Source organism: Silene latifolia, chromosome 9 (genome assembly GCF_048544455.1).
Source record: "Silene latifolia isolate original U9 population chromosome 9, ASM4854445v1, whole genome shotgun sequence".
Classification (NCBI taxonomy): Eukaryota; Viridiplantae; Streptophyta; class Magnoliopsida; order Caryophyllales; family Caryophyllaceae; genus Silene; species Silene latifolia.
In genome coordinates this window covers 147,214,119-147,281,939 of record NC_133534.1, presented here as the reverse complement: position 1 = coordinate 147,281,939, position 67,821 = coordinate 147,214,119, and the positions used below count along the sequence as shown (strand labels likewise).

Sequence of the window (67,821 nt, the reverse complement as noted above, 5' to 3'; positions counted from 1 at the left end):
TCAAAATATTGGGGTATTTATAGTGCTGCACACGAATCTAGGTTAAAACGTCTCACGAAGCCCAATTGCGAAAAATTAGGCCTGTGTATCATTAAAATTGCACAGGCTCTGGAGTTGGGCGCAGGCTGCGTCCGTCTCGGGAGTCCTTCTTCTAAATTCGATCTTCACCTTGATCCTTTGCTTCCCCGTCTTCACTTGATCATGCTTGGTTAGCTGAACTTCATGTCTCGGCTAGTGCAAAATGAAATCTCCATCTCAACTCATTGATGGGAAAGCTTGAAATCACCTTTTGAGATGTGTAAACCAAGGTAGAGTTCAACATATCCAATACTAAAATCAAATGGAATTTGTCGGCATATGTTAAAGATTAGTATACGAAATCGGCTTACAACTTATTAAACTTCCTAAATCGACACAATTGACATGACAGAAAACGACTCTATCAAATTCTCCCACATTTGAACTCTTACTCGTCCCGAGTAAAACTCAAGACTAAGTAAAGCATCATCCGAGTTCGCCAAGTGAGCATGGGACAATCTGATCACTCTTCCCTTACAACTCCCTTCTTATAACATCCCTCATTTGACAACCACCAATAAAAAGGGAAAATCTAGACTCAAGGTTTCACAACTCTTCTCTCACCCCCCCCCCCACCATATGTCATCCCTCAATACAAGAAACAAAACAACTCCGACTCCGACTCAATCCATGCAACCGCCCTCCTTATCACTCTATTCAAGAGATGGCCACTCTCACCTTATCCCAAGGTGATAGCAAAGTGGCCTACACAACCCCCACTATCATCACATATCCTCCTTATAACACCCCCTTGTCACTCCATGCCATGAAGATTATGTTACTTGGTTGACCAAACTCCGTCAAGTATCAACAACTGAAGTAGCCAAATCAAAAATACACTAATTTGAAGCAAATTTTGTGACTAAAAAAGAAATTAAGTCCTAAAGCTAACCTCCTTCCAAGACCCCCCTTACTGCTCCCTTCTTATCCCTCTATCTTTTTGGTATTTTCCAAATTTTCAGATTTTTTCTTTCTTTTTCTCTTTTTCTCTCTTTTTTTTTTTTTTCGAAAATCCCTCATTTTGCCTAAGGTGCACTTTTGGGTTTTCACCTTAGCTTTTTCCTTACCTCTCATTGGTGGCTCGCTTCTCTATTTTTCATTTTGCCCGGAATGTCCTTTCGGGTTTTCATTCCGTCCTCGGCTACCTTCCCATTTTTTTTGCCAAGGCGCCCACCCTTGTGGGTTTTCACCTAGCTGGGATTTCCTTTTTTTTTTTTTTTCATTTGGGTGCATCAAAGGGAACTATATACATATATTACAAGAATGTGTCCTCCTCCACACTTGTTTTCCACATTGTCCTCAATGTGGAGGAGGTTCCAACTTTACCTTCACTCATTTTGAGAGCCCGAGCCACCATCATGCTCGTAGGCCCCTTTGCCTCTTCTCTTTACCTCACGAGTTTCTCTCACCCTCCTTATTCTCTCATAGCTTTCATCGACTTGTTGTTAATCGATTGTGGGTTGGTAATTGGGGTTGTTGTTGTTGAGGGTCATACCGAAAAGGCCACGGATGATGCCAAGAGAGTCTTCTTGAGCTTGTACATCTTCATAGGAATCTTCAAAGTATTGAGTGTGGCTCTCATTTTGGACCCCAAATTGCTCGGCCACTTGCCCTCTCTAAACATTTTGTTCCTCCCACAATGCTTGATTCGCTTTCCATTGTGCCGTTTGTTGTTGTTGCCACGCAATGGAATCTTCTTGCCTTTGGGCTATCTCTCTTAGCATGGTTGTTTGGGCCGCTTATGCCTCCGCACTCAACTTTTGATGCTCAATTCTAGCTATCCTCTATTGGTCCAAACTCTGTAATGTTGGCCCTTGTTGTTGTTGCCAAGTATATGAGCTATTAACTCTTCTACTAATTGCTTCCAAAGTCCCCCGGGTTTCATTGAAGTAATCAAACATTTTTTGTTACCAAGGGGTAATTGGAGTGCTTGAACTTCCGCCCGCTTCATACATTGGTGTGTCTTGTATGGTCGGGCCACTCTCAATCCTCTCAATTTCCCGCTCTTCCTCACTTTCCACATTGACAACCGGTGGCATGCCTACTCTTCTTGTTCTTACCCTTGGCCCTTGTTGTTCTTCCTCATCGGCCGGGCAAAAGAAATGTACGGCATGGGAGCCACTAGGAATTGGAGCATTTCGAGGGAGGACCATATATGGAGTCTTCCCTATTCCTAGCCAAGAGCATGAGAAATCAATTTCATCAATGACTTTGATCATGTGGGTTTCCTCCAAACCTTGTGCATTGTAGAAGGCATTTCCCCAAATGGGGATTTGATCATCCGGAATATCTCCCACATACTTAGCCACAAAGAAAGTGACCAAACCTCCACTATTGATTGGACCCCCTCTTCTCTTTCGATGTTTGATGTATGAGTTAACAAAGAGCCGTTCCTAATCCGGTACCTCTTCACCTTCGGGAAGCATCGTTCATATTCACTTCCTCACCGCATCACTCACTTTGGTTGGCTCTCCCATATAGAAGAACAAGAAAGCAATAAACCTTGTCAAAACGCGGATAACGGGGTTGGTGATGGCAGAGAGTTTGTCATTGTGGTCTTGGGTGTGCCTCCCCGTGAGACGACACCATACTTCATTGAGCTTCCCTCGAGGTAGGTTAACAAGGGTAGGAGGTTTGGTGATGTCCATCACCTCCCGGGCTTCATCAAAAGTGATAGAGTGCCACACTTTGTTGAGCCTAAAGTTTATCCTCTCATGAGCCCCCTTCCCCGTAAGGTTGATTGTGGTGAGAAATTCAAAGGTATATGACCGAAAAGTATCCGCATACACATCCATGCACCTCTCCAACCCCACCCTACTCAAAAGTTGAAAAGTGAGCTCCTATATGCCTAGTTTTTGGAGGGTGTCCAGGTGGAGAAATTTCGTTATGGGTAGAGGATGGTCTTTTTCCAGCTTTTCGAAAACCTTTTTGAGGTCGACATTTAACCCCTCATCTCCCACAAATGGCTTTGGTGCACTTGGTTCCCTTTGTTGAACGACCTTTGTTTTACCGAAAACCATTTTACCTAGCAAGAAGAAGCAACAACAATACCAAAAATGCATTCAAAATTGATTTTATACTCTTAGAGGCAATTCAACAAACACCTTCTATGCACTACTTCAAGAGGGTAGAAGTTAATGATATTTGATGAATCACTTAGTCCTCACTCATAAAATAGTTTTAACCCAACAATTATACACCACAATTGACAATCACAATCCAAAATTTGACACAAAATAAGACTAATTTCGGAATTTCTAAAGCAAGAATTGAAAGAGTTGGAAAAGTTATCTTATACCTTCCCCATTCCACTTAAATTGCTTGATGATTGATGTATAATACCGATTAACCCTCCTTGAGTGCTCCAATACCCAAAGAAACCACTTGAGATGCTTGAAATCAACTGCTTGAAAAGTTAGGGTTTGGGATGAATTTGGGCAAAAACTCAGATTTTTGATGCAAGTGTTAGTGGATTGATGATGGGGTGTTGTTGGGAGATGAATTTGATGATGAAGTTGGTGATTTATTGAAGTTGTAGGGTGATTTGAGGGGATGGTTTATGTTGGTGTTGGTAAGAGATGGTGTTTGAGATGGGGGGTGTCGAAATATTGTGAAGGTAAGATAGAAATCTCGTGTTTGGAGGTTTAAAATTCATCCTGTGGCAGTCAACTGCACAGGCTGCGCCTTTTTGCGCAGGCTGCGCTTTTCGGCGCAGGTTGCGCTTTGGACTAGATTCTGTAGCTTCACTTGGTTCCTAACTTTTTTCCTTGGTAAATTTTCTTACCTTCTTTTCCTCATTTTTCCCCTTTGACCCATGTAGTTGATGTTCTGGGTCATTTTAACTCTCATTAATACCATGACACGCTTCCTAAGAGTCTTCTTCCGATCCACTACACACTTCAACAAACCGTCAAAAGGTTCCATAATTGATGCTCATATATTTAGAAAAGTACACACGAACTAGGAAAGCGGTAAATTTGCGGAATTGAAACTATTCTATTAATGCATGTAAAGACTATTATAAGGGATAGAGTATTTACAAACTTTTGCCGTTTATTTAACGTCGATGGCTCGACTTCGTGCCTCTCGTGATTCAGTTGTCATAAATCGGGTCCTCTAGTGTGAGCTCCTCTTGTCCATGCACTTCAACTCCTTCATGATAGGGTTTTAGTCTTTGCCCATTGACTTTGATTGTCTTCCCCGAGCTTGGATTCTCTACTTCAATAGCACCATGAGAGTGAAATTTCCTCGCAACATATGGGCCCATCCATCGAGACCTTAGCTTCCCGGAGAAAAGCTTGAGCCGGTTTTGGAACAAAAACACTTTTTGCCCCTCCTTGAACTCCTTTCTACTTATTAGCTTATCATGCCAAACCCGTGATTATTCCTTGTAGATGGCGGCGTTGTCATAAGAATCAAGCCGGATTTCTACGATTTCTTGGAGTTGTAATTTTCTATGCAATCCCGCCTCCTCAAGGTTTTGGTTAAAGGCTTTGATAGCCCAATAAGCCTTGTGTTCAACTTCCACAAGGAGATGACATGCTTTTCCGTAGATGAGCCTATATGGGGACATTCATATTGGAGTTTTATAAGCCGTCCTATAGGTCCATAAGGCATCATATAGCCTCTTGCTCCAATCCTTCCGGTCGGGGTTTACCGTTTTCTCCAAGATACCTTTTATTTCTCGTTTGGAAACTTCCTCTTGGCCATTTGTTTGCGGGTGGAAACTTTATGAACCACTCCATACTTTTTAAGCAATTTTTCAATCACCTTATTGAAAAAATGTGTCCCTCTATCACTCATGATAGCCTTAGGGAATCCAAACCTTGAAAAGATGTTACTTTGGATAAAGGCAGTCACCGTCTTTGCATCATCGTTTCGGGTGGGAATTGCTTCCACTCATTTTGATACGTAGTCCACGGCTAAGAGGATGTAGACGAATCCATGGGAGATTGGGAAGGGACCCATAAATTCAATCCCCCACACATCAAATATTTCGCAAAAAAGCATGGGTTGTTGTTTCATTTCTTGTCTTCTTGATAAGTTACCACACCGTTGGCACCTATCACAACTCTTCACAAATGAATGGACATCTCGAAACAAGCTTGGCCAATACAACCCACACTCTAGCACCTTTCTTGCGGTTCTTTGAGGGCCAAAGTGTCCCCCACAAACATATTCATGGCAAAAACAGAGTATGGATGGAATTTCTTGATCGGGCACACATCTTTTCACCACTTGGTCTTGACCAAATTTCCACAAGTATGGATCATCCCACAAATAGTACTTTGAGTTTGCTTTTATCTTGCTCCTTTGGCTAGATGAAAGGGTGGGAGGAAATTTGTTGGTTACCATGTAGTTCACCAAGTTAGCGTACCAAGGCTCAACCATCTTTAGAGCATAGAGAGACTCATGGGGTATGCTTCTATCCACCACACCCATTCTTCTAGCTTGATCTTCATCAATGCTTATCCTACTAAGATGGCCGGCCACCATATTGGCTTCAAGGGGTAGAAACGTACCCTTGTGACAAAAGTTTTTAAGCAAAGACATTTGGGTGGGATGGCAGTTCGTTCAGCAGGCTGCGTGGTGGAGCGTAGGCTGCGCCACTTTGCGCGGGCTGCGTATTGTTACGCAGGCTGCGCTTTGCCCTATTTTTGTCTCCTCTTTCGTTCTTGTTTCGATTTCCTTGCTCTCATCTAGAGGTTCTTCCCTCTCCAATTCCCATATGCTTTCCTGCACATCTTGAGATAACAAAAAACGCAACCCTTCTTGGCTCAAGTCGTTAGTGAGTACTACTTCAAGTGGGTCCTTATGACATAAGTTATACACATGGTGTGCCAAGGGTTCGAATATGTCTATAAAATAGCACGAATTAAAGTCATTGGGTTGTTTCATGGTAGCATAGATATTATAGATGAGCTTATTTCCTTCAAATTCCATGGTCACGTTTCCACATTTGACATCAATCTTTGTGTTAGAGGTGTTCATGAAGGGTCGGCCTAAAAGTATTGGAGTCGAACTAGCATCCGCTTCCGTATCTAAGATGTACAAATCGGCCGAAAAGGTGAGGTTGTCTACTTTCACTAAGACATCCTCCACTATCCCTTTTGGGTGAATATTAGATCGGTCCACAAGTTGGATCACAACATCGGTCCTTTCTAAAGGAGGTAGTACTAAGGTCTCATAAATGACATGGGGCATAACATTTATGGAAGCCCCTAGTTCAAGCATGACATGAGCAAAGGTTTTGTTCCCAATGGAGCTCGGAATAGTGAACATGCCCGGATCGCCACACTTCTTAGGAAGTGACTTTTTGAAAATTACAGAGACATGCTCACTTACCGTCACGCTTTGGGTACCCTTCTTGGTGTTCCTCTTAGGTGTGCATAATTCCTTTAAGAATTTGGCATACCTAGGTACACCTCTTAAAAGAGTTAGCAAGGGAATGTTAACTCTTCACACTTCTTAAAGGTTTCATGGAGATCCTCATCTCTTTTAAACCTCTTGGAATGTGTGAGAGCATGAGGGAAGGTTACCTCCACGGTGTATTCCTTTATGACTTCATCAATTTGTTGGATTCATATACCTCTATTAGACTCATCTAATCATTTTATAAATTACCCATAATTTATATTTAAGTGGATCTAGTTGCATGCATGATAAAATGAACAAATAAGGAGAAAAATCGATTTCTACTTACATGCATGTTGACCGAAATTTGGGCACAAGTAAGGTCTCCTACCTTCACTTGTTCTTGAGCTATATCACAAAAGGATGATCCTCCAAAAATTTCAAACATTCAAAGTAGAATGTCTCCTCATTGTTGCACCCAAAACAATTACCCATAACACTAATCATATTATTAACTAGGTAATAAAATTAGTAACCTTAAATATTATTTCTAATATTCGTATTATTACTACACTAGTAATCTTGTGGTAATATTAGAATTCATGAACAATTTTATGCATAAAACAATTTTATGTAGAGAGAGGGAGAGAGTTTTTCATGAGCATAAGAGTTTTTCTCATAAGAATAAGAATGAATGATGAATGAAACTCCTCACAAGAGTATAAAGGAAGGGGGGCATGATTTTAACCTCATGGGGAAGGGTAATGTCTTTTCTTTTTGTCTTACCAAAGACAATAGACTAGCTTAGGTGTGTAAGATAAATCATGTTGTCTTTTTGCATGAAAAAGAACAACCATCATTACCCTAAAATCACCCATAAAACCGGCTCCCTTATGCTAATATGGACTTCCATTTTACAATTTGTATTTTGTGTATTTTAATGTGTGACATGTGACAAGTAGCATGTCTTTAGAAATTTAAATGCATATTTAACTAGTTAAATATCATTTTAAATCAAATAATTACATTTAACAAATTAACAAGTAATTCACAATTACATGTATATAAAATGGGTCATATTAAGTCTAATTAATATAATCTACAACATCTTGTAATTATAATTAACTAATCATTCTTATCTCAAATGTTTCATAAACATTAATCAATTTTAGTAATATAACATATTAATTACTAAATTGAATCTTATTTAATCACATTACAATAAGATATATAATTCTCACTTATAAATAAATTTGTTCAATTTAAGGATTTAATTAATCTGTATCAATATATGATTAATTAAATTTTCAGTTTGGGAATCGTCCTATAGGTGTGACCTTAAGGGATCAACTGATCACCACCGTCAAACGACAGTAATGTCAAACTCTAGTCAGCTAATCATTACCGATTAATGTTGATCAGTTGACTATATAATTGTATCATCCCTTACGTATTCTTATTATGAGATTTAATTATGAAGTTTAATCATGTTATCGCACTATTGTTGAGGACACTTACTCCAAAAATCTTCCACTTGTCCGAGACAAGTGTGCGTCACCAATTCTCTTGTCCTATTACTATCTCCCACTCAATGGAAGGTGTCTTGCAGGTCGTACTTGCATTTGATCGTATCTTGAGTGGTTTCCTCGATCTGGAGAGTAACTATCTGACCGGAATTATATACCGTAGATACCTTCCGAGCGTGGCCACGCATTTCTAGTTCACTACTCCTCGAGTGACCTTGAGATTTTAGATAACCCTGACAAGGGGATGGACAATTCCTATCGCACTATTCCCTTCGTATAGACATAGCTCATCATGACCCAAAAGATGCCCATTTGACCCCAGTTACGATAATCGTAGAGCATAAATCAAAGTCACTCAGAAACTGTGCTAACATAGGCGAACAGTCTCTAGTCAAAGAATTGACTCATAAGAATACTATAGTAGCTCTCGCCACGACCAAGCTTTATAAAAATTACCAGAACTCTATAAGCGGTCACCGCCCGACAGAGTGTCCCATACAGTCTGCCTTTGTGATCGACTAGTCATCTCTTATGACTCTATGACACTTGAACTTGCCATCAATCGCATCACACTCTAGTCACTTCGAGATGTCACCTCATATAAGCAACTAGGGGCCAATACTATATTAATCCAGTTCACTTTAATAGGGTTCAACGTTGTCTTTACAACCTATTTGGATATAACAAAGTAATAAAAGAGTTTAATATAAAACTCAAACGATGAATGCATTATCACATATGTAAAATTGATACCATATCAATTACTACATAATCTATAATCCATATTCCATTTTGTATATAATTGCACATTTCAACTCAATTGAAATGACACGACTTATCATGTTAAGCCTGTGAAAAGGCCTTTGGTTAGTAAGTCCCAGCAACACCTTGCACTTTTCCAAACCTTACAATATACTATTTCCCATTGTTATGTATAATCTTTATTATAAAAACCTTTTGAGTACGTGTCTAGATAACTCTCTTGCCTTAAATAACTCCCACTGTCTTCACAGTGTGTAGGGATAAGACCTTCGATTATTGGAACGAACTACCATATTTCCTCCAATTTATAAAACCGAATCCTAATATCATCCCTTTCTTCTTGCATATGACATTATTGCAAGTGTACTCAATTTCCCTTGTGTATATCCCATTGTTCAACTGGCTAGGATGTTCCTAGCAGATATCCTCCTTAAATAATATAGCCAAGATGGTTCTCTAATCATCCTTATGTGTTTAGAATATGATTTTTGTGTACTTGCACATAAATCCATCTCAATTCTAAATACTTAGCTTCATATCTTTAGTACTTCCTGAGTACTAACTAATGAACTATGTGGCTACTTAGAGACTTCTCTCAAAGATTCGATTTATAACTTCTCGTCATACTCCAAGTATACGAAGTTCAAGAATGGTGATACATCTTAGCGTAATGAATTAATCTCACAGCGGAAGCATGTGGATTTAATTTCTACAAGTTCAATACTTTTGAACTTATCAAGATTCTTATTAACATAAGAATATTCATTTAACGCTAATATCCTCTTAGAACTATCTTTATAGGTCTGGATACCTTAGAGATGTATTATTCTTCTTCTAAGTATTCCATCATTCACAATGATCAATATGTCCCTTACATATAAGATTAGTAACACCACATTACTCCCACTAAACTCCATCTCAACTATTCGACAATTCGAGAAAAGTTTATCACATGATCAAAACATATCATTCAACTCCTTGACATTTACTTAAGATTTCTTCTTAAGTTCGTATCCTACCTTAGGATAGCTGCGATTATCAAAACTCATGCAAGATGATTTTGAAATCCAACTGTCAAATCATATCCGAATTCAATAAAGCGTTATCCGAATTCAATAAAGCGTTGTTATTGCGTGCAAAATCCTTTGCTACCAATCAACCAAGCTAAGTAAACATCTTCATGTTTATGCTCATTTCGGACTCTTGTGGAGTTGAGACTAGATAAAGCATCTTAATAAGTTACAAGTTTGTTACTTCCAAAATAACATGACTCCTGTCCACTTTAGATTTCGAAGAAATAATTACTGATTTTGACAACGAAGGAACATCTTCCTACGTCTTATTCTCAGTTTGTGGCTCTTGAACATTTCCTCCCACTCTGTCTTTAAGAAATAATCCTCTTTTCTTAATAGACAGCATCACGAGCCACAAACCCTTTGTTCTCGTGATCATGTAGGAGGAGAGAGCACATGTATAACACCCTCATTTATTGCGGAAAAGTAAACACATAATTCTACAGAAAAACTGGTAGGATATATTTGTAATTGGTTCAACTAGCCAAAAACCTGTAATTTCAAAAATTTTCTAAACCAATCACAACATTTCCAACATTCCCAAGAGGCGGGTGCCAAAACCTGCAATGCTAACGAACTACTTTACATGCCATAGCTAACGATAAGAAAATGTAATGATACAAACCCAAAATAGAAAAGGGAGACATATGTCCCTAAAATGTATGTGACATAAAAAGGGTTTAAGGTCACAATGAAATAAAACCAGTCTAGGTCCCAAGGTTACTTTGCTCGCTAGCTCGTCCATGTACCCCATATATGCATCACCTACCTGTCATTCGCATTTTATACAAATACGAAAGCCACAGTCAGTGGGGAGTAACTCCGAGTTCTCCCAGCCACGAAATGTCATAATTAATATAACATGTAAACATAAGAATATGAATACGAATCACACAATGCCTTAGCATATAGATGCTAGACAATCGTGCTTATCATGTGAACAACAATATAACAACACATAGTCCTAGCATGTGAATACTAGACCGACTCATACTACACTATCATGTGAATCACATAACATCCAGGAATCCAAACTCTATCAACCATAGCCGGCTTGCATCTCACCTTCTATGATTCATAGAATCACCATACAAGAAAGGGCAATATATCAAAGACAGGCATAAGTTCTTAGCACCGTCAATAGTCACTTTGTAACTCAAGTCTATACCACGAGGTAGGGAAGGTAATCGAACCGGTATCTTGGCTCAGCGGTTACTATAAAGAAAACATGGCCAAGAGACAACACAACCCTAGCCTAAAATCATGAGACCTAGACATGCGGATACACACCACCGCACCCAAGACTCACAACTTTTTTAAAACAAAGTGAAGTGAGTACCCTAAGGACACCACCGAAGGGTCGGCTAGTACTTAAGTCGACCCCATACTATCAAAATTAGTACGAGGTCATGCCCCAACTTGGATAAACATCCACTAGTCAGGAACACAAAGGCTATCAAGCGGTGAACATATACTCGTCAGAGACTATAAAGACCTATCTATGATGAAGGCCGAAATACTCACCTAGGACCTAGTCACGGCTAGTCCCGACTTGAATATTTTAGCCCACACCACCCAAAACTCACCACAGAAGTCAAGTATGACACCCACTTAACCTTAAGAGGGCAAAAAGTCCTACTTACCAACATAAATTCTAACATTCTATCATGTGAAAGCTATATAAATGTCTATTTACAGCATACAATCCCAACAGTTCCTCAATAAGAATTCAATACTAATTTCTAATTCTAACAATAGTAACCATATTAAAGGCTTCAGGGGAAACTAGGGCCATTTCTACAATATAAGATACTATTAAATACAATCAACTATACATGTGAACCTAAGATATAATAAATGGCCTAAAACAAGAAAAAGGCCGATTATCTAATTCATTCAACCGAATTTTTACCCGCAACCCCACCTGCGACAGTGCGGGTTAAATTGCGGTGACCAATCACTCAATTAATCGACATCGCATCGTCAAAGGGACTAAGGCTCAGTTTTCGGCACAATCAACAAAACATTACAATTATCACTATAAAATTCATTTTGCTATTTCCAATTTCTATCATGTGAGAAATGAAAGTAAATCATTATCAATCACTTAAACACTTAACAATCAACAGGCACACATTAACTACTAATGTGACATTAATTCGTCGAGTAACTCGGAATAGTTACCTTACGCTAGCAAAGAGACAAGTAAAAACTTGAGAAAGCTTCTAAAACCCCAAAATTACTCTTCATCTTCAACCACAAATGAGTCACCTAAAATAATTATGTGAAAGGACGATATTAACGAATTATCGTTATAAAAAGAATAAGACGGAAATTAATTTAAATATATTTTAAATAAACCAAACTAGCGTCAAAACAATTTATAGATACGGCCCAAACTCGCGACTTAGCCAGGCCACTGCCTAGGCCACGGCCAGGCCACAGCTAGGCCAACATTATAATAGTCACTCTCGTCCCAATAATTAATTCAATCTCAATTCTCTACTCCATCTCTCTCATTACTCCGTCCTACTCATTACTCCGCCTCATAATATAATACTCCATAGTAACCAGATTTCCATCTCAATATCAATATCGATAAGGTCAAAGGTTTAAAGAAAAGGCAATTTGAATACAAAACTGAAAATCCAAAATAATAATATTGCAGAAACATACTCTCGGATGTCAAACTTTCTCGCTTGTGATCAACGCTCCATTATTCAACAATTATCAACAAACTTTGTTTCTAAAACATCATTCCCACGTTACTTGCCCAAATAAGATACTAGTTTATCATGTACTCATTTAATTATTGTCCAATCTCAGTTCATGTAACCTTGACAATTCCCATCAGCGACCTACTCGTTTAAGACATACGCCATTGCCAACCTTTTAACTAAACCATTCATCTCTTATACAATATTATTACTCCATCCCACCATTAAACTTAGCAAAGAAAATAGTATAGCTAGTACATAAATAAGATCCCAAATAGCATCCCTAGAGGTCAGTATACCCCGTCTCAACTATACAACTGACTAATTAACATCCATAAGGATCCCTATATATAATTATACACCGTCTTATAATAAACAAAGCTAAAAAATATAAATTGGGTTTGTAAAAATACATAACGAAAATGAACGTTACTTACATCGGAATGACAAGAGTGACGAGAGGAGCGCTATGGAACAAAAATCATTGAAAACGGATGAGAAACGGAGTCGGGATCGGAGTTTGAATTGACGGAACTGGGTTGAGGTTCTGTTGTTCATTATTGTTGCTGCTGGTGGTTCACGCAAAAAGGAATGGGAAAAGAAGAGGTAGGTACGGGGTGTATAACAACAACAATAAAATAATAATAATAATAATAATGAGACACCAGCTAGCTTGCTAGCTTCTAATTATACGTACGTTACTTCATCGTTAAGTAATTTCGTTCGTTTTTAAAACCGTCTCGAGTTAATAAAAATCGGTTTTTAGTAAAAGTTTCAGTAATAAAACGGAATTAATAATAAATAAATTTAATGAGTGAAAATAAAATAAACTCAGCTAGTTAACGGAAATAATACGATATCAGCTTGAATCGGAATTATTAGCGATTTTTACAAAACTAACGGATATTAATAAAAATTGCTAATTTAGTGAAATGAGCTCAAAATAGCTAATTGGACGGTTTTGTTCCCAAAATCCATCTCGGGTTCACTTAAAACAACTTTCATAAGGACTCGTAAAGAAACGGAAATTATTAAATAAATAAACCCGAACTAACTTCAATAAATTCGAACTAACTTTAAATAAACTTATTAATGATTATTAAATTTAACGTAACGAATTATAATGAAATTAATTAATTAGCTGAGAAAATAAATATATAAATTGTTAACCAACGAAATTAAATATAAAGTAGCAATTAAAAGAATTTTATCCAACTTAATAAAATACGGGGTGTTACAATCACCCCATCTTTTAAAAAGTTTCGTCCTCGAAAATTGAAAGTATAAATGGAAGGTTATGAAAATAAAACTGAAATTGGAATCGGTAACCAAAACATTTTAAAGGTTATTTATCGTAAGAATCAAAATTCTTTCAAAAGTTTCAAATAAAATTTTAAAAAGAACGATTCTCATCAAGGGAACGAAAGTGTTCTCGTTACGTATTCAAGAACATCACATTCCAAATCAAAGATAAGGTCAAAAGGCAAGTCATTTGTATAAATCAAAAATCAAAATACCTTCAAAAACATTAATGAAGAGTTTTCAAAAATATAAGTCTCATTCATGGAACGGAATTGCTCTTGTCGTGCACGCAAGAGCGCTAACTTTCCAAGTCAGAGACAAATTTAAAACAAAAATTATTCGCCGACAAGTGTAGAACAAGTTATTAAACGTTTCTAATAACGAGTTCTAACATCCGATCAACGTTAAAATCAAAAGAAAAGGAAATCCATTCAAATTTTCTTTTGCAAAAGCCAAATGGAGATTGAAAGATTCACTGTTGAACTTCAAAAAGGAGTCGAATTCTAAAAATATAATATTAAACTTTGACAACGGAATTATAAACAGATCAAAGTTAATAGAAATTGGATAAAATTTAAAGAAATCTCGGGTTTAGCAACTCAAAACCATGATAAGGAAGTCTATACTCAAAGAACAATTAGAGAGTCAAATCGAATTTTCATTTTCCAAATCTTTACAAGTAGGGAAAATTTTGTAATGGTAACATAAATTTTTAACAACAAACCAAAAATAGTAGTTTGAAATATTTAGAAATTGTGTGAAATGAAAAGTAAGTTAGACATCATAGATACAAGTATGCTAAGAGGGTTCAAGCTTAACCAACAAAAGAGGTATGATGAACTTCCTAGGGATAAGGATTGAAGTCAAATTTATAAGGATGTCAAAGATAGAGTTTCACCAGATACGAGTGTCAAACTTAAAGGAGGAGCAAGATGAAGCGAGGAAAGAAGGTATGAACGGTAACGCTCATGATCAAGGAGAAAAGAAAATTAGACAAGAAGGAAACGCCAAGTACTCGAATCTCAAATAACAACATCAACCTAAACGGTTTCGAAAACTTCCCAACGATGTAGCTTACTCTCACTCTCATACCATTCTTCCAGTAGTAATCAATATCACTCACTTAAACCAACCAATAATCCCACATTTAACATTTCTCACATGGGACACAAACATTAAACCCTCATATCCAAGGCAACTACCAAAGTTAATCCCAAACTTGACTTAGTCGATCCTATATCCTCAATTTCACCATTCAAATTTTATCCATCTTAGGTCAAGTACTAAGCACTAGTATCCCAAACATAAACAACAAAGCCAAGTTCTATAACTTTAATCACCTAGGCAACTCATTCCTAACACAAAGAATCTACCAATCAATTATACTCACTTTGTCAAGGAACTAGGTATAAGAATCACTAAGTATGTCTCATCACCTTACCTAAGTCTTTCTAACATCACATCCTCTCAAAACCAGGGTTAAGGGTCAGACACAAACAATCTCCTCAAAAGTCGAATTTTCCAACCAAGGTCAACATTCCTCAAAAGAAAGAGAACTATCTAAAAGGCGTTAAAGGAGGATTAGCAAGGGTGAAAGGAGAAGTTGGGAGGATACAAATGTAACTTCCTAGGAAGAAGAAAAGAGAGTTTAGAAGAAGGATAGGCACCAAAAGATTAAGAATAAGGCGAGATACAAAAAGAACGAGAAACATCTTCAAGGAAGTAGAAGCATTCTTCAAAGGTTGAACAAATCTTCAATCCTCAACAATAGGCACTAAATCTTGATCTTCTTAAAATATAAGTGTCCTTTCAATGGAACGGAGATACTCTTGGCGATCACTCAAGAACATCAATATTCCACTTCAAAGACATAAAAATACATTTTTACACCAACAAATGATAAAACTAATTATCAGACGTCTCCAATAACAAGCTTTAACACTAATTGACGTTAAAACCAGTGAAAAACATTAAAATATTTTCAAAACCTTTAGTTCAAATTTTTTTTTATAAAAAGGGTAATAATTCCATTAGCTATAGATAAGCTCACGGTCATTGATCCAAGAACGCAACAATTATTAAATGACAATCAACAAACAGGTTAGTACCTAACAAAGAGCAAACACAAAAAGACTACAACATAAGATCCTAAATCTACCCATCTTACCCATCTCTCAAGTTTATTATTTTAAGGTCAAGTTATTTATATTGGGGTGCACAAACGTGCGTCGGGAGCAAATATGCTCTGATACCAACTGTAACACCCTCATTTATTGCGGAAAAGTAAACACATAATTCTCTGAAAAAAGCTGGTAGGATATATTTGTAATTGGTTCAACTAGCCAAAAACCTGTAATTTCAAAAATTTTCTAAACCAATCACAACATTTCCAACATTCCCAAGAGGCGGGTGCCAAAACCTGCAATGCTAACGAACTACTTTACATGCCATAGCTAACGATAAGAAAATGTAATGATACAAACCCAAAATAGAAAAGGGAGACATATGTCCCTAAAATGTATGTGACATAAAAAGGGTTTAAGGTCACAATGAAATAAAACCAGTCTAGGTCCCAAGGTTACTTTGCTCGCTAGCTCGTCCATGTACCCCATATATGCATCACCTACCTGTCATTCGCATTTTATACAAATACGAAAGCCACAGTCAGTGGGGAGTAACTCCGAGTTCTCCCAGCCACGAAATGTCATAATTAATATAACATGTAAACATAAGAATATGAATACGAATCACACAATGCCTTAGCATATAGATGCTAGACAATCGTGCTTATCATGTGAACAACAATATAACAACACATAGTCCTAGCATGTGAATACTAGACCGACTCATACTACACTATCATGTGAATCACATAACATCCAGGAATCCAAACTCTATCAACCATAGCCGGCTTGCATCTCACCTTCTATGATTCATAGAATCACCATACAAGAAAGGGCAATATATCAAAGACAGGCATAAGTTCTTAGCACCGTCAATAGTCACTTTGTAACTCAAGTCTATACCACGAGGTAGGGAAGGTAATCGAACCGGTATCTTGGCTCAGCGGTTACTATAAAGAAAACATGGCCAAGAGACAACACAACCCTAGCCTAAAATCTGCGCAGACCTAGACATGCGGATACACACCACCGCACCCAAGACTCACAACTTTTTTTAAAACAAAGTGAAGTGAGTACCCTAAGGACACCACCGAAGGGTCGGCTAGTACTTAAGCTGACCCCATACTATCAAAATTAGTACCTGAGGTCATGCCCCAACTTGGATAAACATCCACTAGTCAGGAACACAAAGGCTATCAAGCAGTGAACATATACTCGTCAGAGACTATAAAGACCTATCTATGATGAAGGCCGAAATACTCACCTAGGACCTAGTCACAGCTAGTCCCAGCTTGAATATTTTAGCCCACACCACCCAAAACTCACCACAGAAGTCAAGTATGACACCCACTTAACCTTAAGAGGGCAAAAAGTCCTACTTACCAACATAAATTCTAACATTCTATCATGTGAAAGCTATATAAATGTCTATTTACAGCATACAATCCCAACAGTTCCTCAATAAGAATTCAATACTAATTTCTAATTCTAACAATAGTAACCATATTAAAGGCTTCAGGGGAAACTAGGGCCATTTCTACAATATAAGATACTATTAAATACAATCAACTATACATGTGAACCTAAGATATAATAAATGGCCTAAAACAAGAAAAAGGCCGATTATCTAATTCATTCAACCGAATTTTTACCCGCAACCCCAGCCCTGCGACAGGTACGGGTTAAATTGCGGCTGACCAATCACTCAATTAACTGACATCGCATCAGTCAAAGGGACTAAGGCTCAGTTTTCGGCACAATCAACAAAACATTACAATTATCACTATAAAATTCATTTTGCTATTTCCAATTTCTATCATGTGAGAAATGAAAGTAAATCATTATCAATCACTTAAACACTTAACAATCAACAGGCACACATTAACTACTAATGTGACATTAATTCGTCGAGTAACTCGGAATAGTTACCTTACGCTAGCAAAGAGACAAGTAAAAACTTGAGAAAGCTTCTAAAACCCCAAAATTACTCTTCATCTTCAACCACAAATGAGTCACCTAAAATAATTATGTGAAAGGACGATATTAACGAATTATCGTTATAAAAAGAATAAGACGGAAATTAATTTAAATATATTTTAAATAAACCAAACTAGCGTCAAAACAATTTATAGATACGGCCCAAACTCGCGACTTAGCCAGGCCACTGCCTAGGCCACGGCCAGGCCACAGCTAGGCCAACATTATAATAGTCACTCTCGTCCCAATAATTAATTCAATCTCAATTCTCTACTCCATCTCTCTCATTACTCCGTCCTACTCATTACTCCGCCTCATAATATAATACTCCATAGTAACCAGATTTCCATCTCAATATCAATATCGATAAGGTCAAAGGTTTAAAGAAAAGGCAATTTGAATACAAAACTGAAAATCCAAAATAATAATATTGCAGAAACATACTCTCGGATGTCAAACTTTCTCGCTTGTGATCAACGCTCCATTATTCAACAATTATCAACAAACTTTGTTTCTAAAACATCATTCCCACGTTACTTGCCCAAATAAGATACTAGTTTATCATGTACTCATTTAATTATTGTCCAATCTCAGTTCATGTAACCTTGACAATTCCCATCAGCGACCTACTCGTTTAAGACATACGCCATTGCCAACCTTTTAACTAAACCATTCATCTCTTATACAATATTATTACTCCATCCCACCATTAAACTTAGCAAAGAAAATAGTATAGCTAGTACATAAATAAGATCCCAAATAGCATCCCTAGAGGTCAGTATACCCCGTCTCAACTATACAACTGACTAATTAACATCCATAAGGATCCCTATATATAATTATACACCGTCTTATAATAAACAAAGCTAAAAAATATAAATTGGGTTTGTAAAAATACATAACGAAAATGAACGTTACTTACATCGGAATGACAAGAGTGACGAGAGGAGCGCTATGGAACAAAAATCATTGAAAACGGATGAGAAACGGAGTCGGGATCGGAGTTTGAATTGTGAACCAGGTTGAGGTTCGTTGTTCATTATTATTCTGCTGGTGGTTCACGCAAAAAGGAATGGGAAAAGAAGAGGTAGGTACGGGGTGTATAACAACAACAATAAAATAATAATAATAATAATAATGAGACACCAGCTAGCTTGCTAGCTTCTAATTATACGTACGTTACTTCATCGTTAAGTAATTTCGTTCGTTTTTAAAACCGTCTCGAGTTAATAAAAATCGGTTTTTAGTAAAAGTTTCAGTAATAAAACGGAATTAATAATAAATAAATTTAATGAGTGAAAATAAAATAAACTCAGCTAGTTAACGGAAATAATACGATATCAGCTTGAATCGGAATTATTAGCGATTTTTACAAAACTAACGGATATTAATAAAAATTGCTAATTTAGTGAAATGAGCTCAAAATAGCTAATTGGACGGTTTTGTTCCCAAAATCCATCTCGGGTTCACTTAAAACAACTTTCATAAGGACTCGTAAAGAAACGGAAATTATTAAATAAATAAACCCGAACTAACTTCAATAAATTCGAACTAACTTTAAATAAACTTATTAATGATTATTAAATTTAACGTAACGAATTATAATGAAATTAATTAATTAGCTGAGAAAATAAATATATAAATTGTTAACCAACGAAATTAAATATAAAGTAGCAATTAAAAGAATTTTATCCAACTTAATAAAATACGGGGTGTTACAATCACCCCATCTTTTAAAAAGTTTCGTCTCGAAACTTGAAAGTATAAATGGAAGGTTATGAAAATAAAACTGAAATTGGAATCGGTAACCAAAACATTTTAAAGGTTATTTATCGTAAGAATCAAAATTCTTTCAAAAGTTTCAAATAAAATTTTAAACAGTAACGATTCTCATCAAGGGAACGAAAGTGTTCTCGTTACGTATTCAAGAACATCACATTCCAAATCAAAGATAAGGTCAAAAGGCAAGTCATTTGTATAAATCAAAAATCAAAATACCTTCAAAAACATTAATGAAGAGTTTTCAAAAATATAAGTCTCATTCATGGAACGGAATTGCTCTTGTCGTGCACGCAAGAGCGCTAACTTTCCAAGTCAGAGACAAATTTAAAACAAAAATTATTCGCCGACAAGTGTAGAACAAGTTATTAAACGTTTCTAATAACGAGTTCTAACATCCGATCAACGTTAAAATCAAAAGAAAAGGAAATCCATTCAAATTTTCTTTTGCAAAAGCCAAATGGAGATTGAAAGATTCACTGTTGAACTTCAAAAAGGAGTCGAATTCTAAAAATATAATATTAAACTTTGACAACGGAATTATAAACAGATCAAAGTTAATAGAAATTGGATAAAATTTAAAGAAATCTCGGGTTTAGCAACTCAAAACCATGATAAGGAAGTCTATACTCAAAGAACAATTAGAGAGTCAAATCGAATTTTCATTTTCCAAATCTTTACAAGTAGGGAAAATTTTGTAATGGTAACATAAATTTTTAACAACAAACCAAAAATAGTAGTTTGAAATATTTAGAAATTGTGTGAAATGAAAAGTAAGTTAGACATCATAGATACAAGTATGCTAAGAGGGTTCAAGCTTAACCAACAAAAGAGGTATGATGAACTTCCTAGGGATAAGGATTGAAGTCAAATTTATAAGGATGTCAAAGATAGAGTTTCACCAGATACGAGTGTCAAACTTAAAGGAGGAGCAAGATGAAGCGAGGAAAGAAGGTATGAACGGTAACGCTCATGATCAAGGAGAAAAGAAAATTAGACAAGAAGGAAACGCCAAGTACTCGAATCTCAAATAACAACATCAACCTAAACGGTTTCGAAAACTTCCCAACGATGTAGCTTACTCTCACTCTCATACCATTCTTCCAGTAGTAATCAATATCACTCACTTAAACCAACCAATAATCCCACATTTAACATTTCTCACATGGGACACAAACATTAAACCCTCATATCCAAGGCAACTACCAAAGTTAATCCCAAACTTGACTTAGTCGATCCTATATCCTCAATTTCACCATTCAAATTTTATCCATCTTAGGTCAAGTACTAAGCACTAGTATCCCAAACATAAACAACAAAGCCAAGTTCTATAACTTTAATCACCTAGGCAACTCATTCCTAACACAAAGAATCTACCAATCAATTATACTCACTTTGTCAAGGAACTAGGTATAAGAATCACTAAGTATGTCTCATCACCTTACCTAAGTCTTTCTAACATCACATCCTCTCAAAACCAGGGTTAAGGGTCAGACACAAACAATCTCCTCAAAAGTCGAATTTTCCAACCAAGGTCAACATTCCTCAAAAGAAAGAGAACTATCTAAAAGGCGTTAAAGGAGGATTAGCAAGGGTGAAAGGAGAAGTTGGGAGGATACAAATGTAACTTCCTAGGAAGAAGAAAAGAGAGTTTAGAAGAAGGATAGGCACCAAAAGATTAAGAATAAGGCGAGATACAAAAAGAACGAGAAACATCTTCAAGGAAGTAGAAGCATTCTTCAAAGGTTGAACAAATCTTCAATCCTCAACAATAGGCACTAAATCTTGATCTTCTTAAAATATAAGTGTCCTTTCAATGGAACGGAGATACTCTTGGCGATCACTCAAGAACATCAATATTCCACTTCAAAGACATAAAAATACATTTTTACACCAACAAATGATAAAACTAATTATCAGACGTCTCCAATAACAAGCTTTAACACTAATTGACGTTAAAACCAGTGAAAAACATTAAAATATTTTCAAAACCTTTAGTTCAAATTTTTTTTTATAAAAAGGGTAATAATTCCATTAGCTATAGATAAGCTCACGGTCATTGATCCAAGAACGCAACAATTATTAAATGACAATCAACAAACAGGTTAGTACCTAACAAAGAGCAAACACAAAAAGACTACAACATAAGATCCTAAATCTACCCATCTTACCCATCTCTCAAGTTTATTATTTTAAGGTCAAGTTATTTATATTGGGGTGCACAAACGTGCGTCGGGAGCAAATATGCTCTGATACCAACTATAACACCCTCATTTATTGCGGAAAAGTAAACACATAATTCTACAGAAAAACTGGTAGGATATATTTGTAATTGGTTCAACTAGCCAAAAACCTGTAATTTCAAAAATTTTCTAAACCAATCACAACATTTCCAACATTCCCAAGAGGCGGGTGCCAAAACCTGCAATGCTAACGAACTACTTTACATGCCATAGCTAACGATAAGAAAATGTAATGATACAAACCCAAAATAGAAAAGGGAGACATATGTCCCTAAAATGTATGTGACATAAAAAGGGTTTAAGGTCACAATGAAATAAAACCAGTCTAGGTCCCAAGGTTACTTTGCTCGCTAGCTCGTCCATGTACCCCATATATGCATCACCTACCTGTCATTCGCATTTTATACAAATACGAAAGCCACAGTCAGTGGGGAGTAACTCCGAGTTCTCCCAGCCACGAAATGTCATAATTAATATAACATGTAAACATAAGAATATGAATACGAATCACACAATGCCTTAGCATATAGATGCTAGACAATCGTGCTTATCATGTGAACAACAATATAACAACACATAGTCCTAGCATGTGAATACTAGACCGACTCATACTACACTATCATGTGAATCACATAACATCCGGGAATCCAAACTCTATCAACCATAGCCGGCTTGCATCTCACCTTCTATGATTCATAGAATCACCATACAAGAAAGGGCAATATATCAAAGACAGGCATAAGTTCTTAGCACCGTCAATAGTCACTTTGTAACTCAAGTCTATACCACGAGGTAGGGAAGGTAATCGAACCGGTATCTTGGCTCAGCGGTTACTATAAAGAAAACATGGCCAAGAGACAACACAACCCTAGCCTAAAAATGAGACCTAGACATGCGGATACACACCACCGCACCCAAGACTCACAACTTTTTTTAAAACAAAGTGAAGTGAGTACCCTAAGGACACCACCGAAGGGTCGGCTAGTACTTAAGTTTCGACCCCATACTATCAAAATTAGTACGAGGTCATGCCCCAACTTGGATAAACATCCACTAGTCAGGAACACAAAGGCTATCAAGCAGTGAACATATACTCGTCAGAGACTATAAAGACCTATCTATGATGAAGGCCGAAATACTCACCTAGGACCTAGTCACAGCTAGTCCCAGCTTGAATATTTTAGCCCACACCACCCAAAACTCACCACACGTGAAGTCAAGTATGACACCCACTTAACCTTAAGAGGGCAAAAAGTCCTACTTACCAACATAAATTCTAACATTCTATCATGTGAAAGCTATATAAATGTCTATTTACAGCATACAATCCCAACAGTTCCTCAATAAGAATTCAATACTAATTTCTAATTCTAACAATAGTAACCATATTAAAGGCTTCAGGGGAAACTAGGGCCATTTCTACAATATAAGATACTATTAAATACAATCAACTATACATGTGAACCTAAGATATAATAAATGGCCTAAAACAAGAAAAAGGCCGATTATCTAATTCATTCAACCGAATTTTTACCCGCAACCCCACCTGCGGACAGTGCGGGTTAAATTGCGGCCGACCAATCACTCAATTAATCGACATCGCATCAGTCAAAGGGACTAAGGCTCGGTTTTAAGCACAATCAACAAAACATTACAATTATCACTATAAAATTCATTTTGCTATTTCCAATTTCTATCATGTGAGAAATGAAAGTAAATCATTATCAATCACTTAAACACTTAACAATCAACAGGCACACATTAACTACTAATGTGACATTAATTCGTCGAGTAACTCGGAATAGTTACCTTACGCTAGCAAAGAGACAAGTAAAAACTTGAGAAAGCTTCTAAAACCCCAAAATTACTCTTCATCTTCAACCACAAATGAGTCACCTAAAATAATTATGTGAAAGGACGATATTAACGAATTATCGTTATAAAAAGAATAAGACGGAAATTAATTTAAATATATTTTAAATAAACCAAACTAGCGTCAAAACAATTTATAGATACGGCCCAAACTCGCGACTTAGCCAGAAAGCCTTTGCCTAGGCCACGGCCAGGCCACAGCTAGGCCAACATTATAATAGTCACTCTCGTCCCAATAATTAATTCAATCTCAATTCTCTACTCCATCTCTCTCATTACTCCGTCCTACTCATTACTCCGCCTCATAATATAATACTCCATAGTAACCAGATTTCCATCTCAATATCAATATCGATAAGGTCAAAGGTTTAAAGAAAAGGCAATTTGAATACAAAACTGAAAATCCAAAATAATAATATTGCGAAACATACTCTCGGATGTCAAACTTTCTCGCTTGTGATCAACGCTCCATTATTCAACAATTATCAACAAACTTTGTTTCTAAAACATCATTCCCACGTTACTTGCCCAAATAAGATACTAGTTTATCATGTACTCATTTAATTATTGTCCAATCTCAGTTCATGTAACCTTGACAATTCCCATCAGCGACCTACTCGTTTAAGACATACGCCATTGCCAACCTTTTAACTAAACCATTCATCTCTTATACAATATTATTACTCCATCCCACCATTAAACTTAGCAAAGAAAATAGTATAGCTAGTACATAAATAAGATCCCAAATAGCATCCCTAGAGGTCAGTATACCCCGTCTCAACTATACAACTGACTAATTAACATCCATAAGGATCCCTATATATAATTATACACCGTCTTATAATAAACAAAGCTAAAAAATATAAATTGGGTTTGTAAAAATACATAACGAAAATGAACGTTACTTACATCGGAATGACAAGAGTGACGAGAGGAGCGCTATGGAACAAAAATCATTGAAAACGGATGAGAAACGGAGTCGGGATCGGAGTTTGAATTGACGGAACCGGGTTGAGGTTCGTTGTTCATTATTATTCTGCTTTGGTGGTTCACGCAAAAAGGAATGGGAAAAGAAGAGGTAGGTACGGGGTGTATAACAACAACAATAAAATAATAATAATAATAATAATGAGACACCAGCTAGCTTGCTAGCTTCTAATTATACGTACGTTACTTCATCGTTAAGTAATTTCGTTCGTTTTTAAAACCGTCTCGAGTTAATAAAAATCGGTTTTTAGTAAAAGTTTCAGTAATAAAACGGAATTAATAATAAATAAATTTAATGAGTGAAAATAAAATAAACTCAGCTAGTTAACGGAAATAATACGATATCAGCTTGAATCGGAATTATTAGCGATTTTTACAAAACTAACGGATATTAATAAAAATTGCTAATTTAGTGAAATGAGCTCAAAATAGCTAATTGGACGGTTTTGTTCCCAAAATCCATCTCGGGTTCACTTAAAACAACTTTCATAAGGACTCGTAAAGAAACGGAAATTATTAAATAAATAAACCCGAACTAACTTCAATAAATTCGAACTAACTTTAAATAAACTTATTAATGATTATTAAATTTAACGTAACGAATTATAATGAAATTAATTAATTAGCTGAGAAAATAAATATATAAATTGTTAACCAACGAAATTAAATATAAAGTAGCAATTAAAAGAATTTTATCCAACTTAATAAAATACGGGGTGTTACAACATGTTTACTATCGAAACAAGCTACAACTTAGGTGCTAGGCCTAACCATATCTCATATGAATTGTACTTGATTCCTTTAACTATATTCTGGTTTAGTGGAATAATTAAAATGCTAGACAAATTTGCAACATAAACTATCTCCAACTTTAATGTAAAGATTCAATCATATCATAATGAAAGTGAACTTGCGATACGATATCACGCTCTTTCGGTGCAGATAAAAGTCATCACTTTATTGTTCCCCATTTTAACAAAGTAATTATACTTTGGTATTATAATATGTAGGTTTGGATACTTTTTAAACATTCATTGAACTTATTCAAAGAATTTCTCTTTTTACCTCAATAAGTGGATATCAAGTATCTACCTAATTCGTTGGTAAAAGAGATGAAGAAGTAATAACCTTCTCTGATTGAAATTGTATTCGACCATACACTTCAAAGTGTAAATAGGGCGAATATCTTGCTCTATTCATAATCCTTTTTCTGAAAAAGGTCATGAATTAACTTGCTTTGAATACAAGATTCGCATACACCAAAAGATTCCCAATCAAATGGTTTGGGAGACTAGTCAAAACTAGTTTCTAAAAGTAATTTTCAATCGAGAATTAAGAAATGGTTGGGGTCACCAACTTAAGTCTTGTATATATGACATTTTATTTCTAGTGTTAATATAATTACCTTGACTTGTATGGTCTCACCATAAACTTAGTCGTGGTATGTAAGAGTACAACGCTTCTTTTAATTGCATAATGGTAAAACCCTTTACCTTTTGTGCAAAACTCAAATTATATTCTTATTTAGACATATTGTACATCATAACAATTATTGAGGTACATTTCTAAATACAAAACTAAAATGAGTACACTATAACACTTATATGTCCATGGATGAAATGGCAACAACCCTAGTTCCATTCATGTAAATATCTGAGTTTATTCTGCTAGTCGTCACACGATAATGCCAAATATTATGACGAAATCCATAAATTTGTATCAAATACTCATGATGTGGTAATTGGCAAGAATACAATGTCAATGTCATAGATATTTAGGAAGGAATATGTTGGAGTCACACGACCAACTTCCTAGATCTTTACCCATTTGGGGTTTGTCTCTATTTAAGTGTCTAACACTTTCTCTTTCGAGTCTAGTTCTATCCTTAACAATTAAGATATGAACTTTACTTCATATTGCTCCCACTCACTTCAATAATTTCTACTTTTTTTTTTTTGCAAAAGATTATCATTTCATTTCAATGAAGAAAGAAATTTCAAGTAATTTTTTGCAAGAATATCACACTAGAGAACAGCCTAAGTCTAATACTCAAGCAAAAACCAAGCTCTAACAAATGAGCACATTCAAAGGAGTAAACTAAGCACTAAGTTTAGCAACAAAATTGGAAAATTTAGGATTCATATACAGTCTGACTGCAACATTGTACTTGACTCTATTCACCACTGTTTGAGCAGAGCCTTCCTGATCCATAAAGATTCGCCTATTCCTCTCCATCCAAATACCATGAGTGGCAGCAGCAAGGGTCGTTCTAAACCAAGCTGCAGCCCACCCAGCCTGGGAATCATAACTCCATTTCATTAGATCAAGAAAATCAAAGTTACTGAGAAGCAAATGTTGCCACTGTGTCAAAGCTGTCTAGACTTCCTGAGAAAAAGGGCAGCTGAAAAACAAATGCTGATGAGTGTCCAGATCATGCTTACAAAGACTGCATCTGCTGACAAATTGGAGGCCCCTATGGTGCAAATTATCCACTGTTGCCAACCTTCTTTGAGCAGCAAGAATGGCAACCACCCTATGACTAGGGACAATGCTTTGATGAAAAAAGACAGAAAACCAGTCCTCCTGCTGAGGAGTAGCAAGCAAAAACTCATAAATTTTACTTATAGTAAGTTTTCCACTTGCAACCCAGGAGTCAAGCAGGCCCTCAGCAGCTTGGCTAGAGCCTGATTTAGTAAGAAAGACATCCCTGGTAACCAAAATTCCTTTGAAACTAGAAGAAAACTGATCTTTGGAAGTAAGAGACCAAATGGTATTAGTTTTCAGAACATACTTCTTATGCCAATTAACCCACAGACTATTAGAACCATTAGAGAACTTCCATATCCATTGAAGCATCAAAGCAATATTCCACACTTGCACATTCTTTATGTTAAAACCTCCATTATTCCAAGGAGCACAAATAGCATTCCAACTTTTAAACTGCATCTTTCTCTCCCCATCCTTAATGCCCCAGAAAAAATTCCTACTTAAGTGATTAATCTGTTGCAGCACAGTTTTAGGCGGTAGAACACTTGAACACCAAAAGTTCTCAATTCCAAAAATTACAGCATCCAGTAGTTGAGCTTTACCAGCATAAGTAAGAGACTTAACTGACCAATGCTGCAGCTTAGTCTGAATCTTAAGAATCAAAGAATCAAACATACTCACAGAGTATCTAGAAGGACCAAGAGGCAACCCCAGATAACGAAAAGGAAAGCTTCCTTCAGAAAAACCAGTAGTAGTCAGAATAGCTTCTCTGACCTCCTGAGCAACCCCACCAAAATATATTTGAGTTTTATCCACATTAGCATGAAGACCAGAAACAGAAGCAAAGGAAGCCAAAGCTTGCTGAACAGCCAACATTGAAGGCACATCCCCACGAACAAACACCATTAAATCATCAGCAAAAATTTCTACTTGATGAAGACTTATCTTCATATAAATTCCTAGTTAATCCTTTACAAGGGTTAACTCTATTGTGGTATTTGGTTAATCAAAATTTCTAACAAATTAATTTACCAATTTAACATTGTCATGTTCTTAATAACTTAAGTGCTTGATGACAAGTGTTTAGGTTGAGCAATAAGACTTTTGAACCATGTATGCATAGAAGATATAATCAAAACATATTTTGACTAATCATTACCTCTAGTCATATTTCTTTACAAGAAATCATACATAGGTATGTTAGGAATTTTAAGATGCTAATCTTATATGACATAGGACAACTAGCTCCTATGGAGTTCTATGGAATAGAACGATTCCTATGGAGCTAGTCCACAATCTATGATACAGTTCATTTTTAGAAAGAGATTCTTTGTCGTTTAGCAAAAGTGGTTTAGCGGAGACTCGTGTTACAATCGAATGATATCGCATATGAGTAGGAGTAATGAAATAGAACAACATTAAAACAACGAAATGGTGGGAAAATTAAACATTCATCGTTATATCTAAAACATTTTAGCATGTTCTATCATTTATAAAATGACCTCCACCCAATTATATAAATGATTCCGAGACCCAAAAATTCATATTAAATCTTGGATGTGAGCCTACGGGCCCTCTACACCTCTTGCTAATATAATCTTGGTGGGTTAACCGTTTTAACCGATTCTACAATTAGAACTCTCGTTCGATGAATTTACGTTAAGTTCATCTTTAGCCCGAACCTATTGGGACAACGGCCCCTCTAATACTTTCGTTGAGATCAATCAAATTTCGAAGTGTAATAACTATTTACCCCACTTACCCCAACGTCAAATGAAGTGCCCCGAAAAATCGTATTGTACCCCTTATGAAATTGAGATTCATGGGTTCCTATTATTTGGTAAGGCTATGTCTCAATCTTAATAACGTGAGAGGTCGAGTCAATTTATTATCTATCAAATTTAAGTGAACTAAATTTTCGAACTAACGATAATTATAATTGACACGGTCGAATATTCGATATGATATGCATGTGTTGTTTATGGCGATTTGGCAATGCATGCAATATATAATGAAAAATGCATAAGCAATAAATAAATTTCCTAGTATGGCCTTCCTAAAATAGAAAATCAAATAATCTATTACATATTCGGAAACCAACTCCTTTGGTCCCTTGAACTTTATGTGACACGCCTCCCAAGGAAAATACCGTTTTAACCGGAACTCCTTTCCGAATGGCTCCGTCTTTAGGAAACTCCGGAATTACAAAATAATAATAAAAATACATAGCTATTCCTATTATACATTTCTAATAAAAATTTAAATCTATTAAATTACAAAACAGTGATGCAAAATCACATTAAAATTACAACCAAATTGATATTCCCTTTCATTATGGGTAATACCAATTAAAAACTAGGGCCATACTAAGATAAAAATTACATAATTCAAAATTATATTAATAAAATTATGACATTCATCAAAGAAAAATGCAGCATTATTATATGATCTAACATGCCAAATTAATGTGCCAAATCGCCCTACTTAAATCTTATATCGTATATAATCCGGTTTTATGGAAATGCGTGATAATAACTTATTAAAATCACAAATCAATAGTAAATCAAATTTAAGCCCAAATTAACTATCCTAACTCTCTTAGGACTCAAAAATTATTCTTCACTCAATTTTTGACTATAATTCAACTTGGTTTTTTTAATTATTGCTTATTAAACTTCTTATAATCATAACAATTATGAAATAATTCCCAATTACTCATAAAAAATTGGAACAATTCGAATCACATTTTTGTAAATACTGGAATATTAACAAGATTCTAAAACTCAATAAAATTTGCCCACAAAATATTTATAATTTATTTCATTAATAAATCATATAAAACATAACTTTTACCATTTAATTCCAAATTACACATAAAAATTATGGAAAAATCAAAATCAAAATTTTGAACATTCTTAAAAAAAATTCCAGAACCTGGAAATTGCAAAATTTCTGTGATACCTCATGTTCTAAGTTTATATTGTGATACATTCTCATGTTTTGAAATTAGTTTTGTGACACATTTTAATAAGTATGATACGGTATTATAATGATTAAGAAAGTTTGATAATGATTGAGTGATGCCCGTCGTTGTGTGCACCAAAAATAAAATTTATAATTTCCAACTACAACTATAGATAGCGGCAGTCGGGTCGAACCACAGAGAGGCAGATGTAATTTCTAGCTGTCTTAATTTCTGTCTTAAGGTAACAAAGTGTGGGGGTTGTTTTGAGTTGATCTATAGCTAAAGGCAATAAAAGACAATAAACTAAATAACGGATGAAAACAGATATTAAAAAGGGTGCAAGGATGGTCGGTTCACTATAGTTTCGGCGGCAGCAAACTGGGTACGTCTAAAACAATCACGTGAGACGGGAAGATAAGAGGTCCTCTCGGTCCACTCTCACAAGTAGCATCTATCGATCTCGCTACAGGTCCCTAATACCACTAATACTGACTTTCGTCCTGAAAAGTGACTAAAAGGTCTAAATTAATCTAACCTTCGATCTAATTAATCTAGTCGTCTTAATTAAGCAGGCTATATCCCTTCTCTATCTTTCGATCTTTATTGGGTCGATCAAATCCTAGGTATTCAACTAGTCGCGTGCACTCGATTCGTCAAACATAACAATTAAAACAATTAAAACAAAGCAATCTCAGCTTGGCCAGTCGATCGACCAGGGAACCCAGTCGATCGACCGGCGTGCGATTTAGGTCGTACCAATTTTACGCCGCCTATCCTACAGATTCCCTACATCCTAGCACGAATGATTTAGCTACTCATGGTATTGATAAAAACAACAATAATAATAACGAAATAAACTATTGAATTCATGCTTGCAACGATTAAATAAGCAAATAACATAAACGATAATTGGCCTTGGGATACTAACTAGCAATTCTATGTCTATAAATGCAAATAAAGCAATAAACTGGAATAAGAACAGAATAGTACCGGACGGAATTTCAGAAGAAGGATCAAACCAAATGCGATAGTAAATTGTACGAAACAATATCCCGAACCCTAATTTGATATTCTAAAAACTGATAAAGAACTTAATGAAAACTGAATGTATATAAAAACTGGATTAAAAACTAGACACTTATTCTGAAAACCTAACTTACGTTATATAGAATACAACGTAGTTCTTATTCCAAAACCTAATGTATCATGGGCTTCAAGTTTCTCGATCTATTAATTCACGTCTGAAGTAGCGGTTTGGTCGATCGACCACTGTGACCGGTCGATCGACTGAACTGCAGTGTATAGTAGCCTCTGCTTATCGTGTGTTGGTCGATCGACTAATGAGACCAGTCGATCGACTGCTTTAGCTGGTACTTGACTTCAAATTTCTCGTGGATTTGTCTTTCGGGTCTCGAAATGCGCACCAAGATCGTTCCTTGAGTAAACACTTCACGTCAAATGCAATGCAGGATACTCGGGGACGGATTTAGCTCAATATCTACTCATTTCCGCATAAATCTGCAATATTACATAAAAATGCGAAAGTAGACGAAATGGGGCAAATAGTAGCCTTAAACCACATAAATGAGCTCTGAAATGCGTGTAAAATGAGGTGTAAAACATCATATAAACGACACGCATCATTGAGTAAGATAATGATGTTGAATGATGCGTAGTTATAAGTTTTGTGATAGTAGTTTTGGGCGAACTTCGGGACGAAGTTCATTTTAAGGGGGGAAGACTGTAATACCCCGTATTTTGATATTAATAATTTATGTAACTAATAATTAGTTAAAAGTATTTCTAATAATAATTACAAATAAGACGTTAAGTAAAATATAAAATTAATAATCCAAGTCAGGAATTGGGCTTAGCTAATAATCGAGTGTTGGGCCGTGTGCCATTGATTAATTGGACCGGAATTTATTATAAGTAGGTATGAGTATAATCGGGATTTGCACCGGATTTATAATAGATAATATGGAAATAATAATAATGGAAAAGTAATAATAATTATATTAATTATCCTAATAATTTAATTATTAAAAGAGATGTATGGTAATTCTAATTATGGTAAGAGTAGTAATATATGATAATAATAATAATAATAATAATAGTAATAATAATTACCTTAAAGACGGTTTCCTAAAATAATACGGACAAGCCTAAGCCTACTCTATAAAAGGGGAGCAATCTACCATCCTATCTTACTTTTCAATTCTGAAAATTTACATAAAAAGAGAGAGGGAGATTAAGAAACTTTAAGAAAGTATTGGTGACGGAATTAGCAAGCGATAAATAATTCAAGGTAACAACTTCTAATCTCGCTTTTTATTTTCTTATTAAGCTGAATGTGAGACGATCTTAAGGCGCTTAGAAACTGACCCAAACCTTGACGGAATAGGACCAAACTTTGGAAAGTGGTACATGGGATTGCAAGGGTTGGATTGAGTATGGTGGTGGTGTCAGGGAAGGCTTAGGGCGGTGGCAGGCGGGTTTCGAGGGCTGTGCAGGCGGGTTGAAAACAGGGGACCCTTATTCGGGTTCGCCTTGACCTGGGTAAGGTGGGGTTGGGTCCTGGTGTTTGTGTCGACCAGGGTGGAGCTGTTGTGGCGGTTGTTGGTGGTGGTTTGTGACGGTGATGGTCGTTTTAGCATGAAACAGGGGAGGGGGTGTCGATTGTGTTGCTGCCGGTGTTGGGTAGTTCTGAGGTGGTGTTGAGATGAGTAAGGGCGGTCAATGATGGCGTGTAGTGGTTGTGCTGGTGGGGTGTCGTGTGGTGTGTTTTTGTGGTGTCGGATTTTCGATATTAGTAGTGTCGTGGGGTAGTTAGGGCGTGGGATTTTAGGGTGCTGGTGGTGTTTTAGCAGGTGGTAGGTCGTTGTAGGGGTTGGCCGTGGTGCGAGCTAGGTGGTGGTAGGTTTTAGCGGTGGTGTCGGTGGCTAGGAGTGTCGTAATATGCGGGTTTTGGTAAGGGGTTTGGCGTGGTGTATGACACGGGGTATAAACCCTGTTATGGGTGTTCATGATGATGATATAGAGTGATGACGTAGGATTGTAATGATGACTTGATTTAGTATTTGATTAGTGGCGGGATTATGCGGATTATTTAATTAGTTTAATTTCTAAGACGAGTTTTTATGTAAATAATACACGGGAAATAATTAATATAAATGAATTTCATTTGATTAAATTATAATAATGTATCGAATAATTAATAATTAAATTATAATAATTACTTGTCTAGGTGACGGAGTTGTGAGAAGCTATGTTAATTGAATTTCTCTTTACTGGGATTGCTTTTATGATGGGAGTTGCTTGCCAGGTAGGGATTATCCTACTCAACTATTTAATTGTGCAATTGTAATTGTTTGTGAATATATTGTTCTTGGAAAATTGTGGTTTCGATTATATGGAGTTGCGATTATGATGTTGGAGTTGTAACGAGTATGATGAGAATTTGGATGTTGAGGAGTGGGTGATGGTGATATTATTTTGAAGGGACAGATATGTCGCTAGTCCTTGTGAGTTATTTGTTGAAGGGACCGATATACCGCTAGTCCTTGGTTATTATTTTGAAGGGACCGGTCTGAGCAACCGCTAGTCCTTGTGGCGTCAGTTGATCACTGGCCGCCGCTCGAGTCTCTTCTCTAGTAGGCTCACTACTAGGGAGATGTGCACATTCGGAGCTGAGGAAGCGTTAAGATGGAGTTTAGAGGAGTGGTGGTGATTGGAGTATATTGTGGACGGATGAATGTTATGGGTGTTACCATAACCTGTGATTATATTGACGGGGTGGATTTATTAATATTGTGTTAGCACTGTGGGCTCTATCATGCCGTTAATTATGTTGTTTAGTTTATTCCTACTCAACCTCGCGGTTGACTGTGTATTCGTGAACACCTGCGGTGAACCGTTTTATGGGGAGCAGATTTGACAGGTACTAAAGATTAGCTGACTTGGAAGCATTGGGATGAGAGCTCAACTTGGAACCTTAGATGAAGTCTAGATCACATATAATAGTTATATCACTTATTTATTATTTCCGCTGCGAGTTTTATTATTTTATATTAAGTCTTAGTTGATCAAAATTGTAAAACATATGTAATCATTAAAGTTTTAATTTAAAGTACTTTGGTGAGTTGGACTTTGTTATACACTACCTCGGGAAACCGAGATGGTAACAGTCCTATTTATTTGGGAATGTCTAGCTAAAGGCTCCTGAATAAATGGGGGTGTTACAATTTCAACCAAAATTTCGAATTTATTTTTATGACTAATAAAGTTGCCCTTTTATCAATTTTATCACATAAAAATCAATAAACATACCAAATCAATCAAAATTAATCATGCAACTTTAGATCTGATGTTCATATGAAATATACAACATTAGGGAAAAATTTCATGCCATAAAATTCATTTTAGCTATTTTTGCTAAAAATAGTCACTATTTATATCATTTTAACCATTAAAATTATAAATCATGCACAATAAATCACATTTATCTAAAATTTTACACACCATCTGTAAAAAATTCATGTGACATCATATTAAAATTTCATGGCCTGTTTCAAAATTTAACTATTTTTAGTCATTTAACCTCCATTTATACCATTTTTATCACATAAAAATCATAAATCATGAAATATTAATCACATTAATACGAAATTTTACATACAATACATAAAATATTCATGTAATGCCATACTAAAAAATCACGGCCATTAGTGAAGTTTAACTATTTTTAGTATAACTATTTTTAGTAGATAAAAGTTCATTTTACTCATAAAAATGTAATTATTTCACTAAAAATTATTAAAATAAGCAATAATCTTCCATAAATCATCAATATGACCTAAAATTAATTTAGAACCAAAATGTATAACATGCAAAAATTTTCGTGGATCCTTATAAATCACAAAATAACTAGTTTTAATTAAGTTACATTTAACTCGGAAAAACCAAACCGATTATGCATGCAACATCAAAGCTCTTGATGCCAATTGTTGGGTTCATATACCTCTACTAGATTCATCTAATCAAAATATAAATTACCCATAATTTATATTTAAGTGGATCTAGTTGCATGCATGATAAAATGAACAAATAAGGAGAAAAATTGATTTCTACTTACAGGCATGTTGACCGAAATTTGGACACAAGTAAGGTCTCCTACCTTCACTTGTTCTTGAGCTATATCATAAAAGGATGATCCTCCAAAAACTTCAAACATTCAAAGTAGAATGTCTCCTCATTGTTGCACCCAAAACAATTACCCATAACACTAATCATATTACTAACTACGTAATAAAATTAGTAACCTTAAATATTATTTCTATTATTCATATTATTACTACACTAGTAATCTTGTGGTAATATTAGAATTCATGAACAATTTTATGCATAAAACAATTTTATGTAGAGAGAGGGAGAGAGTTTTTCATGAGCATAAGAGTTTTTCTCATAAGAATAAGAATGAATGATGAATGAAACTCCTCACAAGAGTATAAAGGAAGGGGGCACGGTTTTAACCTCATGGGGAAGGGTAATGTATTTTCTTTTTGTCATACCAAAGATAATAGACTAGCTTAGGTGTGTAAGATAAATCACGTTGTCTTTTTGCATGAAAAAGAACAACCATCATTACCTTAAAATCACCTATAAAACCGGCTCCCTTATGTTAATATGGACTTCCATTTTACAATTTGTATTTTGTCAATTGTAATGTGTGAGATGTGACAAGTAACATGTCTTTAGAAATTTAAATGCATATTTAACTAGTTAAATATCATTTTAAATCAAATAATTATATTTAACAAATTAACAAGTAATTCACAATTACATGTATATAAAATGGGTCATATTAAGTCTAGTTAATATAATCTACAACATCTTGTAATTATAATTAACTAATCATTCTTATCTCAAATGTTTCATAAACATTAATCAATTTTAGTAATATAACATATTAATTACTAAATTGAATCTTATTTAATCACATTACAATAAGATATATAATTCTCACTTATAAATAAATTTGTTCAATTTAAGGATTTAATTAATCTGTATCAATATATGATTAATTAACTTTTCAGTTTGGGAATCGTCCTATAGGTGTGACCTTAAGGGATCAACTGATCACCACCGTCAAGCGACAGTAATGTCAAACTCTAGTTATCCAATCATTGCCGATTAATGTTGATCAGTTGACTATATAATTGTATCATCCCTTACGTATTCTTATTATGAGATTTAGTTATGATGTTTAATCATGTGATCGCACTATTGTTGAGGACACTTACTCCAACACAATTTGCTCCCTTGAAGTCTTAGTCTCCTCCTTTTCTTTGCCCATTGTTGAAGGGCTTCCAAATTCTTCCCCGATGATCTTTGACAGTGAACCCTTTCCTTGCCCAACCACTAGTTCCTCTACATCTGCACCAGCTTGTTGTATCGGAGTCCATCTTCTCAAGCCTTCTAGTTGTATCGGCTTGTCACTTTACAAGGATTTTCAACATCTCTTTTGCAGTCTAAAGTATGGTACTTTGACAGAAATGAAGAATCCTGACAAAGCCACAAACACAGACTGACTCAGCAATGAATTGAACTTCAGTAATTTAGTAAAAATAGCAAATCAGCTTAACAATTTATGAAATTTGGTGATAATGTTGTTACAATGATGAACTAACACTGATCCAAATTTCACGATTTTTCATGCCCTCTAAGTATTTTTAATAATCCTCACAACAGACTGATGCAGACAGAATTAAGCAAGTCTACAAGAAGGATAATGTGACTGTTTTTCTTTTGATATTTCTAGAATAAAATGGATATAATTATCAAACTAATGACCACAGAAAGCATAGGAAATTAGTTCATCATTTTAAGCCTTAAATTTGACACAATCACAGCAAGCACAGAAAGCATCAAACTTAAGACACACAATGAGGATCAGACAACCCATAATAAGAACAAGATTGAATGAGACTCACCCACAGGTACTTAATCAACACTTGGAAATGTTATTAAGCCTGACTTAACTCTAGGACTCAGCAAGAATTAAGATTTTAGAATACTTGAGAGAAATCTCAGGTTTTTTGTTCATTAATCAAAGTCTGAATATTATAGACTGCTGGAAGGTCCTTATATAGGCCTTGGTTCAAGTTCAGTACAAAAGAAATCCTAAGAAATCTCATCCAAGGGCCAAGATTTGTTACTTACATAATACATAAAACAAGTGATCTATTTTACAATGGTTGTATAAGGTGAAAGTAAAATAACTAAGGTAAAACAGGCTAGGGACGAAAGATTGCAGATGAGTGACAGTGACAGGTTCTCCTTCTTAATGGCTTCTTTTAGTTGTTTTTGGAGCTGGCTGTCCTTGGGTCAGATCAAGATCTTACTGATAGGCTATCGTACACTTATGCAAAGATAATTACCCTAGACACAAATTAATGTAGTAATATGGGTCGAACACAAGGAGACGGGAATTGCATTTATGAAATGCTATGGAAAGATTCTTATCAAGGTCGATTACGCTTGGGTTGGTTTGTTGGTTGGTTTGATGATTAATAATTATAAAGATGTAAACTATATGATAAAAGGAGTCTAGGGGAGTCGGGTCACACATGCAAATGTAAATATATGTTCATGCTAAACTCGGTAAAATTAACATTGTCAATTATTTAGGCTCAGAGACACCCACCTTACGATATTAGTGTCAACCATAGACCGGGTCCTAGAGAAACTCTCATTTATGACTAGGTAGTCCTACTACACATGCTTAGTCTAATCCGATTCCGTGCCTCTCAACTTATAGAATGAATTAACAAACCTAATCTACGATTACGGCCAATAACCAAAGATTAAACGTTATAGCGCAAACATGTGATAGAAACAATTAGACAATATTATATCACCCTAATTTATCATTTTACATATTTGATTTTGCATGGCTTCCCTAGCCCCTAGACTAAAGAAAATTAGTTACTCATGATGAAATGTAAACTACCTAATATGATGTAAGAAATGCTAGACATGATTGTAGAAATGATGTAAACTAAATGGTGAAACATAAAATAATACTAATGTGATATAATAAAAGTACTAATGATAAACTATGTGATAACTAAAATAGAAATGTAAATTAATAAAATAGAATTAGAATTACCGGAATGGAAATGGAACTTATAAACTTGCAAGAAGGAAGAAAAGAGAACCAAAAGCTTGAATAAATAACCAAATGTTTAACAATCAAATGCTTAACAATATTAAAACTAAAGATGAAAACTAATGAGAGAATTTTGTTAAGACTAATATAGTGTATGATATACGTAAGAAAAAGATATCCCTAATGACGGATTAAGGCCCCTATTTATAAGAAAATAGGGGCATAACGTAAAATTTCAAGAGGGGGTCAACCCCGATCGGGGTTGCGAGCCCCGATCGGGTTCGTAGCATTCCAGGCATTTTCCTTTAACTTCTTGATTAAATGTTGAGGGAATCCGATGTTTGCGATAAATGTCCCTTAATGCACTCGGGTAAATGCTTAATCTATCAACTTAAGAACTTCCAAAGAGTATCCTAAGCTTGATCTTTCCACTTGAATTTGGACTTCTCATTGGTCTATCTTGCTTCCACTTAGCTTAGTGGGCTTGGTGCTTGCTAATGTGATAGGAAAAAGCCTCTAAATGCTTAGATTCCAACAAAATGTAACAAATACAAACAATACACCTAGAACACAAGATTAGCTCACAAATATACTAATTAAAGTATGATATACAATAAAAACCGAGTTAAAATGGGGGGTAAAAGTATATATAAAATGAACACATGAAACTCCCCTAAGCTAAACCCTTGCTTGTCCCAAGCAAGAAACCACATCTCATCAATTGCAATATCCCAAAACAAGCTATGCATAATGATTTGAAAACCCGAAACAACATGGGCAAAGGAATAAAGCAAGAACACGGATAAGATTTACATGACGGCGTAACATGGAAGACTTTTAATGAACCTTTAAGCTCTTGCATGATCTTTTGACTAATGGACTCTCACGGTGCACTTAAACTCTTTTATATGTGAAAGGAAATTTTTGTGAATAAAAACTCAACTATCCTCGACTCATGAGAATGTGCCCGTAATCTAATATGGTAAACATTTCAAAACTACAAGCCAAACGCAATCATATTCAAGCATGATAAAGAAGCCAAATGGGTAAGAAGAAGGCAATATGTAATGGGTAAGAAAGGGGAACAAATGAATTATGGATTGTGGAGCTAATGTCAAGCTAGCAACAACCAAATGTAAGGATGCTCAATTCTAATCCCAAATTGCAATACAAATCATAAGTAAACTCTCCAAAATATGTGAATAATGCATGAGAGTTTCTCACATCAACTTCTTCTCCTCCTTTCTTTCTTTCTTTTCAATTCATACTTTTTTTTTTTTTTCATTTTCTTTCATGCTTTTTTCATTTATTTTTTTTCATTCTTTCTGTCTCAATTTTTTTCATTTCAATTCTTCATTTTTCTTTTCATTTTTTTTTTCTTTTTTTTCTCTCTTTCATTTCTTTCTTGAGCATTAAGACCAAGCTCACATAATATTCCAAACTTTGAACCAAATCCCAATTGAGCACCCAAACAAAAAAAACAAAGCTACTAGCTCAACAAGGTAGGCAAATTATAATGTAGCTAGGGATAAATGTTTGTGAAGGGGTCAAAAAGGAAAATATAATCATGTGAATGGCTCCAAAAGGCTATAACTAGTGAATGCATGCTTATAAAGAGATGAAATGAAGACCATACTTGTGCGTTTTGATGAAACACACATCATAAGGAGACACCTACACTCACCTAAGAGAGACCGGATATGGATGCGTCGGTCGAAGGAGGTTCTACCTTACCAATTTTGTAGCTTGCCAATAGTCAAGATCAAGCCTATTCGGTTCATTTTCCATCTCCCACCTACTATGTCAGGACGTCCCCATGTAGAAATTATCCCATCATAAAAGAATAAATAATTAGTCATAAGCTATCATTAGGATAAACAAGAGGGAAAGTAGGCCAAAAGCAAGCAAAAGCACACAAATTCTCTCAAAAGTTTCAAATTTTCTACATGCAAACTACATTATATGCAAATGCAATCTCCCCGAAGCTAAACACAACATTGTCCTCAATGGGCCAACAATTAAATTACCTAACCAAACCATAAAAATGGCTCAAATCACATAAACAAGAAGGACTAGAGGTCATATTTAATGGGTTGCGAGAAATAAACTAAGAAAAGGGCCAAAAGTTGAACTCCTTCTTTCGTCATTCATCTAAGAAAAGGGCCAAAGTTGAACCCCTTCCTTCCTTTCTTATTCTTACCACTTCCACTTCCGGATGCTTCACCTTGTTGACCACTTCCACTAGAATCATCCTCTTGGAGAGGAGTGACATACTCACCAATGTTTTGGCCACTTCCAAGACCATCACCATAGCTACTATAACCACCATACCCACCATAGCCACCTTACCCTCCATATTCTTCATATCCTTCATGTAATGCCTCAACTTCATAATCCGAACCACAAAAATCCGGAACGGGAGCATGTGTAGTAAAAGTACCTGCATCATTGTTAGGAGGGGGATAAGGAGGAGGAAATCCACCCGGGGGATAAGTATAAAATGAAGGGTGTGGCCCCTCGGGTTGGATTACTCCTTGCCTAGCAAAATGATCATATATGGGATGCAATGCAAGTCTTTGGTCATCACGAATTGTATTAACACTTAAGCTTAAGTCTCGCATCATATCCATCATTTCTAGACTAGAGGGTGAATGAATACTAGAGGTGGAATGGCGTGCTTGAGAGGGTTGACCTCTCTCACGCCGCTCAACGGTGGTACGTGTCTCACCCCGTAGAGGCAAATGGTAAATAGGTCTAGTAAAACGGGCACTCCCATGATAGGACTTGGTGTGAACAACGGCCTTAATTTCTTTATTCTCTTCCGGTAGACCAATGGAGTATTGCCTACCAATTTTCCAAACCATGTTAGGGTAAGCATTCCTAAACCAATTGCAAGAAAGGAAATATTCATAATCTAGCCCGACCCCTTTTTCCCTAGAAATAAGCAATGGTCTCAAGTTGGTGTTTTCTTGATTAAAACGACACAAGTGGTGAGCAATCTTTGTAACCAAACCTCCTAAGACAATACAACTATTCTTTGGGTTACATTGTTTGGTCAAGTGGACCGCAAAGTGGTAGGGAATATTGATCTCCCAATTATCTTCACCATTAACATTAAGGAAGACACCCAAAATCTCCACCTCAACTTTCCTCACCGAGTGAGGCTCATTTCTCCCAAAAAAGGTCCACCCCATAAAGCTTTGCCAAACCCGGATGTCGGGGTAGTGTATGTATTGGTGAGGGCAATGGTCCCAACTTTGAAAAGGGAAGTGAGAAATGGCATTCCATGTCAAAACCGGGTTATAAGAATCGCGTGATTCAATAGGTAAGTCTTTATGAGGCAATTGAAAGATATTAGCGAAGTCCGCTAGGTCCATTTTATGGTCATCATTAAACAATCGGAAAGTCACAAAAAGCACAAAACCAGGTTTCTTCGACCTATGAAACTCAAAAGAGCTCAAGAACTCAAGGGAGAGTTCGGGAAATGTCTTATAATCCATTGTATAAAAATGTTTCATACCAAGGTTCTTAAACAATGTCTTAACATTCTTTTCTATTCCAATATTGTTCAAAGAAGCTTGGTTAATGAACTTAGTCGGTTTCATACCTTTGCTTCTTAGGATGACCCAATTGTCATATTGCTTTTGACAATTGAAAATTACTCCGGGAAAATACGGATCCTGCCATTCCGGGACCTCTTCCATTTGCACATCCTCCGCAGCCCGGGAGGATTCCGCATCACCTCTTCTCCTTTTAGAGGCACCTTGGGTAGGAGGTCTTCTTTGTGCCATTTTTCTGAAATTTAAGACAAAAATTCATCTTAAGGCAAACAAAAATCCATCCAAATAGACATAATATAACGAATTAGAGAACTAATTCATACTATAAACATGAATATAGCATACTACAATCAATTTCTAGTACAAATAAGCACAAAATCAATTTTACCCAATTTGAGTTAGGGTTTGATAAACTTAATGAAATTGATTAAATTGGATGAAATTAAAGTGAAAAGGGAAGAAAACTTACTTGATGATGTTAATGGATGAATTAATCTTGCAAAATGATGAAGAAATTGATGTTTCCTTGTGATTTTTAGTGAAGAAATGAAGAAAATTGATGGAGAAAGAGTGAAGGAGTACCGTCGGGAGTGCTGGGAATATGATAGAAATTTTTGCCTTACCCATATTAAGAGAAAATCCAAGAAAAGTGAGAACCACGTCCTCGATCGGGGCTGACGACCCCGATCGGGGTTAACCAGTCCATGCTCCTTTTTGCTTTGCTTCCGTAAATAAGTAATTCCGTCCCGTTTTTCGAAAACTACGTCTCCGAACGGGGTTCTTGCATGGGGGAAGCGTGTTATTTTCTCCTCTAAGTCTCCTCCCCTTCATTTTCCACCTATAAATCACAAAACAAACATCGTCAAGTCTAGTATTTTATTTCTAATCTACGAAAAACAATAAATTGCGGAAAATTAAAAACAAGAAATAAATAAAAGCAAATAAAAAGCTTGGGTTGCCTCCCAAGAAGCGCTGATTTAACGTCCCGCACGACGAAAAAGCTTGAGTCGGTTTAAGCTTTCTTAAGTAGAGGTTGAACGGTCACTTCCTCAATCACACCAACGATCACATTCTCATGGTAGATCTTCAAACGATGGCCATTTGCTTTGAATTTTTCGCCCTTGGTGATCATCACTTCAACGGAACCGAACTTGTTGACATTTGTGACGGTATATGGATGATGTGACCATTATTTGAGCATATTTAGTCCCCGAATTAGCCTTGTTCCCATGCTTTTAGTGTATATTTGGGTCGTTTATTGTCTTTAGTCCTTTGTTTTGCATATTCTTTGAGGTTTTGTTCCCTTGGTAGGAAAGGAGCGCAAACCTTGCATTTTCATGGCAAAATAGAGCTAAATTGATTGAATTCAATGACCAAGCATCAAAGAGAAGACAAGACTAGAAGGCCTTTGTACATATTATAGTAGATGGGCAATGATGAGGAAAGATCCTTGCATCTCCGACAAGATCCCCGAGGATTGTTGGAAGAAGGAAGAAGAAAAGAAGAAAAGAAAGGAACTGACCAAGAATCCGAGCGGCTTGACCCTCGGGACGCTCGTCCAAGAAGGCCAGAATCCGAGCGTCCGGCCAAGGAATCCGCTCGTCCAGCAGCCAGGCAATCCGCTCGTCCCGTTGCCTTGGACGCTCGGATTGTGTTACAGCAACTTCCGTTTTCTTATTGTTCTATGAAGGATGCGCATATTTCGGAAAGACCGGCAAAAAGGAGACCGACATCTCTTTTGAGAGGAGCGATTCCTCAAGGACTTAATCGTCATTTAAGCCCTTAGTAAATCTTAATTTGTGTACCTAATCCCCACTATAAATACCCCATTAGTCTAATTAGATAATCATGTTCTTCTTATCAACCTCAAGTGTAGTTTATATCATTCTAATCTCTTCTTAATCTTGTAATCAACTTTTAATCAAGTCTTAATACAAATCTCATTTCCTTAATCTCTCTTTTGTTCATCTTTTATTTTGGGTAATTGAAGATTATTTGGGTTATTATTGGGAGATTGACAACCTTCCAATCAATCATCAAGTACTTCTATTATTCTTTGCTTTATTATTGAAATCATTAGTAGGTATAATTCTCTTAATCCCTTTTTAATTATTGTTAATCATCTTCATTTATTCATCATGTCTTGCTTTGTTAATGTGATTGACAACCTTGTTAACATGCTAAACTTGATAATGAGTGAGTAGTTTCCTTAACTAGGGTTAATGGGTAATTAGGGGAAATCAACATGGGGAATGATTCATGCTTAATTTAATATGTTTTCATAGTTTATTTGCTGGCTTGTTGTGATCTCAACTTATGCACATGTTATGTTTGATGAAATGCGAGCCTATGAATCCTTGCATTTTTTACCCATCACTTACATTTTCAATGAGACTTGTAAGACATAAACCAACTCGAGTCTCATTAGACCATGCATATAGTTCAGTAGGGAGGATTAGGTCGACTTGTAGGTGTTGTACAATCTAATCGATTAGGCTCCGGGATCCAAACCTTCCTAGGATTGTAAGATATAAACCAACTCGATCCATCACATCAATAATTGCTTGCTTATAATTTGAGAATATGTTTGTAAGATCAATTCCTATGAATCCCCTATGACCCCATGACACCCTAGTGCCTTTTATCAATTGTTTACATCCCTTTTTAATCATCTTGCTTGTTTAATTTTATTGCTATTTTAGTTTAGTGATCTTCTACTTCAAACCCCAAATTGTGACACCCCTAGACACCGCTACTTACAATTGAAAATCTTACTTTAATACCCATCCCTTGGGATCCGACCTTTACTTACCTCTTTACTAATAGTAGAGTTGTTTGTGGAGATATAAATATTGTTTTGGTCTAGGTGCTCTTAACGACATGTAACCGAAATTAAGCTCCAAGTGAGTCTGACCAAAAAATGGCGCCGTTGCCGGGGACGGTGTTAACTTGATTTAGATTTTCTTAGATTGTTATTAGTTGTGTCTTTCTTTGCCTTGGGGAAGTAAAACTCCTCAAGGTTTGTTCTAATTATTTTCAAGTTGTTTGATATTTTGCATGTCTAGAAGATCACAAGGTAACTTGTTACCCATTGATCACGAAATTGAAAGGACTTTGACAAACAATAGAAGACTTGCTAGAGGTACTTTGAGAGGTATTGGTGAGGTTGTAGATATTCAACCAAACACTATTGAGTTCGTCAACCCTTTTGCAAGAGAAGGTGAGGTTAACCCAACACAAAATCCAACACAAAATCAACCCACAATGCCTAAATTTTCATCACATTCCGTACCAACCGAGGAGAACCTACCCAATGGTACTCCCACACCACAACACTTAACCGGAAATTTTATTGCTAAATCCGCATTTATCCAATTAGTCGAAAGAAGCCAATTTGGGGGGATGCCTAGTGAAGACCCTCATTCTCACATGGAGACTTTTTGTGACTATTGTGATGCGATTTCTCAAACCGGTGTAACTCAAGACCAAATTCGATGGGTCTTATTCCCTTTTTCTCTAATTGGCTCTAGCTTTCTACAGAAAGTTCTACCCACCGGAAAAGACTAACATGCTAAGAGCTCAAATTACGGGTTTTAAGCAAAGAGATGAAGAAAATTTGTATGAAGCTTGGGAGCGGTTCAAGGGAATTTATCGCTCATGTCCTCATCATGGACTTAGCGAGTGGTTCTTGGTTCAACAATTTTGGAATGGTCTTTTTGAAGACTCAAGAAACATTCTCAACATGGGATCAAATGGTATGTTCACCGAAGTTGACGATAATCAAACTTGGAATAAGATTGAGGAAATGGCGGTCCATAATTCACAATATAGTAGACCTCGCAAGGCTACTAGAGGAGGAAAGCATGAAGTGGACTCTATTACTCAATTGGGGGCTCAACTTAGTGCTCACATTGATACCATCAACTTGAAGTTCGAAAAAGCTATGGCTAGACTTGAAGAAGCCTCAAAATCACTAAAGCATCATGTTAATGCCATGACGGCATCTTCATCAATCCCAAGTAGGATATGTGAGAATTGTGGAACTTTGGGACATGACCAAAGTGAATGTAGGGTAACAAATGAACAAATGAATGCTTTTTAAGCATACAAGAGTGGTACCCCTTATTCTAATTATTACAATGAAAACACCAAATTCCACCCAAATCTCTCATACAAAAGCCAAAATGTTCAAAACCCTCAACCAACATACACCCCACCTCCCATGAGAAACCAAAATCAAAGACCCTTTTACAACCAAAACCAAGGTTACCAAAATCAAACTCCATACAATCAACAAAATGACCAAGGTTTTGATGTTCAAAAAGCGGTCCTCTAAATGCAAAAGAATCAACAAGAGTTTTTCACTCAAATGCAAAAGGACAGTCAAGCAAAGGACATCACCATCAACAACATCCTAGCCCACACCAAAATGTTGGAAACCCAATTGACTCAACTAGCATCTTCAAGTTCTAAAAGACAAAAGGGGCAATTACCACCTCAAAGTAATCCCCCAAGACATGAAACGGTTAGTGCCCATTCACTTGAGGAGTGGTACGAGATATGAAGGACCGAAGAAGCAAGTTGAGAATGAAGTTGTGGAAGCTAGTGACAAAGAAGAAGTTGTGCAAAACTCCAAGGATGGAGAACCAACAAAAGAAGAAGTATCAAAGAAAAGTGAAGACAAGGCCAAGGAGAAGGAACCCATTGTGATTAGACTTCCTTTTCCAAGACGTCAAGCTAAGCCCAAATTTGATGACCAACTTGGAAAATTTATGGAAATTGTGAAGAATTTGGAAGTCTCGATTCCTTTTACGGAATTAATCAATCACGTGCCGGCCTATGCGAAGTACATGAAGGACATCCTTACGAAAAAGAAGTCGATCCGGAAGCTTGAAACCATCGCCTTCACTAAGGTGAGTAGTGCAATCCTTCAAGGGAGTTCACCTCCGAAACTTAAAGATCCGGGATGCTTCTCAATACCGTGTACCATTGGCGACACCACGATTAACAAGGCCTTATGTGATCTAGGGGCTAGTGTGATTGTTATGCCGTATTCGGTGAGTAAAAGATTAGGGATGTGAGAGCTTAAATGTACCAACATCACACTCCAAATGGCCGATAGATCGACGAAGACACCATTAGGGATATGGGAAGATGTTCCCGTAAGAGTTGGGAAATTTTTCATCCCGGTGGACTTTGTCATTGTTGACATGGAAGAAGACTCCAATATTCCAATCATTCTAGGTAGACCTTTCTTGCACACCGCGGGTGCAGTGATAGATGTGAAGTATGGAGAGCTCACTCTAGAGGTAGGAGATGAGAGCATAACTTTTAATCTTGATAAGACCATGAGAGCTCCCCGTTTGCATGAACCATGCTTTATGGTTGATCACTATAGCCGGAAGGATGATAGGAAGAAGTCGGAATTCCAATGGAAAAAGAAAGTTGATGATGCTCCATAAAAAGAGCAATAGAATAGAAACAAAGAGAGCTTGAAAAACTCACCTATGACAAGTGAAGAGGATGGCCTCATTGGCCAAATCAAGAAAGGAGGAGAGTTGTCTCTATCAACTAAAGAGATTTTTAATTATCAAGTAGACGAAGTTTGTGGTCTTTGGGATGATGAGTTTGAAGGGATTTTCAATCCCTATATTGGCAACGCTATCGATCAAGACCATCATGCAGGACGACAAGTGCAAAGATCTATTGAGGATCTTTATCATAATAATGAACAAGCTTTCGACTATTTCTTCAAGGTGTTGGGTAACATCAACAACACCTTGAATATGTCCCCATGACATCTCACTAAGGATGAGAGTTTGGTGGAGTTCTCTCAAAACCACCATTTGTAAGTATTTATAACTCCCTAACTTGCATTTTAATTCTTACATTGCATTTTTGTCATTTTTGGATTTTTGTGCCTTGATCAAGATATTCATCATATTTTGAGAGAAGTGAGGGAGGGACTAATGATTTTATTGATGTGTAGTGCTTTAACTTAGTGTGGGGATAACAATTGCTTAGGCTATTCATGCCTTTGTAGTTCCCCTACAATGTAGAACACGAGATTTGAAGAATGGAAATGAAACGGGTTATGCAGTGCACAGATGGACCTGAATCCGTGTTGTCCAAGAAGAATCCGAGCGGCTTAAAGGGTAATCCACTCGTCTTGCAGGAATCCGAGTGTCTGAGGAGGAATCTGTTCGTCTTAATGAGCTGCAAATATCAAAAATTTGGTCTGTAATAGAATCCGATCGTCCCACCTGAGAAGACGCTCGTCTGATTCTGGACGCCCGTCTTAAGAAGAATCCGCTCGTCTTTTTGCTGCAACACTTTAAGAAAAGTTCCTGTAACAGAATCCGCTCGTCTTTGACAAAAGACGCTCGTCCCACATAGCGGAATCCGCTCGTCTTCACTGAAATACGCTCGTCTTATGGCGAGTTTTCCTGAAGCTTATTTATTCAGAATCCGAGCGTCCCGTGTCCCCAACCGCTCGTCTTCCACTGCTGTTTTGAAAATTTCGGGTATTTTAAACCCCCTTCCCTCATTCATTTCATTCTTTCAACATTCAAACAGTACCCATAAACCCCAAAACCCTCATCCTCTCCATCACTAAAAACAAGATTTCCTCAACCAAATTCAACAAAAACAAATTAAAACTTCCTCACAACAACAATTAATCACTACTTTTACAAAATCAATTGATTCAAACACCAAAATCTTCAACTTTTAAATCGATTTTTGAGATACAAAGCAACATCCTTTCATCTTGAATCGATTTGAGCATAGCTAGAAATTGGAGATTTCAATCTTTCTTTGGTGTAATCAACAATGGCAAGAACTAAAGGAGCAACAAAGGCACTCAAAGCAAAGGCACTTTCAAAAAGGCAACAACTTCTTCAAGCAAAGAAAGCTTCAAAGGCTTTGGTAGTTTCTAATGCAAATTTGGAAATTCAACAACAAGATCCCCCTATGGAAGCAACAACATCAACAACTCCGGTTATTGCTCAATTATCCGACTATCCGAAGGTAGTTTTCACTTCCGATTCTCATAGGGATAAATTTGTCCATTTTGCTAAGAAGACCATTATGCCTACAAAATGTATTTGTAAAAATGCCTTGACAAAGTTGGGTGTTCTTGAGCAAACCAAAGCCTTCTTTGAGGCCATGGGATTGGGTAAATTGTTTACCATGAGAGAATTGACATACCCCTCCCTCACCTTGGATTTCATAAGTTCATTGAAAGTGACTAAGGTAGGGAGACTAGAGAATACATCGAGTTTCGTCTTGCAAATGTAAATAGACGCATCACCTTTGATGTTTTGAGTAAGATATTAGGCCTTAGTGATGCCCCGTACTATCATAAGATCCCCGAAAAGTATGACCCCGCTCCTCTTTGGGAGGCAATTTCCGGAAAGAAATTTGTGAGCTTTCATGCTTGTCGTGCTCTATTAGTCCACCATCCGGGCATTAGAGTGTGGCACAAGGTCATTGGAAATACTTTGATAGCAAGAAATGGCACTAATCATCTTACCAAGCTCGATTTTGTTCTTCTCGAGTCGGCCTTGAACATAGGAAGGATGTATACTAAGCCATATAATGCTCTAAGGCTTTTGATTGAAAGATGGCTTAATGTTGATTGTGGTAAAGAGGGCACCGCTTTTATTATGAATGGAGGACTAGTTACCTATTTGGCCAAGCACTTTGACCCAAATTTCAACAAAGACAAAACTTATGTAGCGGTCAAAGGAGGCCATCTCATTGATATGGACGCCATGATCAACAAGTTTAAGTGGGTCAAGCATGATCCTCTTGACACCAACTATGGGTGGCTAACCAATGAAGCTAGATCCTTCACCTTGCCTTCAAAGATTTGCCGATTGAGTGTCTACTGACCAAACTACCTTCTCCCACTCTCCGAGGAAGCCGAGTATATCATTCATCAACAAAGAGGCGAAATCGAAGAGCCCTACTCCTCCATTGTCACACCACCCTACCCATTCAAATATCAAGAGTTCAAACCCAAGGATGTTGAAGTAGGAAATGATTACTTGACCCTACTCATGAGAGAAATGCACCAACAAGCATATAATGATCGAGTGGATGCCTACAAGGCCCAATATCCACCCTCCTTCATTTAGCTAGGCAAGAACTACTTGATCCATCATGTCCTTTGCCTAGTTGGGCGGATAGGGAGGTTTTCTTTCCAAGCACATCTAGTGGTGAAAGACCGGGTGGAGAGGAGAATGTTGATGATGAAGTTGTCGATGATGAGGGTGGTGATGAAGAGGTAGGTGAAGAACAAGAGGTTCAAGAAAATGTTGAAGAAGAAGAAGCTCAAGATGAGGACGGAGAAGAAAGTGAGGAAGATCAAGGAAGTGAAAGCGGGAGTGGAGATGATTCCACTTCTATGGAGGAAAATGATGATATGATGGAGGATTAGCAAACCTTGGAGGCTCCTACACTATTATGGTTTGTCTATTTCTTTTGTTTTCTTTATTTTATCTTGATCATAGTTTGGAGAGTCCTAGCAACACGGAGGACTAACACCTTGGCTCCATTAAGGTGTTCTTTTTATTGTTCCCACATGAAAAATCCAAAATGACAATTTATAGTTTCATGCATTGCATTCCGTGTGCATGAACTACCCCGAAATTTAAGACATTAGAAATAATGTCTATTTTGGTTTGGGGAAGTACATGCATACGCAACGGGAGGTAATCTAAATTACGCTCTCCGTCATAACAAAAACCCATGCATCAGGTAGTGTAGCTTAGTATAACTTGCATTTAGTTTAGAAATCATGCATCATACTTGCATAATTTCCCATCATATTGTCCATTGAGGACAATGCCCATACTAGTGTGGGGATGGGAAATTCTAACTTGACTTTTATTCAAAAATCCAAAAAAATCAAAAAATTTTCGAAAAAATCAAAAAAATTGAAAAATTGAAAATCCAAAAACAAGTTCATTTCCTTTGTAGTGTAGTCTTGTATATATTATTTGTATATATTATGTTTGTCTAACCTTGTTCACATTGATCGACTACGCCACATCCGAGACATGAGGATATTGAAGACCGCATGGTATGATCTTTCAAATCTCCTTTTTCCTCTTTATGTTAATGACTATGTGGCTTTATTTTGATTGATGCGGTATAAACAATGTGAATTTAGGACTTGTATTTAGATTATTTGGCATATTAGTTGGTAGAATCATATGCATTAGGATGTATATATGTTAGTTGCATCATGGCATGTAGTTTGCATGTTAGAAAAATTTTGTGAAACCGTCTACTTGGGAAGCTTGACAAGTGTATATAGGCCATAGTAGATGCTTTTTCTTCTTAAGACTTTGCTTGTTAGAATACTTGTAAAACACCCTAGGATGTGTCATGCTAGTATCCTTTGACCCATGGATTAAGGCCTAGTCTAGAGTACCTTATGGTGTGATAACTCCTTGACTACCGTTTATTCCAAGGTGACCCTTGAAACCATGCAACCATCATTAATCCATGTTCTACCATACATTTTTGTCATCAAAAGGGAATGGGCACAAAAAGAAATTGTATTGAGTTCAAGAATTGAAATGAAAATGAAAAAAGTTTGCAAAATGCATCAAAAGAAAAGAGGAGTAACAACAAAACTGAAAACTCCGATGCTTCAAATATAAGGCACCCTCGTTACTAATTGGGGTGACTTTGAAAATGTTCAAAAGAAAATGCAAAAAGTTGTCAAGTATTGAAATGCCAAACATCAAAAGAAATGGCAAGAAAGTGTTCTCAAATGTTATATGCCACAAGAAATTGGGAGGAAAAACAACAACAAAAGCAAACTCCCAAATGAAACTCAAATACTATCGATCCCTTTATCCATCGTATCCATTTTTGTGCATGGTAGAGAGGGGACGACCCTTCTTCTTGTCTAGGCAAGAAGGGGAATTCCGCGATCCTCCAGTGTTTCTAACACCATAGGGAGTCTATTCTTGACAAAAGCATTTAACGATTGAGGACAAAGGTACCCTAGCTTGACACAATTTGGAGGTGATTTATTGGTATCCTTCTAGGCTTAGTAGTTTGAAGAAATTGCATCTATGAAGGAGTGTGTACCTTGAATTGCTTCCTGATACCTGTCGTGAGGTGTCAAAAATAAATTTATAATCTCCAACTATAACTATAGCTAGCGGCAGTCGGGTCGAACCACAGAGAGGCAGACGTAATTCTTAGCTGTCTTAGTTTCGGTCTACGGTAACAATAAAGTGGGGGTTTTGAGTTGAGTTGATCTATAGCTAAGGGCAAATAAAAGACAATAAACTAAATAACTGATGAAAACAGATATTAAAAGGGTGCAAGGATGGTCGGTTCGTTATAGTTTTCGGCGGACAAAGATACTAAACGAGTCTAAATCAAACACATGAGGCGGGAAATAAAGAGGTCCTCTCGGTCCACTCTTAACAAATAGCATCTTTCGATCTCGCTATAGGTCCCTAATATCACTAATACGACTTTCGTCGAAAAGTGACTAACGGTCTAAACTTTACCTATCTTTCGATCTAAGCATAGTTTAGTCATTTTAATTGTTGGTCCGACAACCTGTCCCTATCTCTCGATCTCTTTGGGTCAGTCATAAATTAAGCATCTAACTGGTCGCATGCATTCGATTCGTCAAATACAACATTAAAATCAATTAAAACGAAAGGTAACCTCAAGTGGTCAGTCGATCGACCATGGCAGTCGATCGACTGACACGCGAATTCAGTCCAAATTAATACTACGCCGCCTACGCTATAATTCCCCTACATCCTAGCACAATTAATTTAGCTACTCATGCTGAGGGTGATAACAACAATAAAACTAGGGCATAAATGTACTGAATTCATAATTAAAGCGGTAAGATAAATGATTAACATACAACGATAAAATTGGCTTGGAATCTAACTAGCAATTCTATACTAACAACGAAATAAAAGTGAATCGAAATAAGGCAGAAGGAATACCGAAATTGCAGAGGAATGATTAAGAATAAGAACGAAATTCCAATGCTAAAACAATGTTCTAAACCCTAATTCCTTGAATGAATAAAACTCAATGTTACTGTGTAAAACTTAGATAAAAATCGGATCCTAAAACTGATGTTCTAGGTTACGTTATATAGCAAATATACGTAACAATTATTATCAAAACCTAAACTCAATGGGCTTGCGCTTCCTCGGTCTTTTAATTCTCATCTGGGATAGCAGCTTGGTCGATCGACTAAGGATGGCAGTCGATCGACTGAACAACAATGCACAGTAGCTTCTGGATCCCGCAAGTTGGTTGATCGACTGGAAGTGGTGGTCGATCGACTGCTTTAGCTGCTACTTGACTTCATATTTCTCGTGGACTTGTCTTTTGGGCCTTGAAATGCGCACCGAGCTCGTTCCTTAAGCAAATACTTCACGTCAAATGCAATGCAGGATACTCGGGGACGGATTTAGCTCGATTTCCGCTGGATTCTTCACGTTTCTGCAATAATGTACAAAAATACGGAAGTAGACGGAAATAGGGAGAAATGTAGTATAAACTACATGAATGAGCTCTGAAATGCGTGGAAAATAGGATGTAAAACATCATATAAAAGACACGCATCAAACTTCCCCAAACCAAACCCTTGCTTGTCCCCAAGCAAGAACTAGACTCGATCTAATGACCTAATGGAACGAGTTCAATCTCTGAGCGAATTGCAATATGTAAAGCCTAAACCAATTTAATGCACAACCAACAATCAATTAGCAAATGAATCATGCAAACGAGTTATGGAGTCGTTAGAAACTGCTGAACCGTCAACTATAGAGACTTATCAAATTGGACTCTCACGGGTCGCTCATATCACTCATAAGCATAGGTGAATATATAAGAGGATAGAAAGAATTCATTTTGTAAAGACTCTCACCTAACTATGACCTATAAGAACATGCCTGCAATCTAATATGAAAGTAATCTCTATGACCGTACATATGCATTCCAACCAACAAATGACCATGACACATGCCGAGGTATATATGGGATGTGAGGTATGGGTAAGAAGAGGCAAAACATTTATGGAAAAGTGGAGGTACAGGTGATCAAGCTAGTACCAAAACGGAACCATATGGCAATATCCAACTTCTTGCTCAAAATCGATTTATACGGTGCTAAAGCAAGCACAAAACTCACGGTCTCCGATATAACAGTAATCAACTAACTCCCCGTAAGATATTAATAATACATGGGAGCAAAAATCGCCATAAGATAAAGGCTTGAATTATGCGAAATTGATTTCTTTTCTTTCTCTCGAACCTCAGTCGATCGACCTATGGGGCCAGTCGATCGACCGCTTCAACAGTACAGAACCTCTTTTTTCTCTTTTTTCAAATCATTTTTTTTCATCTTTTCTTATTTTTTTCCAACTTTTTCAGTTCCTTTTCTTTCTTTCCTTTCTTTTCATTCTCCTAACAACATCTCAATTGAGCAAAAGGCTACCAAAAACAAGTAACAATCCCAAAACTAAACTACTAGCTTGACAAAGGCAGACTAAATGTAGGATGTAGTAAATAGGACAAAAAGGATATTTTTGGCAGTGTGGAGCTTATGGGTAAAACGAGAAAAGGAAACCTCTACCACATGTGTCAACAAACCACAAACCGAATGCATACAGGTATTAAGCAGATTGAGTTCATATTTATGCACATTTATGTAACATGTCTCTTAAGGAGTACTACTCACATTCCTAAATAAACCGGTTATGAATGTCACCAGTTATAGGCTCTAATTCTCAGAATATATGATGTAGTTTGCCAAAAATCAAAGTCAAGTCTCAAGTTCAGCAAGAAATTTAACGAAAACTCGTAGATATGCATATACGATTCTACCAATAACATGTCAATTAACAAGGCTTAGGCATAAACAGATGCAAATGCAATGTCATCATTGAAATACTACCGCTCCGACTCGACCTATATGCTAAAATAAACGTGCAATTTTCCAAATTTTCCAAATTTTTTTTGGTATTTTCTGTATATATGTATGAAATGAAATAAACAATGCAAAACAGAAATGTAAACGTGAATGCAAGCAGATGATATGCGACGCAAAACCCTTCCCCAAATCAAATCGCACAATGTCCTCATTGGGCAAAATCATGTAGTGAAAGAAAAGAGAAACGGGAATTTGCGTAAAATGAAATAAATATATGACATGAAGTGGAAGTCGGGAACTCACAAGACTTTAAGCGCAGCAAAGGAAACCTCCCCAAACCAGCGTGAGCTAGGAGGTTTCAGTAGCCAGCAGGGCTACTAATAAGTACCTGAAAAGACAAACAAAGTACCACGCATAAAATCGAGAAAGACAATAATGAAGCGGTATTACGTGCAAAATTGAGAAAAATAGAAGAAATAAATAATGACGGAAGATAAACTGGAGTAGAAAACTCCCTTAATTCCGCAAATCGACCAAACACAGTAGGGGAGAGGTCGTGAATAAGTACAGCAATGTAGGGTGGTCGATCGACCATATATCCCAGTCGATCGACCAGGTGAACATGAACAGTATCGCCTGGAACCTGCAGACCAGTCGATCGACCAATGGTGCCAGTCGATCGACTGGAAATACTGCTGTAACTTCTTATTTCTTCGTATTTGCTCAATAACTTGAGCTAATGGGGTCTAAAAACCTGCAAATGCACAATAATACGCGCCCAAAATTGCGCAAAACCCAAAGCAAAGTCTAAAGTACTTAAAAATCCTAAGAAAAGAAATAAAAGGCGAAGTCTCGCGCACACAAAATATGGCAAATAGTCTTAAAAGCAATAAAGTAAAAGTTTGATAAAGCATTTGATCAACTAATAGTTGATCAAGAATGGCCATGGTATGGCCCACTTCGTCGGCTTCTGGCTACTAGAGGTAGCCTCAACGGTGCTTATCTTCTCAGCTGCACCCTTCTTAGGTTCAACATCCGTATGGCTCAATGGATCAACACTCTCATCATCTCCCCAATCAATGACTTCCTCCAGCTCGTCAGAATCCAAGTCAGACTCCGTTGCTTTGACCGGCTCGTCATCAACTTCCTCATCGGTGGCATAGCTAAGGCAACCAAGACCTCCTCTTTGAATGATCGGCTCCCTCACAGCTGGAGCAACATGTGGCTCTACCTTCCCCAAACCTGCTCCTGCAATATCAGAAATAGACAAATCTTCCTCCAATTTGCTCCCAATCCGGGGCGGAGGGGTTACAACAGGAATGGGACTAGAGATAGGCATGTCAGAAAGCATAAAATAGGATTTCTTTTCAGAAACCGTATTGCAAGTTACAGGCCACATGAGGTCTTTCTTCTTAGCAGGTTGGGCAAAAACAATAGAATGCTTTCCCACTTTGAAGGTCAAGGTTCCTAGACCGACATCTATTACTGCACCAGCAGTGTGCAGAAATGGTCTACCTAGAATGATAGGTATGTGGGCATCCTCAGGCATGTCTAGTACAACGAAGTCGACGGAAAAGAAAAACTTCCCTATTTGGACAGGAATGTCCTCTATGACTCCTATTGGCTGGACCGCAGATCGGTCAGTCATCTGTACTGTCATGTCTGTCACTGCGAACCTAGTCAATTTGAGCTTCCCAGCTAGACTCAAAGGCATGACGCTTATACTAGCTCCTAAGTCACATAACACCTTCTCAATAGAAAAGGTACCTATGCTACAAGGAACAGAAAAACTACCCGGGTCCTCTAGTTTATGGGGTGCAGTGTGAGACAAATAAGAGCATGATTCTTTGGTTAATGCGACAGTATGCACATTTTCAAGTGACTTTTTCTTAGACAAGAGTTGTTTCATTAATTTAGTATAGGCAGGCACTTGATTAACTAACTCAAGGAAAGGTACTTGTACATTCAAGCTACGAATAACTTTTTCAAATTTATTGAAAGATACATGTTCCTTCGTCGGCACTAATCTTTCCGGATATAGGGCTGTAAGAAGTAGCTTAGCCCTCTCCTCTAAATCGCGCATGCCGGCATCCGTGGACTTAGGCTGAAAGTCCACTACTTTCTCCTTGTTGAAGCTTGACCCCTCTTCAGATCGTCTTAAATGTGAGCCATTAACCGTCATTGGGTCGAACTTCGGAACCGGGATTGACCCATCAGCACTCGGGTCTTTCCTCAATATTTTCGGGACTGTCGTACCCCGAAACAAATGATCCCTCAAGTTGTCGGGCATCGGAGGACGAAAAATCTCACTATCAGCAGCGATCTCAGTCGATCGACTCGTGATGTCAGTCGATCGACTGAGTTGAACAGGATCTGAAACTTCTGTAACCCGCACTTCAGTCGATCGACCGGGTATGTCAGTCGATCGACTGATATACCTGGTAGACGCCTTTTTCTTTCCTTTGCTCGTTCCAGCTTTGTTTTGACTTGGTTTTGCCTCCTCTTTTGCAGTGGCATCCTCGACCATAGCAGGCCCCTCCAGGGTGGACCCACTCCTTAAAGTTATGGCATTTAGGGTCTCTTTCTGGTTAGTTTGAGTCGGTAAGTGTCCCGGAGCTCGAGTGGTATTTTTGCTAGCCAATTGAGCAATTTGGCTCTCTAGCATCTTCATCCCGGCCTCTCTAGCTTGGGACTCTTTCAGCAACAAGTTCTTCAACTCGGTAAATTCAGAATTTTGGGTTTGTTGCTGCTGCGGCACATAGGGGGGTTTCTGATATGGTTGTTTGTGAGGGGGCACATAGGCTTGCTGCTGCTGCTGCTGTGGAGGTTGAGTCGGATTCAGGACATTCTGGCTCCTCCAACTCAAGTTTGGATGGACATTTGGCTCAAAGTAGGTGTTTGTCTGCCTATAATGTTGAAAGGCAGCACAAGACTCAAAGGGAGCCCTGCAGTTTTCTGAAACATGCCCTTCTCCTCCACATCTTCTACAGACGAAAGGACCGTCTGAAACAGCATTCACCTGATATATCCCTCCTTTTGAAGCTCCTCCCAACTCATATTTGTCCAACCTTGCAGTGAGAGCTTCTAGTGCAAACTCTGAGAAGAAGATTCAGCAGACTCTTCTTTGATTGCCTCTTGAATTCCCATATTCAGCCTTATGAGTGGCCAAATCGTCAATGATCTTCCACCCCTTGGTCTCTCCCATGTTCTCAGCAAATCGGCCATTGGCTGCAGCATCCAAAATAGCTCTCTGATCGTCATACAGCCCGTTATAGAACTGATTGCAGAGACTCCATTTTTCGAACCCATGGTGCGGTATGGTTCGCACTAGCTTCTTGAAACGGACCCATCCTTCATGAAACTTCTCATCAGGTCCTTGTTTAAAGCTCATGATCTGAGCTCTAATGGCATTCATCTTCGATGCAGAAAAGTATTTCTTGTAGAATGCCAAGGCCAATGAATTCCAGTCGGTGATCCCATGAGCGGCTCGGTCCAAATCTCTATACCACTCCCTTACAGCAACACGAAGGGAGAAAATGAACATGGTCTCCTTGATCTGGTCTTGGGTCACACCGGCCGACGGGGGTATAAAGCAGCAATAATCGATAAAAATCTTCATTTGCTTGGCTGCATCTTTATTTGCAGCTCCCCCGAACTGGTTTCTCTCAACCAGGTTAATATAGGAAGGTTTCGGCTCGAATTTTCTCGCCTCCCCAGGTAGTTCGAATCTTTTGTAGAGATTCGCAGCTGTCGGCTCTGAGTGACTGGCAATGGTTGCTTCTTCAGCCATGACTGGAATTTCTGGAGAAGTGACTGTCTCAGCTGAAGAAATAGAAGCAGGAGATGTAGGTGGATCTTCCTCGAACAGCTCATTCTCGTAAAAGCTTGACAGAGTACTCAGCTCTTCCTCTGTCGGCAATACCCTTCGTGATCGTCTCAACTCGCGCAAGGATTTCTCGATCTCAGGATTTAATGGTACTAGTTCACCACCCTGTGACCTGCGCATAAGAAGAAACTACAAAAAGAATATAAGAAAAGTTTAAGGAACGGAAGTCCCTTAAACTAAAGAAAGACTAAAAATAAAATAGCTAAAAATTAGAACTATTGCCTCCCCGGCAACGGCGCCAAAATTTGATACCCGTCGTGAGGTGTCAAAAATAAATTTATAATCTCCAACTACAACTATAGCTAGCGGCAGTCGGGTCGAACCACAGAGAGGCAGACGTAATTCTTAGCTGTCTTAGTTTCGGTCTAAGGTAACAATAAAGTGGGGGTTTTGAGTTGAGTTGATCTATAGCTAAAGGCAAATAAAAGACAATAAACTAAATAACTGATGAAAACAGATATTAAAAGGGTGCAAGGATGGTCGATTCGTTATAGTTTCGGCGGCAACATACTAAACAGGTCTAAATCAAACACATGAGGCGGGAAATAAAGAGGTCCTCTCGGTCCACTCTTAACAAATAGCATCTTTCGATCTCGCTATAGGTCCCTAATATCACTAATACTGACTTTCGTCCTGAAAAGTGACTAACGGTCTAAACTTTACCTATCTTTCGATCTAAGCATAGTTTAGTCATTTTAATTAATGGTCTGACAACTGTCCCTATCTCTCGATCTACTGGGTCAGTCATAAATTAAGCATCTAACTGGTCGCATGCATTCGATTCGTCAAATACAACATTAAAATCAATTAAAACGAAAGGTAACCTCACGTGGTCAGTCGATCGACCAGGTATGGCAGTCGATCGACTGACACGCGAATTCAGTCCAAATTAATACTACGTCGCCTACGCTATAATTCCCCTACATCCTAGCACAATTAATTTAGCTACTCATGCTGAGGGTGATAACAACAATAAAACTAGGGCATAAAAGGACTGAATTCATAATTAAAGCGGTAAGATAAATGATTAACATGCAACGATAAAATTGGCTTGGAATCTAACTAGCAATTATATACTAACAACGAAATAAAAGTGAATCGAAATAAGGCAGAAGGAATACCGAAATTGCAGAGGAATGATTAAGAATAAGAACGAAATTCCAATGCTAAAACAATGTTCCAAACCCTAATTCTTTGAATGAATAAAACTCAATGTTATTGTGTAAAACTTAGATAAAAATCGGATCCTAAAACTGATGTTCTAGGTTACGTTATATAGCAAATATACGTAACAATTATTATCAAAACCTAAACTCAATGGGCTTGCGCTTCCTCGGTCTTTTAATTCTCGTCTGGGATAGCAGCTTGGTCGATCGACTAAGGATGGCAGTCGATCGACTGAACAGCAATGCACAGTAGCTTCTGGATCCCGCAAGTTGGTCGATCGACTGGAAGTGGTGGTCGATCGACTGCTTTAGCTGCTACTTGACTTCATATTTCTCGTGGACTTGTCTTTTGGGCCTTGAAATGCGCACCGAGCTCGTTCCTTAAGCAAATACTTCACGTCAAATGCAATGCAGGATACTCGGGGACGGATTTAGCTCGATTTCCGCTGGATTCTTCACGTTTCTGCAATAATGTACAAAAATACGGAAGTAGACGGAAATAGGGAGAAATGTAGCATAAACTACATGAATGAGCTCTGAAATGCGTGGAAAATAGGATGTAAAACATCATATAAAAGACACGCATCACTTCCCTTGTGTATAATTTCCGCCACTTAGATGAGGAAAGTGGCTATTCTTTTGTAGATGCATCCATTGTTTGATTTTGTGTGCTTTAATGATTGGATGTGTCTCTATTTTGGCAAGACCCACCTTGCCTTGCAAGAAGGCATCCTACCTCATGGTTGTCTTGTTGTGAGTTTAAGGGGCGGAGTGAGACCCGCTAATTGTCTTATATCGGCTATGCTATTAGGTTAGTTTAAATAACTGTCCTAGTCTTTGTCACCTCTTTACTCGGGACGAGCAAAGGTTCGGTTTGGGGATATTTGATGTGACCATTATTTGAGCATATTTAGTCCCCGAATTAGCCTTGTTCCCATGCTTTTAGTGCATATTTGGGTCATTTATTGTCTTTAGTCCTTTGTTTTGCATATTCTTTGAGGTTTTGTTCCCTTGGTAGGAAAGGAGCGCAAACCTTGCATTTTCATTCCAAAATAGAGCTAAATTGATTGAATTCAATAACCAAGCATCAAAGAGAAGACAAGACTAGAAGGCCTTTGTACATATTATAGTAGATGGGCAATGATGAGGAAAGATCCTTGCATTTCCGACAAGATCCCCGAGGATTGTTGGAAGAAGGAAGAAGAAAAGAAGAAAAGAAGGGAACTGACCAAGAATCCGAGCGGCTTGACCCTCGGGACGCTCGTCCAAGAAGGCCAGAATCCGAGCGTCCGGCCAAGGAATCCGCTCGTCCAGCAGCCAGGCAATCCGCTCGTCCCGTTGCCTTGGACGCTCGGATTGTGTTACAGCAACTTCCGTTTTCTTATTTTTCTATGAAGGATGCGCATATTTCGAAAAGACTGGCAAAAAGGACACCGGCATCTCTTTTGCGAGGAGCGATTCCTCAAGGACTTATTCGTCATTTAAGCCCTTAGTAAACCCAAATTTGTGTACCTAATCCCCACTATAAATACCCCATTAGTCTAATTAGATAATCATGTTCTTCTTATCAACCTCTAGTGTAGTTTATATCATTCTAATCTCTTCTTAATCTTGTAATCAACTTTTAATCAAGTCTTAATACAAATCTCATTTCCTTAATCTCTCTTTTGTTCATCTTTTATTTTGGGTAATTGAAGATTATTTGGGTTATTATTGGGAGATTGACAACCTTCCAATCAATCATCAAGTACTTCTATTATTCTTTGCTTTATTATTAGAATCATTAGTAGGTATAATTCTCTTAATCCCTTTTTAATTATTGTTAATCATCTTCATTTATTCATCATGTCTTGCTTTTTTAATGTGATTGACAACCTTGTTAACATGCTAAACTTGATAATGAGTGAGTAGTATCCTTAACTAGGGTTAATGGGTAATTAGGGGAAATCAACATGGGGAATGATTCATGCTTAATTTAATATGTTTTCATAGTTTATTTGCTTGCTTTTTGTGATCTCAACTTATGCACATGTTATGTTTGATGAAATGCGAGCCTAAGAATCCTTGCATTTTTTACCCATCACTTACCTTTTCAATGAGACTTGTAAGACATAAACCAACTCGAGTCTCATTAGACCATGCATATAGTTCAGTAGGGAGGATTAGGTCGACTTGTAGGTGTTGTACAATATAATCGATTCGGCTCCGGGACCCAAACCTTCTTAGGATTGTAAGATATAAACTAACTCGATCCATCACAATAATAATTGCTTGCTTATAATTTGAGAATATGTTTGAATGATCAATTCCCATGAATCCCCTATGACCCCATGACACCCTAGTGCCTTTTATCAATTGTTTACATCCCTTTCTAATCATCTTGCTTGTTTACTTTTATTGCCATTTTAGTTTAGTGATCTTCTACTTCAAACCCCAAATTGTGACACCCCTAGACACCGCTACTTACAATTGAAAATCTTACTTCAATACCCGTCCCTTGGGATCCGACCTTTACTTACCTCTTTACTAATAGTAGAGTTGTTTGTGGAGATATAAACATTGTTTTGGTCTAGGTGCTCTTAACGACAAGTAACCGAAATTAAGCTCCAAGTGAGTCCGACCAATGGACCGGACCACCGTGATCGTAACTTTCCTGAAAATAGCTTGTAACGGGAATTGAATAGCAACACCTTATCACCGATTTGAAATTCCTTATTCAAGATCTTCTTGTCATGCCATCTCTTCGTTTTCTCCTTTTAAAGACAGGAGCTCTCATAAGCTTGTAAGCGGAATTCATTAAGCTCATTTAGTTGCAATAACCGCTTTTCTCCACTCAACTTTGGATCCATATTAAGCTCCTTAACCATCCAATAAGCTTTTTGTTCTATCTCAACGGGGAGATGGCACGCCTTTCCATAGACCAACCTATATGGTGAGGTACCAATTGGTGTCTTATATGCGGTACGGTATGTTGGAGTGTCCCCGACAATAATGCGATCACAATTGTCGATCATGATGATCACATGTTTAAATCTCATTTTTAAGAATACGTAAGGGATGATTCATTATATATAGTCAACTGATCAACATTAATCGGTAACGATTGGCTTGCTAGAGTTTTACGTTACTGTCGTGGGACGGTGGTGGTCAGTTGATCCCTTAAGGTCACACCTAAAGGATTATGCCCTAATCTGTAAAGTTGATTAATTGTATGACGATACAAGTTAATCAATTCCTTAAAATTGAACAATTCAATTTGAGAGAGAGAATATTGATATCTTATAATAATGGGATTAAATAAAATTTATTTTAGTAATTGAAATATATTATTACTAAAATTGTTTATTGTTTGTGAAACAATAGAGATGATAATGAATGGTTAATTATAATTACAAGATGTTGTGAATTATAATTAAATGACCCATTTTATTTATGTGATCAAGTATCACTAGTTAATTTGTTGAATATAATTTATTAATTTATAAAATGATATTTATGTGATAAATGTGCATTAAAATTAATTAATAACATGTAGCATACTATATGTGACATATTGTGTGACAAATGACAAATTGACAAAATAAAATGGTAGTCCATTTTATGATACATGGACCGAAATAATGAGAGTGATGGGTGTTAGTGGGTGAATTATTTTATGAGATAAAATAAGCTAATGATGCCTAGTCTACACCTAGCCTTACATGCCTAAGGTTTTGATAAGAACAAAAGGAAAAGTGAAGGACAAGATATTGGTCCTCATCCCTCCTTGAACCGTGACACCTCCTCCACTATTAGAGGACTTTTGTTCACTACTCATTGAATATACTTGTCCATTCAAAATACATGCAAAAGTTTATGCATTATTCTCTCTTCTCTTTAATCTTCATCTAAAATATGAGAAGATTCAATCAAAATTGTTCAATCAAATTACTAATATTATTAGTGTAATATATGAGTGTTAGTAATCAATTTTAAGGTAAACTACTAAATAAATATCTAGCATATATTATTTAGTAGAGATAAGGGATAATCTTGGGTGCAATCAAGAGGAGTGACTTCTATACTTGAAGTCTTTGGAGGATCATCCTAACATATGGAAAGCTCAAGAACAAGTGTGGTAGGAGACTTCACTTGTGCCCAAAATATCCGAAATATCAAATGTAAGCCGTTTTTCTCCTTACTGTTGTATTTGTTTTGCATGCATAAGATCCTTAAGTTTTAATGACTAAAACTTTAAACCAAAATATGTGATATTTAAAATATAATTTCCTACAAGTAGTATCAAAGCATCACGGTTGTTGCATGCAAAATCAGGTTAGTTTTGCCGAGTTAATTTAATTAACATATAAAACTTGTTATTTAGGATTTATGAAGATAAATCATGAAATAATTTTGCATGTTAAAAGTTTCTGGTCCTAAGTGATTTTTAAGACATTTTGGTTTATTTATGGATTTTTATTGTTTATTTTATATAATATTGGCATTAAAATGCGATTTTTATGATAAAAATGTCATTTTTGGACGAAAAATAGCTAAACTTCGAAATTTTCAGTGATTTTTGGATATGTTTTCACATATATTATATACTGATGGCCTGTAAATTGTCATGATAAAATGAGTTGTTTTGCTCGAAATATGGATTTTTCAAGTTAAAATCATATTTAAATGGATAAATAGGTTAATATGAGTAAGATTTCGAATCTGATCATGAAAATTTAGTATGTTGTCCCATGAAAGTTTACAAGATGTGTGTAAAATATTTGGATATAATGAAGTCTTTATGCATGATTTATGAATTTTTGATGAAAAATAACATAAATAGTGACTAAAATTAGTAATAATGCTAAAACATACTTCATGACTAAAGGAAAAACATCACATGTTGCATTTTATCATATATTTCAGATCTAAAAGTGAAAAGTTGATGAATATAATTTTTCTCATTTTTTTTATGGTCATAATTGTTAAAACCGATAAACCGCAACATTGTTTTTCTCGATAAAATTTCGAAATTTTTAACCTAAGTTTTGAACATTATGAGTGTCATGGTATTTTTCCAGAATGTTCATGAGTTTAAATTTCAAATTTTGAAATTATTTGAAATTTTTATGATTTAATTTGAGGTTTATAGCTTAAATTTTGTATTTTTGGGTCCATTTATGAACAATATTAAGATATCAAGTTTTATTATTGTCAAATGTTAGTGAAGACTAATTTTGAGTCCTAAGATGGTTAGGGTAATTAACTTGTACATAAATATGAATTTATGTAATTATTGTGATTTTAATGAGTTAAATCATGCAAATCCGTAAAAACCGATTAATATACGATATTGGCTCTTTAAAGGCGATTTAGCATAAAATTTGGCATGTTCATACATATTATAATGCTGCATTTTATTTATGATTGTCATATTTTAATTTTATGTAATTTTTGAATTATGTAATTTTTCTTAGTATGGCCTTAGTTTTAATTGGTATTACCCGAAATGTATGGGAATATCGATTCGGTTGTAATTATTGTGATCTCGTATCACCATTTTGTAATTTAATAGATTTATTTTATTTTAATTACAAATGTATAATAGGAAATTATGTAATTCATTTTGTAATTTATTTATTCCGGAGTACCTTGAAGACGGTGCCACTCGAGAAGGCGATCCATCAAAGAAAGTGTTGCCTTGAAATGCGTGCCAAGACCGAAGTTCAAGGGACCAAAGGAGTTGGTTTCCGAATTTGTAATAGTTTATTAGATTTACTATTTAGGAAGGCCGTACTAGGATTTTATTTATGCTCTGCATTTTATTTATATGTTGCATGCATCGCTAAATCGCCATAACTAAAACATGCATTATCATTAAATCGAGTTTATCGACCGTGTCAATTACAATTATCGTATTTCACCGCTTTAGTTCACTTAAAACGTGATAGATAATAAATTGACATGACCTCTCGCTAAAATAAACAATTGAGACTTAGCCTTACCAAAAAGTAGAAACCATGAAAACCTATTTCATGAGGGAGTGCGCTCGGCCCTACCGGAGTAAAAACCTTGTTACGTAGGGGAAGTGGGTGATAAATGTCTATCCACTGAATTCATGTTGATAAGGGATGAATCGGCCCTACCGTGCCCAAGTTGATGTGGATTTGGATCATGAACACATTTATTCGAAATTTGGATTGAGCTCAACGGAAGTATTCATGACCGTAGTCGCATGTGTTCCGGGCTAAAGATAAATATTAATGTAATTTTATCGACCAAGAGTTCTAAAAGTAGAATCGATTAAAGAGTTAATCCACCGAGTTATATTGATAAGGGATGAATCGGCCCTACCGTGCCCAAGTTAATATGAATTTGGATCTTGGAATCATTTATCATAGTTGGATAGAGGTCACTATGTAAATGCTTTACTTGTTATTATATTTACAAGTATTATTATAACGATAAATGTTTTGTTTTCATTATTCCGTTATCATATTGTTCTATTTCTTTACCTCAAATTATATACGATATCATTTCGATTTTAGTTCAAATCTCCATTAAAACATCGTAACTAAAGACAAAATTTGAATTTTTCTTCTAAAAACCTCGTATTATCCATTGTAAGGATCTCATGTGAAGAGTATAGATAAAAGTTATTCGTGATCAAAAGGGTTTTTGATTCTTGACTAACATATCTACTTACAATGAATTGTTTCTCATATGCTTAATTGAGTTAAGTACTTTGAAACGATTACATCATTTTGGTAACTAGATTTGTTTGAAATCAAAATTGACCAAAATACCGCAACCACTTCAATGAAAGTTTTAAGACTAAACAAATGAATTGAAGAGTAGTCTTCATGAAATTCCATTTTGCTTCTCTAAGCAAAGACTCATTGAAATGAGTGGGAGCATTCTCTTAAACCGTTAAGAAAAGGACGAAGTTCAAAGAAGTAAAATTAGAATGGAATTGATACAAGGTAATGTTAAAAGTAAAGTTATTGAGAATAACGATACTAAACCTATCAATCCCGACCGATAAAGTTTCCATTGTCTTAATTGTTGGACGCTAGAAAGGAAACTACCCCAAATTATTGAAGAATCAACAAGTTAGTTGTGGGACATCTAATGGGACCTTCTTCTTTAAATGTTTATTTGATTGACATAAATTTTGCTAGTACTACTTAGTCAATATTAGAAACCGGTGGTGGTTTTCATCATTGTATTTGATACACAGGATGATTAGAATATGACGACTAGCAACAATGATGTTGAGAGATAGAGTCATTGTGTACTCAATCTATTTTTGGGTTTAGAGTTGTACTTAATTGTGACTATTAAGTGCATAAACTCTAAATAAGAACGTAAACTTGTTAAGATACAAAAAAAGGTTTCACTTTTGTGACCCTATACACCATGATTTGATGTATGGCTAGCCCATTATCAAGGTGATTATATTCTAAACCAAACTAGAATGATATATCATGAAGATGATCCAAGACTCAAATTAGTAACCCAAAATTAAACCTTAGATTCTGGAATGATAAACGCAAAGAGTTATCGAGTACTCTTAAACCATTAGATCTTATGGAATATGCGTATCTTGTATTCAAAGCAAGATGTCTCGTGCCTTTTGGTTGAAAAGGAGATCGACGTTGTAAATCATTGATCCAAAATAGGTCGATCATTTTCTTTTACCAACGATTTAAGTTGACGCTAATGTGTTCACTTAATAAGGTAAATAGAGAAATCTTTGAAGAAGTTCAAAGAGTTCAAAGAATCACGATTTAGTCGTGATGGGATTATCAAAGTGAAGACTTTGATATAAGCCAAAGGAAATGTGATATAGTATCACAAATTAATCTCTCTTAGCACG

The 67,821-nt window shown here is 36.6% G+C and overlaps 1 protein-coding gene, 2 long non-coding RNA genes and 1 other non-coding gene across 6 annotated transcripts; all 4 read right to left on the bottom strand.

Annotated features, from left to right (window-relative positions):
- Positions 1 to 10,253: 10,253 nt before the first annotated feature.
- Positions 10,254 to 13,123, bottom strand: LOC141598331 (uncharacterized). Its single transcript, XR_012523423.1, has 3 exons — positions 12,948 to 13,123; positions 11,978 to 12,064; positions 10,254 to 10,562 (listed from the first exon to the last, which is right to left on the bottom strand). It is a non-coding gene; the product is annotated as an uncharacterized LOC141598331 (long non-coding RNA).
- A 3,007-nt stretch (positions 13,124 to 16,130) lies between these two features.
- On the bottom strand, positions 16,131 to 24,803 carry LOC141600138 (uncharacterized). 3 transcript variants are annotated; one of them, XR_012524208.1, is made up of 4 exons: positions 24,716 to 24,803; positions 23,744 to 23,830; positions 17,865 to 17,951; positions 16,131 to 16,439 (listed from the first exon to the last, which is right to left on the bottom strand). It is a non-coding gene; the product is annotated as an uncharacterized LOC141600138 (long non-coding RNA). The 3 variants fall into 3 exon arrangements; XR_012524209.1 differs by lacking the exons at positions 23,744 to 23,830; positions 24,716 to 24,803 and adding an exon at positions 18,835 to 18,917; XR_012524210.1 differs by lacking the exons at positions 16,131 to 16,439; positions 17,865 to 17,951 and adding an exon at positions 22,013 to 22,321.
- A 2,366-nt stretch (positions 24,804 to 27,169) lies between these two features.
- On the bottom strand, positions 27,170 to 28,186 carry LOC141601729 (uncharacterized). Its single transcript, XM_074422029.1, has one exon. It carries the CDS (start codon positions 28,184 to 28,186, stop codon positions 27,170 to 27,172), a length of 1,017 nt encoding a protein of 338 aa, XP_074278130.1.
- Positions 28,187 to 45,543: 17,357 nt separating this feature from the next.
- LOC141604311 (small nucleolar RNA R71) lies at positions 45,544 to 45,650 on the bottom strand. Its single transcript, XR_012526016.1, has one exon. It is a non-coding gene; the product is annotated as a small nucleolar RNA R71 (small nucleolar RNA).
- Between the last annotated feature and the right edge of the window lie 22,171 nt (positions 45,651 to 67,821).

What these genes read in the sequence shown, in the direction of transcription:
- LOC141601729 (XM_074422029.1), bottom strand. Translation starts at nt 28,186, where the DNA reads ATGGTGTTTGTTCGTGGGGATGTGCCTTCAATGTTGGCTGTTCAGCAA.